At 45.0% G+C, this 70941-nt stretch overlaps 3 protein-coding genes across 3 annotated transcripts; 1 reads left to right on the top strand and 2 right to left on the bottom strand.

Moving 5' to 3' along the window:
* Positions 1-1156: 1156 nt before the first annotated feature.
* Positions 1157-20420, top strand: ELK4 (ETS transcription factor ELK4). Its single transcript, XM_059996003.1, has 5 exons — positions 1157-1504; positions 7291-7506; positions 8654-9529; positions 10297-10413; positions 12165-20420. The coding sequence occupies exons 2-5, from the start codon at positions 7300-7302 to the stop codon at positions 12261-12263; spliced, it is 1299 nt and encodes a 432-aa protein (XP_059851986.1). The 5' UTR covers positions 1157-1504; positions 7291-7299; the 3' UTR covers positions 12264-20420.
* Positions 20421-20448: 28 nt separating this feature from the next.
* On the bottom strand, positions 20449-49223 carry MFSD4A (major facilitator superfamily domain containing 4A). Its single transcript, XM_059996013.1, has 10 exons — positions 48979-49223; positions 40679-40877; positions 39763-40014; positions 36573-36735; positions 36012-36127; positions 34768-34941; positions 31662-31809; positions 28194-28264; positions 26769-26889; positions 20449-25638 (listed from the first exon to the last, which is right to left on the bottom strand). Exons 1-10 carry the CDS (start codon positions 49206-49208, stop codon positions 25583-25585), a joined length of 1530 nt encoding a protein of 509 aa, XP_059851996.1. The 5' UTR covers positions 49209-49223; the 3' UTR covers positions 20449-25582.
* Positions 49224-63428: 14205 nt separating this feature from the next.
* LOC132424506 (large ribosomal subunit protein eL21-like) lies at positions 63429-63914 on the bottom strand. The gene has a single exon (XM_060010226.1). The coding sequence runs from the start codon at positions 63909-63911 to the stop codon at positions 63429-63431; it is 483 nt and encodes a 160-aa protein (XP_059866209.1). The 5' UTR covers positions 63912-63914.
* Between the last annotated feature and the right edge of the window lie 7027 nt (positions 63915-70941).

Genomic DNA, 70941 nt, shown 5'->3' on the forward strand with positions numbered 1-70941 from the left:
TTTAAACCATGAATTCAACTGTGGGGACGAGGAGGAGGCAAAAATAAATGACATCACCACTTACTGGGTGTCTACTATGTGCCAGGTAATGCACTAAGCACATTACAGACTTTATCACATTTTATCTTCCCAGCAATGCTGCACATTATTATCTTCATTTTACATGAGGGGACTTAGGTTCAGAGTGGTGAAGCAACTCATTGCAGGACACACAGCTAGTGAGACACTGGCCTGTCCTTGGTTTCCTGTTAAATGGGATACACAGTATATTTCTTGGAGGTTTTGTTCAGCATAAGGTTATACCTTCTGCTGCTAAATTGTTCAAGCAGTTTCTTGTACCAAGTGTGACCTGGTTCCTTAAAAATTGTTATTTAATGAGAACCTATGGGCTAGACACTCCGCGAGGTGATTATGCACCTTATCTCCTTTAATCATTACAGTTCTAAGAGATTGGGTTCTCTCCATTTTACGTATATTGAAACTGTTTTGGGAGGTAAAGAAAGTTGCTTAAGACTGACGAGTTAGTGAGAGGCAGAGCCACGGATGGATTCCAGGTCTCCGACTCCAACGCCAGAACGAGCTTTCCCCAGGACACCAGTGTTTCCATTTGTCAGTTCCGGCACTAGAGAACCACAGTGCTGATTTAATGTTTGTCAAGTGTTCATAGTGCCCTGGGATCTGGCACTTCGATGAGAAAGCTGTGGCAATACCGACCTCTCTGTACACCCAGCCAGGAAGGCAGGACGGGAGGCCTGGAGGGAGAAGCCCTCACATTTAAGTTTCGCAACAACAGAAGTGGTCCCCTGGAGGCTGCTTGGCGAGCGCCACCTCTTCCCTCGGGCGGGGGAGACACGGAGGGGCCCCATGTGGCAGCTTCGGAGTGCGGTTTCGGGTCGTGGGCCTCAGTAAACAGCAACTGGCTAGTAATCCAGCGGAGAGTGCAAAGCGGAGAAACCCAAACAGCACCCTCGCCGCGCCCGCACCCCTAGCCCCCCAAAACCGGGACGGGGATGGGGACGGCGGCGGAAACTGCTACGGCGGCGGCTGGCAGAGCCCCTGTGCTATTGGCCCCTCCCTTCCCGCCCCCGGAAGTGACGCGCCTCAGCTCCGGCGTCGGGGAGGGGCCCCAACGCAGCCGGGGGGTTTGAGAGTGGCGGCGGCCGCGGAGCGATTGGCAGGCTCGGCCGCGGCGAAGAACGCCCCGAGCGCGCGCCCGGCGGGAAGCGGCCCCGACGACCCGCGCCGCCGCCGCCGCCGCCGCCGCGTGTGGGGGCGGGGAGGGCGGGGCGCGAGGAGCCGCGGCTGGTGCGGCGGCGGCGGGAGATGCGGGCGGCTGCGGGCACCCGGCGGGCTTGGCTCGGCCGCCGGTGCCTTCTCCGGCTCCGCCGCGGGGGTCGCAGCGGCTGCCGCGCCATCCTCGAGCTCCCAGCTTGAGAAGGCGGCGGGCGGAGAGGAGCATCGTGTTCGAGGCGGAGACCCAGAGGGAGCCCCGCGCGCGGCCTCGGTGAGCGGCCAGCCCCGCACGCCCCGTCCACCCCGCACCCCGTCGGGGTCTTGAGGCCCCCCCAATAGCGGGGAACGCGGGCGGGGGCGAGGGGCTCGCTGCACAACAGGAAACGAGCGCGTGGGGGCGGGCGCGGGGGCTGCGGCGCGCGCTCCCCTAGGGATCCGCCCCTGCCCCGCCCCGCCCGCTCAGGCGGCCCTAGCCCCGAGGCGCGCAGGTAGATGCGGCGCGACCCGCTCCGCTCTCTTCGCCCCTTATTTGGTACCGCGAGGTCCCTGGGGCAAAAGGTCGCAGTGATGTTTTTTTGGGGGGGTGGGGGCAAGAGGGGAGCAATTCTGACTTTCTGTAGTGACAGGAAGTTGGAAAGTGAAAGTACAGTAATTCAGTGCTTACCCAGGCCCGGTGAGGTTGCGGCTCTTCCCCTGGACTTTGATCTCCTCGGGGGCACACGGTCATCCGTGTCTCTTCCTGTCCCCAAGCTCGCTATTCATCCGGTGTCAAGTTTCATTTCTTTTTCTGTTTCTCTCCCGCAAACCCCCTCCCCTCTTTACTTTCCGGTTAATGTACAGCTGCCGCGAGGCTGGTGGCTTCTTCATGCCTAAGAAGATCAATTGGAAACATCTTTTGGGGGCTGAATATTAACTGGCTTTGGCAGGAAATAAAGGGCATTGTTGGCTGAAGGAGTCAAACGATACACAATTGGCTTTTTCCCAAGCTATTGCTATTTGAAGTTTAGGGCATTTAAAGAAAGACTCTGGAATTTTATTCCTCATCAGAACGGTTCACCCATCTCTTTGGTTGGTGAATCAGAGCCTCCCTCCCTCTTTGCCGTCTCCCACTCACCGCCCCACTGCGTGGAAAACTTGATGCTTCAATATTTAAGACTGTCAGTGGTGTTTTCATTAAAATGTATTGTGATTCAGTTTTCCCCCTCAGGAACCCTCCCCTCTTTAATTTTGTTTAAATGTTAAAACTGCGTTAAGTGGAATCCATTTAGGGAAATGTTGTTTTTAAGTTTTATGGTAATGTAACAGTACACTTTTAATATTCTGTTAGTATAGGATACTGTACAGTTAGATACATCAGATTACTTTTTGACAACTACGATGATTTTAAGTCAAAACTAGGCTTGATACATTTCATAATTTGCTTTTGTTTTACTTAAGCAGCACTCTGAATTTGGAGACATTTATTTTTGGGGTCTTAGCTACTGTTTCTGAAAAATAGTTGGGCCATGGGTCACCACAGCAACTGGACTATGTGTATTATAAACATGTTTAGGGTGGGAAAGTTTTCACTTAATAGAGGCTTCCTTTCCCTAATGAGTTACTTCAACATGCTCCTTTCATTTTAGCACAGGAACTAATCTACTATCTTTGAAGTGTTAAGTTAGAATCAGTTATGTTTTCCACATTTAATCCCTCAAAAATCAGATTCCTTCATTTGGATCAGTTAAGTATTTCCCTCCCTCATTATACTTCTACTAAAAATCTCTTTTAAAACTGTAACTTCTGGAAAAAACTGTAATTGTAGAAACATTGAGATTTTCGTGAGAAGAAAAATAAAGGGTTTGGGGGTTTTTTGACTGAGAATAAAAGTATTTAATATTTTTGACTTTATTTCACTCTTTGTAATTTTACATAACTGTCTTCTGTAACTTTTTTTCCTTTAATTCTCTTTTATGGCTGAAGAAATTGTTGAATTTCATATTAATAGCACACTTTTAGGAACTAAAATGAAGAGGTTCAGCTTAACTATACGCCCAGTGGTTCACCACCTTTTCAGCCAAAGAATAAACTGTTATCAAAATTGAATGAGTAAAATATTCCTTTAAAGTACCCACTGAGGATGTCCATTTTATGTCTTTGTTAGTTTTTCGCAAAAGAAATTTTTTTTTCCGGTATGTAAGTCCAAAACCACAGTGCCCATTTTCTTTCACAGCCATTTCCCATCCCCGATGCACTGTGAAGTACACTAGAGAAGCTGCAGCGTTTTGCACACAGTTGGGTTCTGCCCTGTAGTATGCAACAGCCCCACCAGCGTTTGGCTCAGTACACACTCTCTCCTAATAACCAAAGGGAGAGGTGGAAGGTAAACCGACACCACCTTGGGAACACCTCCCATTTGCTCAGGATGGCACTTGTGTACTCACTGTGGAGATGTTGATGGTTATTTCCTTTTTTTTGCGTGTATTGCTCAGCCATTATAAACCTGAAGGGTTCAAGCACTGTCTGCATGATAGGCATTAAGACTCTAGGATTTGGTTTGGGGAATTTTTCCAAAAATAAATGGAATTACAGGCACCAAATCTGTAATAGTCTTGAGATTCCGGTTCTCTGCCATGTTCACTTTCTTCTTTCCTCCTCTCTCCTCTTCCCCTCCTTTCTAGCTTCAACATCATCACCATTACCATTCTCTCACACATATTCACACACTGCTGTAAGCATTGTTGATAATGAAGATGATGTTTGGAAATGTGGAGACTGAGTTCTCTGGTTAAGCTGAAATTTACTGGGAAGTAGTTGTAACAGATTTAGACTAACAAATAATTGTTTAAATGAGAAACATATGTAGTTAAAAAGTAACTTGCCATGAACAGGCATTATCAGAAGAAAAGCCTCTGCAGTAAGGTCAGAGAAATGGCAGGGACCATCCCCCCCACCTCCCCGCCCAATACTTGATGGATATAATATAAAACCTCTATTTTAACCCAGCTTAAGTGAGGCTATGGGAAACTATGATTTCTAGTGAGCATAAAAGCATTAAAGTAGCATTTCATATTTGTACATTATTATCACTTAGTATCTAATAATGTAATACTTCTTTACAACCCACTGGTGATGTGAATGCTTTTATCCATCTAGGGAAGTGGTTTCCCTAATGAACAGAATATTATGACTGTGATGAAAGAGACTTAGATTCATGGCCTGTTTCTCCATTAACTCTATAAATGTGGGAGGCATCTCCCCTATTCTATTCTTTATCATTTTCCCAACTCTACTTTTGGATGACAGTATCTCTGTATAACCAGCTTCGAAGTGATAAGAGGATAATTGGAGGACTTTTTGAATGTCTCAGAAGTTACAGAAACTCAGATATTTTCTAGTATAGTTCCTCATCTTTGCCCTTTTTGGAAGCAGACATTGTTGACCCTTTGTGAGTTGTACATAGTTAGAGTTAGGTTTCTCAGGCCTAACTTTTGTATTTGTAGTGTTTGTTTTTAACATCTTTATTGAGATATAATTCACATACCATAAAATTCACCTACTTAGTACAGTTCAGTGGTTTTCGTATATTCACAGAGTTGTATAACTACCACCACGATCTAACTTCAGAATATTTTCATCACCCCATTAACAGTCACTCCCCTTTTCTTCTCCCCACCCATTCCCCATTCCCAGCCCTAAGCAACCACTGATCAACTTTCTGCCTATTCTGGACGTTTCATATAAATGGCTGGCTTCTTTCACTTAGGGTAATGTTTTCAAGGTTCATCCACTGAAGTAGCCCATATCAGTATTTCATTCCTTTTTCTGGCTAATATTCCACTCTGTGGTTATACTACATTTTGCTTGTCCACTCATCAGTTGTTGGACATTTGGGTGGTTTCTACTTTTTTGGGTATTATGAATACCACCGTGAACATTCCTGTGTAAGTGTCTGTGTGGACATATATTTTCATTTCTCTTGGGCATATACCTACGAGTGGAATTACTGGGTCATATGTTAACTCTGTGTTTAGTATTTTGAGGAAATGCCAAACTGTTTTCCAAACTGGCTGCACCATTTTACATTCCCATCAGCAATGTATGAGGGTTTCACTTTTCTCCACATTCTAGTCAACACTTAAATCATCTGTCTTTTTTTTTTTTTTTTTTTTTTTTTGCGTTATGTGGGCCTCTCACTGTCGTGGCCTCTCTCGTTGCGGAGCACAGGCTCCGGACATGCTGGCTCAGCGGCCATGGCTTATGGGCCTAGCCGCTCTGCGGCATGTGGGATCTTCCTGGACCAGGGCACGAACCCGTGTCCCCTGCATCGGCAGGTGGACTCTCAACCACTGCGCCACCAGGGAAGCCCCATCTGTCTTTTTGATTGTAGCCATCCTAGTAGGTGTGAAGTGGTATCTTGTGTGGTTTTGATTTTAATTTCCCTAGTAACTAATGACAGTGAGCATCTTTTCATGTGCTTTTTGGGCATTGGTATTACTTTTTGGAGAAATGTCTTTTCAAATCCTTGGCCTATTTTCAGTTTTTTTTAATTGTAAGGATTCTTTATACTTTTTGATGAAAGTCCCTTATTATTTGAAAATACTTTCACCCATTCCAAGGATTGTCTCCTCACTTGATGGTATTGTTTGCAGCACAAAAGTTTTAAATTTTGATGTAGTCAGTTTACCTGTTTTTACAGTATTTTAACAGAATTGATTTCATTTAAGTCCTGTTCTGATCCAGTGAGATCTAATTCATAGATTTAAAAAGGAAGGTTTTTTGTTTTGTGTGTGTGTGTGTGTGTGTGTCAAGTTCAATTATAGACTTTTTAGAATGTGCTTGTATATGGCCAGAGTTTCTGCCCTAAAGAATTCTTCCTGGGAGGGTGGGAGGGAGATGCAAGAGGGAGGAGATATGGGGATATATGTATATGTATAGCTTGATTCACTTTGTTATAAAGCAGAAACTAACACACCATTGAAAAGCAATTATACTCCAATAAAGATGTTTAAAAAATATTTTAAAAAATTCTTCCTTATAAACAAGGTGTTTGGAAGTTTTTGTGAGGAAAATAACTTTGTGAGAACATTTCCTTGCTGCTCCATTGCCTAAACCAATGGTTGTTAACTGAGATGATATGGTCCCCCCAGGAGAACATTTGGCAATGTCTGCAGACATTTTGATTGCCAAATTGGGCAGGAGGTGCTACTGGCATCTAGTGGGTAGAGGCCAGGGATGTTGTTAAACTACAATGCACAGGACAGCGTCCTGGAACAAAAAAATAATCTGGCCCCAAATATCAATAGTGCTGAATTTAGGAAACTCTGGCCTAAATAGGAAGATCCTAAAACTTGAGATACTGAAAGATATTTCAGTTCCAGTCTTGGTAATCAAATAAAGGTTGCTAATCAAATAAAAGGAGGATCTATGCAGGTGGAATCCCTGTGGACAGAATGGTGACAGGACGTGTAACTTAGGGAACATTTTGCTGAATTTTCAGTGCTGCCAATGTGTGTAAATTACATTTATGATAATGGAAACTATTTGGAGGAGAAATACCAGTGGAGCAAAAGTAGATTATTCCCTATACCTCTGGGCCGCCCTGAGACACACAACATATCCTGGCAAATAAACCAGCTGGGCTAATTTAGATAGATGCTGAAATGGTGGTCTCCTCAGAGAATATGACAATGAGTTTTTAAGATAAAATTTAATAACAGTGATACTCTACTGGTTGGCATTCGTCAGTCTGCTCCTGCAATTTATGAAACTAGCTTTATCTCACAGCAAGACTTTTCTTAAGCAGCGTGGCATGCTTAAGAGTTTGGACTCTGGATCCAGATTGCCTGCGTTTAAATCTCAGCTCCACCATTTACGTGTGTGACCTTAGACAAGTTACTTAACTCTTTAATGAATCAGTTTTTTCACATGTAAAATGAGGCTGCAGTAGTATCTGTCTTATAGGATTGCTGTGGGGATAAAATGAGTAATTAGTCTAATACAGTTAGAGTACTTAAAACAGTGTCTGACATATACGGTTGGCTGTTAATTGTGTATCTTACCCGATGCCTCTTTCAGCTCATTGCTATGGACAGTGCTATCACCCTGTGGCAGTTCCTCCTTCAGCTCCTAAAGGAGCCTCAGAACGATCACATGATCTGCTGGACCTCTAATAATGGGGAGTTCAAGCTTTTGCAGGCCGAAGAGGTGGCTCGTCTCTGGGGGATTCGAAAGAACAAGCCTAATATGAATTATGACAAACTCAGCCGAGCCCTCAGATACTATTATGTGAAGGTAATACACATCCACCTCAAAACAAGAATTGATCCTTCTCTTCTGGTGAGGTTAGAGGTACTAATGTCCTGGTTTATTTATTTATTAAAAGAAATTTTTTTAAGCTGAGGTATAATTGACATAAAGTTATATTGGTTTTAGGTGTACAACATAATGATGCGATATTTGTATACATTGTGAAATGATCACTGTTCTGGTTTAATTCAATTTATTTTACAGCTTCAGCAGTTTGGAATTAGGATGAAAGATGTAAATGTTCCAGGTGTATTTCTGCAAATTCTTATTCAGTACCCAGCTCCCATTGCTCATATATTATTCCTCATTACAGTTGTCTTTAAAGAAAACATGATTATAGAGTTGGAATAAGGAAAAGGAACTTTGAGATTCTTGAGGATAAATAAATACTCTTGTTTATATCATAATTTACTTTAAAAATTGTCTCATATTTACTCATTTTTTTAGCTCTACTTAATTTTTACTTTTTAGTTTAACCTGGAACACAAATTAATACCTTAAAGAATAGCTGTTAATACCTCGATGTGATTTCTTAGTTAAAACTTTTTTGTTTAATTTCTTATTATTTTGAATACATTCTTGGGCACTGAAGTGAAATAAATGGCTCAAATGGGTAGAATTAAAGTGAGAAGCTGGGGTCTTAATTTCTTTCACCTTTGAGTGGTTGATGTTATCAGCTTTCCTGTATGGAGAGATGAGGTAAGAAGCAGCTGGAGTTTCTGAAGGAAGTAGGAACCTTAGCAGAAGTAATATTCTGAATTCCTTTTTGCTTCCTCAGCATGTGAATGGCTTGTACCTTTGGAGTTATTTGAGATTGCAGTTCAGAAATTTTTGACCTCATACAGATACTTAGCTGACAGTGTTAAGCAATTAAAATCTTTCAGCTTTGATGTAACATATTAGTTCAGTTGTTAATAAGACATTTAAATGTTTTTAACTTGTACTCCATAATAGTAGGAACTCTGTTTGGTATGGCTAGATAAATTTAGATGATTTTGAAGCTTTCAAGTAAACTACCTGTCAAATAGAGAACCCCATTAGGTCAGCTTTTTCATGGGGGGTGGGTAAAGTTTAAGAAATGCTTAAGAAAAGTTTAAGAAAGTCTAAGAGTGTTTATTTTATTTATCTACAGAATATCATTAAAAAAGTGAATGGTCAGAAGTTTGTGTACAAGTTTGTCTCGTACCCAGAGATTCTGAACATGGATCCGATGACAGTGGGCAGGGTTGAGGGAGACTGCGAAGCTTTAAGCGTCAGTGAACTCAGCAGCAACAGTTCCAAAGATGTGGAGAATGGCGGGAAAGAGAAGCCAGCACAGCCTGGTGCCAAGACCTCTAGCCGCAATGACTACATACACTCTGGCTTATATTCTTCATTTACTCTCAACTCTTTGAACTCCTCCAACAGGAAGCTTTTCAAATCTATAAAGGTTGAGAATCCAGCTGAGAAATTGGCAGAGAAAAAATCTCCTCAGGAGCCAACACCATCTGTTATCAAATTTGTAACCACACCTGCCAAAAAGCCACCAGTTGAACCTCTTGCTGCTGCCATTTCTACTGGCCCAAGTATTTCTCCATCTTCAGAAGAAACTATGCAAGCGTTGGAGAATTTGGCTTCCCCCAGACTGCCTTCTCTGGAAGCACCAACTTCTGCATCTAGTGTAACTGCCGCTTTTACCACCACACCACCTATTTCATCTGTGTCCCCTCTGCAGGAGCCTTCTAGAACACCTTCACCACCACTGAGTTCCAACCCAGACATGGACACAGACATGGAATCAGTGGCTTCTCAGCCAATGGAACTTCCGGAGGACTTGTCCCTGGAGCCTAAAGACCAGGATTTGGCTTTGCCAGAAAAGGACAAAACAAATAATTCATCAAGGTCCAAGAAACCCAAGGGGTTAGAGCTGGCACCAACCCTGGTGATCACGGGCAGTGATCCAAGCCCACTGGGAATATTAAGCCCATCTCTCCCTACGGCTTCTCTTACGCCAGCACTTTTTTCGCAGGTAACACTTTCTTTCTTATTAGTGCTGCGTTTTTTTTGTTTTGTTTGTTTTTACTCACCTTTTAAAACAAATCCAGAATTTATAACCTCAAGTTCTCATTTGGCCACATAGGCTTGCCTTACAGAAGGTTATATGACCCTGTGAAAGTAACCCAATTCCTCACCTCAATTAGAATTGTCAAAATAAAAGGTTTGGAGTATTGTGTTAAAAAATTCATTGTTCTACAAGTAAATAAGTATTTGGTGTTTCCACTTTCTCCTAAAGAAAATAAGTATATTCTCTCTCTCGCTCTTTTTTTGGGGGGGTGGGGGGGGTCATATAAAACAACAGTGATAATCTCAAGTTAGAAGACAACAGATCCTGAGGTCCTTACAAGTTTGTGCAGTTATTTTCATTAGCTATTTCTTAACTTGCTCATCTCATATAACATTTAAATAGTTAGATTACTCCTAGACCTACACATTATTAAGGGGAAAATATGTTTGTGACTCAGTTACCCATAATTTCTCCATACCAAAATTCAGATTGGTTTTGTTTTTCTATTTGAAAAAGATTCTACCAAAAACGGGTTAGAAAATATTTTGACCTTTATCTTACTTGGGTTGTAAAAGTAATTTCTGAGTTTTTCTTCATGATAAGATTTCCGACTTGGAGATACTTGGAGTGGAGAATAGGACAGTATTTGGATTCAGAGCTATTTGTGTATTACAAGGGTAAACATAATCCTGATAAGCCATTTAGTTATATTTTTGGTTTGTGTATTGCAGACACCCATCTTACTGACTCCGAGCCCCTTGCTCTCCAGTATCCACTTTTGGAGTACTCTCAGCCCTGTTGCTCCCCTAAGTCCAGCCAGGCTACAAGGTGCTAACACACTTTTCCAGGTAAATTACATAAATCTTGTCTTCTGTAATTGGGGTGTGGTAAATGAAGAAAGAGGCAAAAAGGCAGTATCCACTCTTCAGTTAATCATTGTAAAACTTCTACTTAATAAGTATTCCTTAGATTTATTTTTGAATTTCTAAGTGTTAATTTTCTGGCCAGCAGACAACTCAGATAAATATTCACGGCAGAGTTTCCTTTTCATTGTTTACTATCCCATACATTTGAATTAGATCAAGAATTGTTTAAAACTGTAGTAGATTTTGAGCCTATCCAATTTTTTTTTGGTCATTTTAAATACTAGAAATCCTCTTTTCTAAAAAAAAAGAAAATGTATATATATATATATATATATATATATATATATACATATTTCTTTTTAGAGGGGTTTCCCCTTTTAACTGAGGACTTTAAAAAAATAGAGAAAACTCTTGAGAATAGTGTATCAAATACTCCCATTTCCCCCCTCATTCAGAACTGATATTCATCAGCATTTTAAATATATATATTTTAAAAAATGAATATTGTATTACCTCTTAACCAAGATCTTAGGAAAGGTCTCACAGCTTGCTTTATTTATTAAAACCCTGCAAGGCAGGTATTATTAATCTTTTTTTTTTAAGGTATTTATTTATTTATTTTTATTTAATTTTGTCTGCGCTGGGTCTTCGTTACAGTACGTGGGCTCTTTGTTGTGGCGTGCGGGCTTCTCTGGTTGTGGCGCGTGGTCTCTAGAGCGCACGGGCTCAGTAGTTGCAGCGCATGGGCTTCTCTCTAGTTGGGCTCTCTAGTTGTGGCGCACAGGCTTAGTTGCTCCGCAGAATGTGGGATCTTAGTTTCCCCGACCAGGGATCGAACCCTCGTGCCCTGCACTGGAAGGTGGATTTTTAACCACTGGACCACCAGGGAAGTCCCGGTCTCACAGCTTTAAACCATTTTTTTGCCCAGAACATCTAGACTTTATAACTTGTAGGCTTTCTTGTAGTTGATTCATTCACTTATTCAAGGGTGACTCCCTGGGAGATTTTCTTAGATTTTGTAATTTAAATTTTCATTTGTTCTTTTGGAAATGGAATGGTGAGGGGGAAAAAAAGAAAGAAAATTAAAAATCTTACTACTTCTGCAATTTGTTTTTTGCAAAAACTTATAAATTATTGAATAGAGTGTTGAGAATTTTCCATATTTCATTTTACATTTTTCTTTGCCTCTCACAAACAGATAATTGAATTATAGAGAGAAAGTCATAGTGCTCATGTAGCTCCAGCCTGGAATCTCCATATACATTTGGTCTCAGAACACATGAGGGGGAGCCCTTTTGTAGGATGAGCACCCTACAACTATTTGCAGCAGTTAAGAGATGGGCATCTCCTCTGGACCTCTTTTTGATAGTCTGTGATTTGCTATACAATTGAATTATACTCTGTAGTGCATACTGTCATTTACTGAGCTTTCTAAAACCTTCATTTGAAGTCAAGTGTGAACCTGTGTACCTTAGCATCTGAGGGAAAGTATAGGTTTGTTCTTTCCATTCCATCAAGGTACGCTGGAGGGTGTTAATATTTAACATATAAGACAAACAATTTTTTAAAAGTTTCTGTGACATCATATTCTTCCATGATAAACAATTACTGCCTTTGTCCTGTGAGCCACTGCAGGTGGACGTCATGTTCTGCCTCAGGGAATATAATAGGGACAGAAAGTGAAATTTAGGGTTGCATAATAGGATGATAATGTGTTTTATTTTCTTTCTCAGTTTCCTTCTGTGCTGAACAGTCATGGGCCGTTCACTCTGTCTGGCCTGGATGGACCTTCCACCCCTGGCCCATTTTCCCCAGATCTACAGAAAACATAACCTATGCACTTGTGGGATGAGAGAACCAAGGAATAACACCCAAGAGACACCCAACATGATTACATTTAAAGTGAGCAATTGATACATCACAATGCTGATAATAGACTATTGTGATTTCTGCCATTCTCCATTAAAAATGCTTTTTTAGGATTCCCTTTGAATAGGACTCAAGTTAGACTGTGTATAAAAATGCCTTAATTGGAGTCCAGACTCCACCTCCCTCTTTTTCTTTCTTTTTAAAAAATATTTTGAACTTTGTGTTAAAGAAATTTTTGGTGGGGTTTAGCAGCTAGCTATGCTTTGCAAGAGAATTAAGAACAAAGTTACTCCTCCTGCCTTATTGGGACCCTTTGGCCAGGAAAAAAATTATGCTTTGAGCATGTTATATAAAGAAATATTAGTTAAATGAAATTGGCCATATCTTTAGGACTTTAATGTGCTCTGTTGAATACTGAGTTGTGCATAAGCAGTAGAGGAAAAAGAATCATTCCTATTCACACCAAGTAAGATTGGAGCAGGACTATTGGGTAGATTCTGTTTTGCTATGAACTATAACATATGTAAGCAACTCCACAAAAAGGCATCTTATTTACATTTATTCGGGGTGGATCTCTTAGCCATATGTGTGATCTTGTCTGAACCTGTCAACAGAGCATGGAGCTAGTTTATTCCCACTTAGGGAGATTTTTAAACCGGGGACTTAAAACAGTATTTGGAACAACCAGTGAGAACATGGGACCCCATATCTGGCACAGAAATGTCATCTGCTCTCTAGGTGGTATGATTACACACCCACGGAATACAGTATGGTAAATGATGGCTTTTAGGGAGATGAACCTGGGGTTTGAAATGTTGAGGCATCTCTGAGTCGAAGATTCAATTGAATAACTTGAAACAACATGTAGGGCTTTTCTCAGTTGGAAGGTACGGGCATGAAGGACCCTTTTCTCTGTTCATTTTATCCCATTTTCTACCGTATATTTGTCTTTTAAATTTAAGGTTGTTAGAGGTTGTGATAGTTTTAACAATGTAATTAGGAAGATGAAAAGCAAAGTGAAGCCTCCAAATCTGTAGTGAAGTAAAGATATGCTTATTTCTTTGAGTTTTTTTTTTTTTAATAAGAAAGGAGCAGAGTTCATTTGGCAATGCTCATACATAGGGATTGGATTATTCATATTAGTAGTGAAAAACTGAGGCCTTCATCTCTACCAAATTTATAAAATATTACCATATAGTAATCAGTGCCAGGTGCAGACAGATTTGTTGATCCCCTAAACTGATTTGATACCAACGTCACAGTTGAGTCTTTTGAAAAACTTGGCTTTAAAGTCCAGGATCAGATGATATGCTGCTACCACCACCACCACCCTGCCCATTAAACTAGTCTTTTAACCCTCGAAATAGTTCCTATAATTAACCACCTGAAGTAAATGGAATAAGGGAGTAGTAAGGACTTGAGGGCTCAAAGTGACACTGCTATAAACCAGCATCTTCCAGATACATAAAGTTCACTTTGTTTTATACAGTATGGAGAAACTCTAGCATAAGATGTCTACGCTAGTTCATTAGTAGCAGAAGGACAGTATTCAGGGAGCTGCCTTTATATTTGTAGTGTTGGAGACTGTTACTGGTTCATTTGTGGTTATCAGCTGAAAAGTTCTGTTCCTGAGATGTGCAATAGCAGTGTTGAAAGGCAGTGTTCAGTAGTGATGGGGAACAGACATACTGGATTTTCTTCCCACATTGAATCATTTCGTTTGCATGCCTCTTTGAAATTAGACTGCTCAGCAGCACTTTGGACTAGTTTTTATTAGGTTAATTCACATTTTGTACATTAGATAAGTAAATATTGATGGCTTGATTTAACTAGATATTTAAAATTTTGAAAGCACAAAAGTATCTTATTTTGAGTCAAAGGAGAAAAGCCATTGGTTTGTTTTCATAGATAGTATCTTTGATAATTAACCGTCTCAGCACAGGGGTGCCTGGAACCAAGGGCACCATGAAAACTCGGTCAAAGCAACTTCCTAGGAACTAGTTTTAGTGAGTCCTCTGCCTATAAACCTCTCCCAGAAGTCTCTGAGAGGTGTGGGCCTTAGGAGGTTGATGATGATCTGCTTTCTCTTTGAGATCAACTGTTTTGGGGAAGTTGGTGTGTGTGTTTGTGTGTATGTATGTGTTCACTTTTTTAAGTGAAATGAAACTGCAACTATAGTGCAAGTGTGTATGAGGCAGATCGTTCTATTTGTAAACTACCTCCTTCCTGGAAAAGTCTCTGTTTTGTTATTTTTTTGAACATCCACAGAGTTCTTCTTAGCATCAAAAGGTGACATACCACTTAAGATCAGTATTCACTGGAGAGACTTATATTTGGTAGCAGTAGCTGGTATCCATCACTAGTCACTTTGCCAGGATGAATGCTCGTTGGCCAAAGGAGCCCAAGTTAAGATAGGGGAGCAGGTTTAGTGAGTTTTTGCGACTTCTGCTGTGATTAGCTTAACTTTTCATTTGCTCTGGCCGATATCTAGTCAGTTGTATGCTGTGAGATGTTTAACCACCAGGCTCTCTGAAGGGGAAAAAAAGGCCCTTAAATTGTAGCATTTGCTGATTCCCATCATGTAAGTTACTCCCTCTGTGGTTGATTTTAAGCCCCCACCTTGGAGTTGAGAAGGGGGGCACACAGTTGGCTCAGAGCCACACACTCAGCCAGTGAACCACTGCATTTATTTCACCCTAGGGTGGATTTTCACATAATTTCTAAAATAATTTTTTTCTTTTTGGCTTGTCACAGTGCTTTTGTGATATAATATTCCTCATGGCATATTTTATGTGTTCAGAGGTGGAAACTTCCATTGATTTTTTTAAAATTTATACATGATGGAAGAATCCAGAAACCCTCAAAAGGTCAGCCTTATGCTTCTTTGAGTTAAAATACAGGTTTAATTTTTCTACATTTTGGTGGTTAAAATACAGGTAACAGTAATTTTTTTCTTTAGATTTTGATGGGGAAAATAAGCCCATGAGCCTATAGTAAAAGGGTACTAGATTTTTTTTTTACACTGGATTTTTTTTACAATTCCTTGAAGATTTACATACTATAGTAGAGATCAAAGAAGGCAGCACTGACTGTTGAATCTATTTACATGGCACATTTTTAGTTTTCTCCATACTGTGTGTCACTTAGGCTTGGAGGAGACAGTAAATCAGAGGCTTGGAATTCTGGAACTGTAACTGCAGGCTGTTGATATTATCACTTCAGTGCCATTCACACTTGGCATTGTGTGATGTCTAGTCTAATGACATCGTTTCATCCTGATCTCAGAACTTGTGTTATGATTCTAAAGTTCTCAAAGGCAGTTTTGTATGTTTCTAGTGAATTTATGTACATTAGAGCCATTCACTGGCATTTCAGAAAAGCAGTCTCCAACCTTTTTGAACACACACCTTGATCAATAAAAGGCTTTGAACACAAATACCCTATTGCAGATTTATATGTATATATGTTAAGTTATATACTGCTATACTAGAGTCCTATATACACTATAAGACATAACACAAAACAGAAATTAAGGATGGCATAAAAATAAATCTTGAGTAGAAATTCTAATATTTTTTTCCTGCATCCAGTAGATTGTCTCGTGCACTCTCCTGGAGGCATGTACTCTACTTTAAAGCCCCCTGACTCAGGGTTTGTTTGTCAGTCTAATCTTGAAAAATACAATGTGGAAGCTTTGGTTGTGATATATGGGGAAATCCTTTACATATTTGATTTGATTTTCATGTAAAATCTCCAGTAGAGATTAGGAATTTTTCAGCAGAGCTTGTCATCAACTTTCTGAAATTTCCTATTTCTTTTTCATGAGAAATTTCTTTTTCATACATTGCCAAATAGCCCATTACCAAATGTTTCCCAGAGCTTCATGCTTATTATTTTTGACAGCCTGTTGTCTCTTTCCTTTTCATATTAGGTGTGACTTTATAATTTACTTTTATTTTACTAGCTGCTCTCAAACTTCTTTTGGCCTTATTAATGTTGTATTTTACCAACAATTTCAGAATTATTTCAAGTTGCTTTATGTTAAAATACATAACAACCTCCAGTTTCTTGCTGCATTGGTAAGTTTATTATTATTATTATTATTTTTTTTGGTAACATTTTGGCATCTGAACAAATAAATATTTTCTTGATGGGTCTGTTCTATCTATCACTTCATTTATTGTATGTATTTTATTTACCCATGCCAGAAATCTAGAATTGTGCTGAGGTGCCGTTCTTAGGTGTGTAAACAAGTATGGCGACAAGTGCAGGTCTCTGTGCAGAAGCCTGGAGCTCTGAGTGAAGGATCACAGCAACAGGAAAACTAGACTCTTCATGAAGTACGTAGTCTGTGATCTGAGGGTGTGACAGGATGGAATTGAGAAGTTAATTGTTCAATTCATAATAGTGAAGTGGAGGCCAGCCGTAATTATCTTGAGCAGGTACTCTGACCAGAGAATTAGTTCGATGGAAAGTGTTTGGTTAATTATCTTCTTGGTTTGGGGTCAACAATTAATCAACAATTAAATAAACAGTTGTTACTGTTTTTAATGCTGCTGGTGTTGCCTGAAACAAGGTGCCCTGTTATTTCTCTGTGTCATCAGAATTCTGCTTACTGAAGTTGAAGTTTTAATCTTAGAATCTAGAATTCTTGTGGGTGGTGGTGTGTTAAGCAAGAAAAGAAGGCGGTTTGATTTCATTTCTCGTACTTGGTGGAACCTGTTAGGATGAAAGTCATGTTTTTACCTGTAAACAGAGCAGAACTGAAAAGGTGAGTTATTGATGTAGTATAAATGTTCCATTTGAAGCTGCCAGTTTCTTCAAGCTACTTTTCTGAAAAAAAAATTGTGGTAGATTGACAGCCTGCCAGAAATAGCAATTTCTAGGGTGCTGCCATCCACACTTAGTTGTTGTGAAGATGGAAATCAGAGTGGTTTGCGTGAGAGGGGAAAGGTTGGCTCTAAGCTTTCTATAGAAACCAGGAAATTCAGGCTGTTAACGTTTTAAATGAAACCTTTAACAAGAAAATTTATGAGGGATACAATCAAACATAGTCTCTTGAACTCTAATCTTTTGAGTATAATATAGATCAAGAAGTTTTATGAGGCTTAAGTTTTTATTTTAAAATATTTTGGGAAACTAGAGCATTTCTTTCCAAGTCATTCTGATTGGCTGAGTGCATACATGTGTGTGTATATATACTGATGTATTGACTGAGTATATGTTTGTGTGTACGTGTATAAATAAATCTATTTTTCAGAGGGAACATATGGTCATCCTAGTCTAGGATGGTTCCTAGGCTATTTTATACTAAAACTTAAAAACAAAAATTGGCTGCACTTTGCAGTTGTCACTTTTTAAAAATTAATGCCTTGCACATTTGTTTTTCTAAATGCATAGAATCATAGGCCTTAAAGACTAATTGCTTGTCTACTCTTTAGAAATACTGTACAGTGCCACATGTGACATACTCTAAGCAAAGTCATCTTAAACTGTTTTCTTATATTCATGTATTATTGAGCAAATAAGAATGTTCTTTCTAAAAACTTCTACATTTTTGTGTAAAATCCTTGTTACGTTGGGTTCTACGTTTCTCAGAGAGGAGGTTTATACTAGACGTGGTATTTCTAAAATACAGATTTAACCATGATTGATAAAGTGGTGGAGGAATTCTGGCATTGTAGCTTATTCATCCTTTTGAACTGTACATAAAAAGCATTAGCAGAGAACTCAAGAGTATCTTGGGCTGAATGGTCTTCTCAACTTTGCCTTGTTTCCCATCTCATAAGGGCCCGTTCTTGTTCTTGTCCCCTCCAAGGATTATGAGCCCTGCGAGGACAGGCCTGGGATCTTCTGGACGGGTTGGGGGTGGGGAGGTGCCCTGTGGCTGGGCCTGAGTTCTAGCCAGTCCATCATTCAAGCTTGCCTAGAGTTCAGGGGTGGGAATGCCATATACTGGTATGAAATCACTTGGCACTTTTTGGGACACCATTATTAGCACTGTTCTGTTTTTAATAACTGGAAGCACTTAATGATTATTTTGTTTAATTTCACCTTGAGGATATTGAGGGTCAGGGAAGTTAAGGTTTATTGCTTGCTCATGTTTTCTGGAACTTGACTGTTTGGAGAAGGGATAAGTGGATTACCCAATGAGCCATTCTAGGCTCTGTAAGGTATGCTGTTTTGGCTAGGATGCTTTAAAATAATTTACAAGCTTTTAATATTCTGCTTTGTAGAAATGTATGACTTTTAATGGTTTGCAGTTGGTGGATTATACTCAACTTTGTGAATTCGCCAAATTTAAGTTTCTTTTCTGTTTAATCATTGTTGCTTATTGTCTGTCAGGTAGGGGACACAGTCCTTTCTAAGACATTTCATGCTTTTTGTTTTTGATGGCAGTATTACCAAGGGCCTTTAAGTGTACATTACATTCATTGCTTATGTGATAAAGTAGCATATTGTATGAACTTCCCTGTTCAGTATTAGTGAAGTGAACTGAGATGCATAGATGTAAAGATAGAAATGAATGCAATTAATTTTTGATTACTTGAGGCCTATTTATTTGGTTTGGCCATTCGACCTTTTCTAGTCACAATCATATGTATTTCTTCACTTTTACCTTCTAGCAGTTTCATTTATCTTTGTGGGTAGGGAAGATTAAATATGAAACTCAGTCCAGTCATTTTGCTACTGGTTGGCTTTGGTTTGAGGCAAATAAAAGTTTTGACTTAGTTTTTTAGAATTCTGCCCTTTACACTAGATAATCAAGTTGGCTTTAAAAAAGTGTACAATTTTGTCCTTTGAAGAACAAACTAATAATTTTCTGTGAGCCCTATTGGATCTTCAAGTACGGATAACACTTGAAAATTAAATACCGTTAAACTTTTGATTTTCGCCCACCCAATGTGTAAGTCAGAAAGAGAGCATATGTCTGCTGTGGTGTTAACACAGAGAGATGTATTCTTTTACCTCAGCGTCTTAGTTTGGCCTCTGTAATAAGAACTTGTCAGGGTGCTTTTCTTAAACTCCGATTCATTCAGCTGAGAAGACAGTTACTTCATTGTTTATTTTTCCCCTTGTTTATTTTATTGAAATCTATCTCTCATAATATCTAGTATCCACTACTTTTGTATAAACAGAATACTTACATATAATGCCAGTGCACACCTACCCAAAAGACTGCATTATTGTTAAAGTGTCATTAACAACTTGTCTTGATTAATCTGTTTAATTTACATGAGGGAGACCTTTGAAGTATTAAAATCACTTTCTTTTCTTTTTCCTAAAAAAGCAATTCAAATGATGGTAACTGCTAACATTTATTAAAATCACATTAATTGCTGATGCAGCTGGAGAGAAACTGCCACATCTTCTAGCTAAGCAGTCTGACTTAACGTGTTGGGAAACTAAGGGATGTTGTTTTAGGGTAATTAGTATGGCTGTAGCTGGAGCCTTCAGCTCTACATGCGTGTGGCAGAAAAACTTTACAGAGTTTAGGTTGGCGAGGAAGAATATGCGCTGGCACTTTGAGGGCTTTATAATATGCTGCTTTTAGGAGGGAAAAGTGTAGTTGATACTCAGTGCACCTCCAGACATAGTAAGGGGTTGCTCTGAATAACCAATCAGGTGATCTTTTTTTTCTACGGCTTCAAGTTTTATGCAAAAATATTGTTAAATTCTGTAATGATGATATGCATCTTTTTAGAAAGATGATACATTTTTAAAAACTATTTTATATAAGAATTGTCAGAGGAATCTGCTTTGTATAATGGCAAGCTGGCTTTAAGAAAGCACTGTATCAAATTTACTAAAGTCCAAAATTATATAGATATGTTAATAGATGTATGTGCAACTTGATATGGACAATTGTATTTTTTTAAATAAATATTTTTAACAAAATGACTTTCTGAATTATTTCCCTCCTCTCACATCTATTGAGGTAGTCTTTGTGTATTATATTCCCGTCTGTGCTAAATGTGGGTAAGGAAAGTTCCAAAGGTTATCATTAAAACCTGGCCTTCAACTATTTGATGTGTATCTACATTAAAATATTTAAAGCCTGTGTTGAGATAGGTAGTGAAAAGGGGAAACTGTAAAATGACTGTTGATACAAAAAGGAATTAAAAGAGTACTGGCTGGCTAGAAAAATTACTTTCCTTGTGAAATCTTTTTATTTTACTTTTAAAATTTATTTACATTTTTTAAAAGTATTTAAATTTTAATCAGGTTCTTTTGTTTCAGTCCTTTGTAAGAAGCAGCTCTTGCTTATTTCCGCTCCAGGCACTGTTTCTTCACGTAGTTTTTGAGATTAGAAACTAGAGACTTCAGTTTGTTCAGCAAATGAAGTTAGGCCTTTTTAGAACTGGTCTGATAAAATATACATGGGGGAAAGTGGGGTTAATAGGTGGCAGAATCACATCAGAGCTCTGTTTCATATCTCTAGATGAAAATAAGAGGAACAAACCATTCCGCAGGGGACGACAGTTCACTAGCCCTGGTGAGATGTCCCTTCAGATGATGGGGCAGTGTTCGCTCAGCACAGTGGGTGGTAACCACTTGTGAGGACTGCTGGATTCCCCTAAACCAATGTTCCCAAAATGCATTGCCTAGAACGGTAGTCCCACGAGGGCGAATAAGTTTGGGAAATGGGGTCTTCACCGCTTGGAGAGTTGAAGTGCGTATCAGAATATTAAAAGCTCTAAGAAATCTTTTAGTAAAAAAAAACCTGTTTAGGGCTTCCCTGGTGGCGCAGTGGTTGAGAGTCCGCCTGTCGATGGGTTTGTGCCCCGGTCCGGGAAGATCCCACATGCCGCGGAGCGGCTGGGCCCGTGAGCCATGGCCGCTGAGCCTCCGCGTCCGGAGCCTGTGCTCCGCAACGGGAGAGGCCACAACAGTGAGAGGCCCGCGTACCGCAAAAAAGAAAAACCAACCTGTTTAATCCACCATTTTCTAACCTTTCTGACTGGTGACACGTCCTCTTTTGAGAGGCATAATGTCTATTTTGCAATTATCAATACTTTCTGTGTTTCACAGATGCATCTAATGATAAAACGAATATCCTAATATTGGGTAACTGGCATTATTAGGTAGGAGATAATCATTAACAGTTGTAAGATTTCACATTGATTGTCACTACAAAGCACTGCACTTACTGGAATACACCCTGTAACTGAAGGGAGTCCATGAAGTTGACTTCATGTGGAATAATTTTCCAATAAGAGGGCATTATATAATGAAAAATGAAACAGGGACAGTAATTTCTAATAGCTGTGCAAGTTAGGTGGCAAGCATTGGTGGCAAGGAGGTTGCTGGAACAGAGTTGATTTTATGATTCTCGTATGTTTTGAATACACATCATTTGATAGAAACCCCTCTCTAGTCAAGGTCGCCTTCCGTATTGCCAAATCCAGTGGCCGATGTTCAGTCCACATGGGACCTTATAGCAGCACTGATTACTTCCTCCTTCTTAAGATATTCTTCGCATGCCTTCCAGGAAACCACATTCTCTCCTGAACTTCCTCCTGCTTCTCTGGTTGCTTCTCTCATTTACTCTGCTGGATCCTGTTCTTTTTTTCAAACCTCTCGGTGTTGCAGAATCCCAAGGCTCAATCTTCGATCTCTCTCTACATTTACTCCCTAGATGACCTCATTCAGTCCCGTGGCTTTAAACATTCTTTATATGTAGGTGACCACGAAGTTTGTATCTTCAGGCTTGACTTTTCTTTTAACCTCTAGATTTTATATCTATCAGCCTTCTTGACATCCAAGATAGCATCATAAAATGAACATGTCCTGAAACAACTCTTGAGCGCTCCCGTTGTCTTCCTTAAGGAAGATCATTTAAGGTCTTCCTTAAATGGCCTTATCACATGCCCATAACACAAGTCAAACGCCTTTGGGGTTATCCTTGATTCCCATCTTTCTCTCATGCCCCACACCTGATTTATCAGCAAATTGTCAGTTTGACTTTCAAAATATACTTTAACCCAATCACTCTGACTACTGATGCTACCAACATTGTCCAAGCTACCACCATCTCTTACATAGTTTACTGCAATTATACCCTTTCTGGTGTCCCCAGTTTCATCCTTGTTCCACAGCCTCTCTCTTCTTCACACGACAACCAGAGTATTACTTGTAAACATGTAAATCAGATCATGTCCCTTGCTGCCCACAACTCTCCCAATAACCTCACCTAACTAAAAAAAAAAACAAAAAAACAAAAAACTACATTCCTACCATGGCTTATATGATCTGAGCCCCCAGCTACCACCCCAACTTATTTGCCACTCTTCCCGCTTCCTCACCTCAGCCACACTGGCCTGCTTGCTGTTCCTCAGACACTATAAGCATATTCCGTCTAAGGCCCTTGCACTTGCTGTGTCCCCAGCCTGACAGGAAATACCTCAGGTCTTTGGATGGCTGCTCCTGCCTCTCATTTCGGTTTCTGCATAAATGACACCTCTTTAGAAAGGCCATCGGAGCATCTCTTGACATTCCCTCTTCCCATCCACCTTCCCTGCTTTATCTTTCTTTATGCACTCAATTATCACTCACCCTGTGGCATGTTACTTGTTTACTGTCTTTGTGAGGCAGGGACTTCTGTCCCATTCTCTGCTGTATCTGCACCTGGATCAGTGCTTTAAACCTAGCAGGTGATCAATAAATCTTTTTTAAATGAATACATGAATTCTCTAAAAGACTTTTTATGTCACTGTGAATCTGGTATACTTCCAGATTCTGGTATACTGATGGGTTAGATTCCCACATCCAAGTGGCAGAAGGAAATCTGGGAACAGGGTGATTCCACAGCACTCTGAGATGTCAACACCCTTCAAAGAAGATCAGGAAAAAAGCCTACTTTCTCTGTAACTGATATTGAAGTGTGGTATAAAACCTACCTGCTTCCCCTTATTCTGATCATATGTAAGAGGGAACAGTGGTTCTCAGTCCTCCCTCAGAGTCTTGTTTCTTCTACAGTATCAGCCATGGGAACCTACAGTATGAGAGAGACCTGTCTTGGGGGAACATTTGGTCATTTGTTTCTGAGCTTTTATAAAAGGATCGACTGTCCTTCATAATGGACAACATGCTTATTACATTTAAAATATTTTATTTTAGGAAAGGTACTCTTAGATTTGTTTCAATCTTGTTTTCTATATTCACAGATTAATCATGATCACCTTAGATACAGCTATTGATTCTTCTTTCTAAATCTGTATAAAAAGGACGTTTTCTTGAAAAAACCACAAGAAAAATATAGCTGCTTTCTTTTTCCCCGGGTCAGTCACTCACTCTGGTTAGATTGCACAAGTAACTCTGGCTGCCGTCTAATACTTTTAAGTATTTACAGGCATAGTTAAAACTATACCCCTAGACCACCAGCTTTCAAAAGAATTTGGATCTGTTTGATTTACAATAAATATGTACCAAACATATGAACAGTTTCTAAGCTGCTAACGAGGAGGTTTTAAAGATAAAAATTGCTAACAGTTATTAAGCAAATTTCTATGTCAGGCATATGATAATTGCTTTACACAAATTCACTTAATTCTTTCAGAATTCCTTTGAGGTAGGGTAAGGTTCTTATAGAAATATCACTTTAAAGATACAAAAAAAAGCAAGGCTGGAAGAGTCTCAGTGATCTGCCCAGGGCCACATAGCTACAAGGTGAGGCCAGGGCTTGAACCAGGTCTCTCTCTATAGCCAGATTCTCACTGTGACACCATGCTGATGGCAGATGGAGCTGGCTAACATGACAATGCCGATGGTTCCAGGATAAGCCTTTGGTGTGGGGCATGTGAACTGCTCCACTTGGACAGGTTATTGAGAACCACGATCCACTTATTTTATATTTATACATGTACATTTGTATTTACACAGAGAAAGTGCTGGTAAACTAACACACAAACAGCCACTGTAACAGCCATTTCACTACTTACAGAAGTCTCAGCACTCTTAACTGCTCCAAGTTGGCTGAGTTTGCATCCTGTCTCTGTATTACTACAGGATTTGATCTGGACAGGAGCTGATACTCCCTGACAGACACTGCTTTCAGTATACTGCACAGCTCGAATTGGTCAGTCGTCCAGCTTTATGTTAAAGAAAATTCTGACGTGATATAAAGAGTTTTTTTCCCTATAGAAGACGTAAAGTTTAAATTAGCTATTTTTGAGAAATTCTTCATGCTGTTTCTATACCTTTTATAAGCCATTCAATGTCAGTAAAAGCAGAAACTCTATCGCATTCTCCCAGACAACTTCTGGACCAATTAGCATTGATGATTAGCAGTGGTATGCTGGTAAATGTTTATCAGATGGCTCTCCAAGGGGACAATAAAGCCATGATTTCTAGCTTTTGCCAATTTCTGTGGTGTAAATACTCCCACCATGGCTGATCTCAAGCCGCTAACATATTATCACTGAAAGTGGAGTTGGAAAGACATACACGGAAGCATACCTTTATATAATATTTCTACCCTGCAGGCACAATAAATAACTTCAAGAGCATAGGTATAAAAAAGTTAGGAAGTGATGAGTTTTGAGTATAGTTAAATTACATTAAAAACGAAGGTAGTAAGTTTCTCTCATTTAATTTTAAATAATGGCTGGGTTTAACAACCAGCTCTCAAAATGAATACTTAACAATTGGCTTTTATAAGCTGGTATGAGCTAGCCCAGCATACCACTGAAGTGCCCCAAAGGTAGCAAGATTCAACTTTTCCTTTCGATGTTTTAGATGACAGACAAACTACTGACAGCAGCAGCAGGAGTTGGAGGGCCTTCGGACTATAATAAGGAAAAGCACATAAATCCTTTGAGCATGCCAGGGAATAACTTGGGATTTGTTTTGATTAATTTAAAGTCTATCTACATATAGCAATGATCATCGCTCTTTATAATTTCAACTTATTTTTTCAAACTTCAACCAAGAGTCATCTTCAAACCCAGGGTGTGGTCCATGAAGGAGGCGGCCAGTGGAGTGAAGCATCTAGCTGTCTTCTTCCTTCCCAGCTGGGTATCCTAGCCCGCTCTTACCAAAAGTCTGAGCCAGGGAAGAGGAGAGTAACTTGAATAGCCAGGTAAACATCTAATGATTTGCCCAGGGAGGACCCAGGTACCAGAACTCAATTTAATTTCTTCTACCCAACCGAGTATTAGAGAAGATCGGAACCAAGGCGTCGAGAGGTTGCCTCCGCTGCCACCCCAGCTTTCTTCAGCCCTTTGACCTGAGCTGGTGCGCAAGAGGCCGGAAGTCTTCGCCAGCCTCCTTCATCTCAGTTTTACCTCTGGTAGCACTCCAGGCTTTCCATTCCAAGTGCTTTGTCCTGGGTAGGAACTACAAGAGAAAAAACAGGTAGCATGTTTGAGCAGTTCTGATTAACTAGCCCTTATTCATCCCGACAGCTTACTCTTTGTTTCTCTGCCATTCAACGGTTCACATTAGGAGGCCGAGTGGAAAGTCAGACCTACTAGTTCTGGCAGACTAGTCGGTGGAGACAGTTTGCTGAGACTAGTGTCTAGGGCTTGGGGAATATGGTGGGGTTTTTTTTGTCTCCCGTGAACAGGGAACTCATGAAGTGTTACTCATTGGGTATTCATCAGAGCTTTCTTGAACGGTGGCCTAACTGAAGGCCCTGTGCCGAGTGCTGGACTGAACAACTCTGGTACCTGCCACCTCAGGCACAAGGATGTAGTGTGTGCTGACTGGGGGGCCCACGCTGATGTTTAAAGGGAGTGTATGATCACCTACTGCGAGACAGGACCATGGATGCCTGACCCTGCAGTCTTTTTGTGATTGGTATTTTACTTTCTATGAAGAGGAGAAGGTTTCTGCCTTAAGAACTGGCTGTGTGGACAGCTGGTTCAGTTGCTGGGACTTTGAGAGCTCTGGGCGGAAAGGCAGGTGAGGGCTCAGGGTTATGAAAACAGCTTTGGGACTCCCCCTGCCTGGGGTCTCCAGGAGCGAGACTATTCTTAGGAGGTGTCTCTGCCCTGAAGGAGCTTTTCTTTGCCACTTGGCCTGAAGGACTTCTTTTTGAAAAAAGAGATTTGGACTCGAGTCAAGTCCCAAACTGCAAAGAAATGGCCAATTAGGCTGCTGGGCCGAGTTCCAGCCAAGGAGGCAGGCTCTGCCTCTCCGTGCTCAGCACAGGCTGGAATGCGATTCTTGGCCCACGGTCCCCTGGTCTGGTGGGATGCAGGAAGCCAGTTCACAGACCATGCCCCTCTCCTGATGGAGAAACCATGAGTCAGCCTATCCCGTTCCCTCTTGCCCTGAGAGCCCAGCACAGACAATCGCAGGGCAAAGCAGGAAGAGGGGAAAAGGAAGCTGTAGAAAAATAAACATTTCCTTGCATTTTACTTGGAACAGAACAGCATTTGTGGTGTGCTAAGATCCACAGCGTCTCTCACGTGCCCCCCTGCTCTGTTTTCCTCCTCTTGTGTAGAAACAGATTCTTTCCTTACCTGATGAGAGTCCAGGGTGCATCCTGTGGAAAAACAGGAGCAAGATATAGAAGGTAAAAGCCAAGCCACCAAAGATCACGCCACAGACCAGGAAACTATAGCTGCCCCGAGCCTGGAATACCTGCCAAAGGGGAAAACACAGAGAAACAGGCCATCAAAACCTCACAGAAAGATGTATTGGAGGAAGCAGCCTTCTCGGGCCTCAGCAGGTTTTTCAGTCAAGTTCTGGCCCAGCATGCTAACAGACAGAAACACTGGTAGGAGGGACATCTTGGCCTTGTTTCAAGGTTATGTTTCTGGAGGTGGCAGAAATCCTGCTGTATGGCAGAGGTTGGACCCAGTGACCCCTGCAGTCCCTTTCAGCTCTGTGTCCTGGAACCTTTGAAAATCTCTGTATCTTCCTTAAAACTCCAATCATATTAGCTGTTTCTATACCCCCAAGCCCTGATCAGAACTCTGCAGAGGAGAGAGATATATCTACATATCCTTTTATTATGATATATGTGTGTGTGTGTGTGTATATACATCCTTTTATTATGAAAATTTAAAACATATACTCAAGTGGCATATGGAATTCCCATGGACCCATCACCAACTTTAGTAATTAGTATGTTTCCTCTGTACCCCTCTGTACCTCTTCTTCCCTGCACTAGATTACACTGAAGCAAATGACATCACGTCATTTCAATGCAGAGGGTAGTGTAAGATGTAGCTCTTCCTCCTGTCCAGCAGGACAAAAGGGAAGGAGAATTGAGTAGTGATTAGAGGGATTTTGGAGACTGAAAGACATAAGTATGGACGTCATCTCTGTTGGTTATTACAGGTGTGACTGAAGGCAAGTTGCTTAATCTCTGAGTTTCAGTATCCTCCTTTGTAAAAGGAAGCATAACAATATCTTCATTACTGTCTTCCATAAAAAGTAGGTGGATTTTTTTTTTCCTGATGAACAAATGAAACGTGGGTATGTTTGAAGAGAACTGGGTGAGTTGGGCCCTTGATCAGGGCAGGAGTCAGGCAGGAAAGCTGGGCCCTTTGTAGGGTGGCCAGAGGCGAGGAGAGGTGGGGCAGGGAGTGGTGGATTGAGAGGGATGGAAAGGAACTCTGCCTGCAGCCCAAACCCATCCCAGGCTCTGAGAGCTAAACATTCCCACGGGGCCCTCTGGCCCTGCTCCCAGACGTGGCCTGTGTTTGCTTTGGACAATCCCTAGCATCCCTTTACATCTCCAGGTCCCACATTTGGAGGCTCAGCTTCCAAGGGTGGCTCGGAAACGGAAACAGGTGACGGAGAGAGTGGGGCTCCCGCTTGCTGTGTGGGAGGCTCAGGGAAGGGACAGCCTAGGTTCAGACGGGGGCTGGCCACATCTTCTCACCTGCCTGGAGGGGCGCTCCCTGATTACTCCCCCCACCCCGAGTTTCCCCACATACCGAGCCAACCAGCATCTGGAGGGCCATCTCACCAACGCCTGCCCCTGTTACCAGCACTGTGGTCGCACAGCCTAACCAAAAGAGAAGGATCTGGCTTAGTAACAGCAAGTTAAGGAGACAGAAGTCAGCTGGCATAATCCAGGTTGTTTCCGGGAAGCCTCTGGAAAGCGGTACAGCTGCCTAAGAGGACTACTTTGGATCCCTGAGATCTCTCAGACTTTAGCTCTGAACTTTGCTTAGGTCCCGCTTGTCATTATATCCCTTCCTTGTTCTGAAACCTTCAATTGCTCACGATTGTCTCCAGCGTAAACTCCAAGTTGCTTAGCCTGGCATTCAGGGCCCTTCCCAATCGGAATGCCAATTACCTTTCCAGAAAGATTTCCTGACCTCCTCTGCCAGGCAGGCTAGTGTCCTCACTGCCCTGGCATCGTGCTGACCAGCCACACCTCTGGTCAATCCGGCAACATGGCACAGACCTTCGGAGCCCGAGCTTCAGAGTCAGACTTGGGTTCCAAGCCCGCTACATCACCTACTAGCATGGGACCTTAGGCAAGTCCTTCCCATTCTCTAGGCCCTGGTTTCCTTCGGTAAAATGGGCATGACAACACCTCTTTCGCAGGGTTGCTGTGTGGATAACTCTGACGCAAGACACACGTGAGCGCTCAGCAGAGCGCTGGCCAGTTCTCCGCTTAAACCCTTCAGCGCTGCCATCAGGATCAGGTCCAAATGCTTTAATGTGGTTTGCAGGGCCCTTTATAATCTGCCCCCGTTGAGAGCTCAGACTGTCACAGTATCTGCTCACAATCTACCCTCCAGTCAGGAGAAACTCTCTTCCGTTTCCTGACCCTGCACACACTCTCACCGCCAGCTTCTCATACATGCCTTCACCCCCTCCTGAACATTCCCCCTCTTCCTCTTTGTCTGGAAAACTCCTGTTCATCTTTTAAGTTGAGCTTTCCATCATAATCTTCTCCCCCCAGCCCCCATCCTTGAACCTGGATTAGCTCCTCCTCTGTGCTCCCTCAGCCCCCTGCACTCTACTCTCACGTGCCTCACCCACCTCCCACCTGTTTACCAGGCAGCCTCCCTCTACAGGCTGGAAGCCCACGAGAGAGGATGTGCCTTGAATTTTAGTTCAGTGGCATATACCACTGCTTAATATTAGCACAGTGGCCAACGTACGGTAGACATTTAGTGTCGTTTGAATCAGAGATCGCCATTGTCTCCTCTGTCCTTCAAGTTCCTCACTTACATTTATACCTGTCTCTGTGCCTTTGCTCTCACCCTGTTCACTGCCCCCCACCCCATCCTTCCCCAGAATGCCTTTCCTTTTTCCTCTGACTTTCCAAACCCTGGGGCAGTTCATGTTCCCTCCCCTCCATGAAGCTATCTCTAGATTCAACACTGGTCAGCAGTACCCACTGTCTATTCCACTCATACGTTCAAAAACCTTTCAGTACCTACTGTGCATCAGGTACTGTGCTAAACACTGAGGGTACTCAGATGAATAATAAGAGTTAACGTATATACTGAGCACCTGTGAGCCAGTTACGCTGCTAAGTCAAGAGCTTTACATTTCCTCTAGTGCACAAAACCATCCTCACAGGAAGGTATTTGCATCCCAATTTTGCACATAAGAAAACTGAGGCTCAGAAAGGGGAAGGAAATTGACCTGCACAAGGTCACAAAGCCAGAAGGTGTGGAGACAGGACTGACCTTCAGATCTGCTGATGACCTCAAAGCCCATGCTCTTGCCCTTGTCCCTTGCTGGTGCATTCAGGGAGCGTGTTGTCAAGGAGAGGACGCAGATAACATAGGTAGAAAAGCCTTGAGGTGGGACAAACACGAGAGGCAGGTACAAAGGAGCAGGGCACACCTTCCCAGTGGGGTCAGAGAAGCTTCCCAGAGGGGGTGGAAGGGGAGGGACTTGAACAGGCAGATGAGAAGGTGGGACAGAAGAGAGAGGGCATTCCAGGCAAGAGGGTTCGCTTTGTGCCAAAGTGTGGAGATACAGAATGGGTTTTGTGCTATCAGGGAATAGCAAGTAATTCAACATGGCTAGAATGCGGGCTCTCAGGGGAAGCAGGGAGGGAGAAGGCTGGAGAAAGGAAAAGCGCTCCACAGAAGATGTGAAGGCTGTGAGCAGCTCTGTGTTTCCAAGAAATCCCTCTGGAGCCGTGTGGAGGACGGCCCAGTAAGTGTTCCTCACCCTGGCTACACGTTACCATCACTCAGCAGCTCTGGACCAGTTACATCAGACTTCGTGGAGATGAAGCCCAGGCACTGGGCTTTGTTACAAAGGCTCCAGGTGATTTTAATGTGGAACCAGCAGTGAGAACCACTGATGGAGGCAAATCTGAAGGCCAGGAGACAAGCCAAGACCTGCCAAGGCAGGGATGGGAGTGATTAGAAATTACGAAAAGCTGGGCACCCTTAACTAATCCAAACAGGTTAAGTGGTTGAACTAAGGCCGGGATGGTGAGAAAAGAAGAGGACGGATTTGAGTGATCATTTGCAGCAGAACCAACCAACATAACATTCTTCTTCTTATTAAACTCTAACATTTGTGAATCACTTCAACCTCTGTGGGATATACTATGTGACAGGTGATACCAACATTACTTCATTACTTCCTTTACTCGTTTGAAGTTTGGGGATTATCCTTTGATTTCAAGGACCCAGGTCTCAGGATCAACTCAGCAGATGAGCGGGATATAGCTCTCATTGCTCTGACCCTGCCTGGCGCCCCCCGCAACCCCCTACACCAACGGCCCCCACTTCTGCTCTAGAGAAATCACTCATCTTTAGTGCTGGTTTTCCAACACTCTAGGGCACCTCTGATTACTTCTGAGGGTAACGTTAAATGCTCAAAACAATTATTTTTAATTAACTTATTTTAAAAAAAGATCTTTGCTATACGCCCTTGGGAGGCTACGGAAAGGGAAGGAGACTAGTTGAGGGAATCAGAGGTTTCCGACATCAGGCACAACCCTCAATCAGGTGTGGAGTCATTGTTCTACTCCTCTGTTTCGAACAAAACCCACAACAACAACAAAACACAGAGGTCCTTTACTGCTAAGTTATAAAACCCCTTTCCTATGCTATAATTTTTCCTGTGCAACTCTGCTTTTCTTTGAACTTGTTATTTCCAGCACATGGGTGTTACACAAGATGCCAGCTGTGGGTCTGTAGACACCGCTACCGGGAAAAAGAAAATGGGAAAGAGATGCTTACTGTTTCTCTGTGGTCTGAAATCACATGATCCGGTATAACGTTGAATGGGGCGGGGGGGGGCACGTGGGCCAGAACAAGCCTGTTGCCCCCAGAGTCAGGAGGGGAGCCTTCACTTCTGTGAGGAGGTGGGGCAGGGACCTTGTAGCTGGAAGACCCCAGGAAGAGGGGCTTGCGGGGAGGAAGCAGCGCCCGGCCCGAGGGAGTGCCTCTTCGCTCTTGGGCGCGCCGGCTCACCTTTGTACTGCAGGATGTCCTCAGTGTAGGCCAGCATGCTGGGAAAGGTGCTGCTGAGGAACAGGCCCAGACTGGCTGTTCCCACGAACAGGAAGACGACATTGTAGGAGAAAACAAGAAGCACCAGGAACGTCACCACCACGCCGACCTGTCATGGCGGAGACGAAGGCGATGAGAAATTAGGGAAAAGCTGGCTGGTCATGGAGAAAGGAAAACCAGCAGTCCGTCTGCAGACTTGAAAAGTTCCTCTCCAGCCGCAGGGGCAGCGCTGTGTGACCCGTGCGCTCCCCTGTGGAATATGTGGGAACTGCACCTTCCCCAGTTGGTGTCGGCCAAGGAAACCCTGAGAATAGGAGAAAGGGGGGAGGGGAGCCCAGCCAGACATCTCGCAAACAGCCTACCGCGCATGCCTTAGAAACGCTTAGCTCCTACTCCGCTCCGACCTTACAAACAAAGGTTTGAAGCGTCGCCCGGAAAATCTCTAGACTTGGGAAGTTTTAAAAACACCTAACTCTTTTATGTTAGCCTGCATGACAGAAGACTGAGGATGCCAAGGGCGAATTAGCAACTCTGCCAACCAACTCTGCTCCCACTCGGCGTGGCCCCCTCCTCAGTCGGTGGCGCAGACTGGCTGTCAGCCTGCTTCTCACCTCCCTACCAGACCCTCATCCTCACCTCTGCACCGGGACACACACGTTCCCTCTCCCCTGCCCATCTTCTTCCCTAGCCAACTGTAAGCTCCTTAAAGGCAGAGACCTCATCCTATAGAACTCAGCACCCCAGCCGTTCCCCGCAGGGCCCCCCCACCCACGTGTGTACTCATTAACCAGTAAGTGGTTGTTGAGATCCAGGAGAACATCAAGAGCAGAGTGACCCTTAATTTTAAAATGAGCGGAATCTGGGAAGAAGTTGCAGTGAATTCGAGACATGGCAGCTGCAGCATCTGGGAGCTTGCTCAGGGCTGTTCAGCTGTGGTCCCAACAGGCTGCCCACGAAAAGTACCTGAAAAGCTTTAAAACAATTCAGGCACCCAGGTTCCCCTCCACACTTCCCCCTGCTCCCCGAATCAGAATCTCTGGGGTAGGGGCCCAGGAATCTGTATATTCCAAAAGCACCTCCAGTGGGTCTCATGTATGTGGGAATCACTTGCTCTAGGATAATGTTTTCCCAAACTTGCTTGATGACACGAACCCCCTAGAGTGTTTGTTGAATATAGAGATTGCTAGCCCCCTCCCCTGGACATTCTGATTCACCAAGTCTGAGCTGGACCCAGAAATCTGATTTTCCTTTTTAGAAACCAGCACCCCGGGTGAGTTTATCATCAGTGCCTAACTCATGTGGAGGCTTCAGACTTCCTTTTCTCACCAACCCAGAGTCATGCCCACTGTCTTCTCTCTAAGCAGCTGGCCTCGTGTGCTAGAGAGTCTGGCCACCAGCAGCCCCTGTACCCTCACTCTTCTCCACCTCACGGACCTCAGGAGTCTTTCTGCCTGCATCACGTCACCATCACCCCAGCTCCACAGAACAGGGGCCCTCTTCTTACTAAGCTTAGCCCTTCCTTCGCCTCTGTCCTTCGACCCCGTCCCCTCTCCCCTGGCCTTCTTCATTCACTTACTCTCTGACGTGCTAACCTCACAGGCCTCCGCCTTACAGGCTTCCTGCCTTTCTCCTCTGCCTACAAACACGCTCATACCACCTGACTCCTGTCAAGCAAGACTCCCTTCACAGACGTATTTGCAATTCTCACACCTCCACTTCCTTCTTACCCTCAACCTCTTTTTTTTTTTTTTTTTGGCTTCCCCTGTGCGGCTTGTGGGATCCTAGTTCCCAGGCCACCAGGGATCGAACCCACCAGGGATCAAACCCGTGCCCCCTGCAGTAGAACCACTGCACTGCCAGGGGATTCCCACCCTCAACCTCCTGAGTTTGGCTTCTACCCGCTCCCCCCACCTCCCATCTACACTGAACAGAAATTTCTTTCTTGAAAGTCATCAACGAGCACAAGGCCAAATCCAAGGGCCTTTCTTGGGGCTCATGATCTTTGACCTCTGTGGCCTCTACATAGTTCCCAACCTTCTCTCCACTAGAAACTCAATTCAAGGAAGTACTTTCCGACAGTGGATTGGACTTCCTGGAAAGGTGGCGAGTTTCCAGTCACTCGGGGGTGTTTAGACAGACTGTGGACCCTTTGGAAGGGATATTACAGAGGTGATTCAATCCCTGGTCGGAGGTTGGGCTAGGCAACCTTACAGGAATCTGTAATCTGGACCTCTTTGTCATAGATGGTGGCATGGACACACATGAGGGTAAAAGTCTTAACCCACTTCTCAGGCCCAGACCTCCTGCCTCCGGAGAAGACCAGTTCCTTGAAGGCCATCCTATATGCCAGTCTGGCTACTTAAGAATCATCTGGGAGGGCTTCCCTGGTGGTGCAGTGGTTGAGAGTCTGCCTGCCGATGCAGGGGACACGGGTTCGTGACCCGATCCGGGAAGATCCCACATGCCGCGGAGCGGCTGGGCCCGTGAGCCATGGCCGCTGAGCCTGCACGTCCGGAGCCTGTGCTCCGCAACGGGAGAGGCCACAGCAGTGAGAGGCCCACGTACCACCAAAAAAAAAAAAAAAAAAAAAGAATCATCTGGGAGAGCTGCAAGATGTAAATTCCCAGGCCCCAGCCCAGAGATGGTGATTCTGAAGGCCAAGGGATCCCTGCCCTCCACTGGCCATAGGGCTCTGACCAGCTGGGCACCAAGGTGAACAAGGGAGGATCAAGGCCAGCACCTGCTTCTCTCTACTCCTTGCAGGCTGTCAGCTGGGATCTGCTCCAGACACAGCACTGATCGTCTCCTACAGCCCCTTTCTTCCATGGGTGCAAAATCAGAGGCCCACAGAGAGCAAAGGACTTTTCCAAGATCGCACGAATAGGCTCCACCCCTTGGATTTCCATCCCTTCCCCACCAGCATCTCTCTCCTCTCCTCTCCTCCCTCTACTTCTACATTTCTCACCTGCTGTCAGAGTCCAGTTCCGAACAAATGTCCTGGGGCAGTGCTGGGGCCAGGAGTGAATGGTTCTTCTGGGTCTCCAAAAAGTGAAAGGAGGCCACTTACCACATTGACGAAAACCATGGTAGCTGGCTTCACTCTTGAGGAGATGGGAATGGAGATGAGCCGACCCAGAGTGATGAAGCCCCAGAAGAGGCTGGGGAGGTAACCGGCCACCTTGTGTCCCACAGACAGCGGTTTCTCTACTGCATAGCTGTACACAAAGGCGGAGTATGCCCCCTGTGGGGAGACAGGTCCTGCTGAGCACACCTGCAGCATACCCCCGCAGAGGAGGCCTAGCTGGGGCAGGTGTGGTGTGGGCCGGCAGGGACTGGTCCTGCTGCCAGAGGCTTAGGGGTGGGCTTGGAGCCGAGACCACGCGGCACACACAGGCCTGAGCTGAGAGTGGAACCTGGGCACCACAGCTTACGGACGGTGCCTGCAGGAGCTAGGGGATCCAGGAAGGTGTCTCTGGGTCCCCACGGGAGTCCCGAAGGGTCTGGTCATGCAGGCTCTGCTCCCCCCTTCAACCAGAGCAGAGTTCCACTACATGCCTTATTTATGAGGATTCCACAGAAGGTTTTTTGTTGAAGGAAGGGTGCTACAGCTGAAAAAAAGGTGTGTCTAGGCATCTCATTTTACAGATGAGAGGGCAGAGGGAAGTGAATTGCCCAAGGTCACACTGAGAGTTGGAAGTCAACCAGTACCGTCACGAGTACTTTCCACCAGGTCATCTAGGTTTTTAGGGCCTTTTCTTTGGAGAGTCCCTCATATGGCAACCAGTTAATCAATCAGCCATTCAAAACTGTCCTAATCCTTAGAGATTCCTGGAGAAAGGCACTGAACAGAGTAACAGAGGTCACGAGTGGACCGAATAGCTGGGCCCAGATCCCACCTGTAGTTTGTTTACCACGTGGCTTGAGAAGCCCAGGCTTCGAATGTATTCCAGGAAGCAGAGTGCCCTAGAGTTTATATGGCATGACCTCTACCTGGGGAAAGAGGGCACTGCCCCTTTAAAAAATGTGGGGAGCCTACACTCAGTAACAAACCAGAGGCCCCTATCCACAGAGTTCATGAAAATAAAAACAACTGAATGAGACAGGAGACCACAGTTCCAAGGGGCTGTATTCAATTCTGGAGAGACTCTCCCCTGGGACTTGTGCTTGGTTTAAATTTTGGGGCCCACTGTAGTACAGGTGAGGTCTCTAGGAAACCTTGACGTTCCTCCTTTCTCTTACCATCCCCAGACTTGAGGCTCAGGGGGCGCAAGGGGGTGCCCAATAAGGGACACCGTCTGAGGGCAGGCTCACCGTCAAGCCGTCGGTCATGAACAGGACCAGGGCGGCTGTGATGTGGATGGCGAAGAAAGAAGAAGGGACTCCTTTGAAGTTCTTCCTCTGGCAGCAGCGGAACAGGTCCTCGTGCCCTGGATGACATACGAGAAGAGCAGGGACAGGTCTCAGCTCCTGCTCCCTTCCTCTGCGCACCCAGGGACGGTGGCCGGCGGTCAGGAGAGCCCTGGCAGAGGGGAGACCACTTACTGCCTCCCACCTTCTCCAGCTTCCAACTGTCTATTAGGAACAGCCCCTGTCCATCTCACAGAGCTGTTGGAAGCAAGGCTCAGAGAGGTCAGGTAACTCGCCCAGGGTCACACAGGAGGGGTTAGGTAGAATGCAGGCTGGAGCCAGAAGTCTGCCTTCCTCATCCTCTTGGCCAGTTTGTTCCATCTCCTGCCTCCCGAGACCAGCAGTGCCAAGGGTTCTTCCCCAACCATTCTCACCTGTGATCTACATTCTCCCTCTGGGTGGGAGGGCTTACCAGGGAAGCCTCGGTATGGGGCCATGAGCCTGAGAGTTCATTAGAGCCCCCACCTGGGTGAAACTTAGGGGGCAGCGAGGAAGTGTCTTCCTTCTCAGGAGGCTGCGTCTCCAGGGTGAGCTCATCTGCAGACAGGAGTAGGGGCCTCCTCTGAGGGCAGCAGGTCAGCAGCCGCTCTTTGGACAGCAGATACAGCACAGCCATGGGCACCGGGAGCTGGGGGTGGGCAGAGGGTCAGGAGAGCCCTGTTCCCGTGAGGGTCCCCATTTCCCGTGCCTGGCCTGCTGCATACACCTCCACGTGGCTGTGTGGCGAATGTCTGCACAGTCCTGGGAGAAGACAGCTCTTTTCCCAGGGTGCCCACCTGGGAAATGCAGCCAGGTGCAATTACACCTGGGCAGGCTTGGTGTAATTGCTGCCCGACTTTAACCACAGTCATTTCCCTGAAAAGACAGGTACTTGTCACATGCAAAGCTTGGACTCACACCGGGCCTCTGCTGGCACAGGAGGTGCTAAACTCCTTTCTAACACCCTTGTCCTGAGCAGGGCTGGAGCAGGGCCCCTCACACTCATTCATGCTGGTAGAGCGTGTGATGCTTTACAAAGAAGTTTGGCTTTTGTTCATCACAGTTCTGTAAAACGTGCTGGGGGAAAATCATTAACCCCATTTTCCAGGTGGGGCAACTGAGGCTTAAAGTTATTACTTAGTCAAAACTGTTACAACTGGAAGAGACGGTCACACAGCTGACTTGAGGCAGCGCTAGACTGGCGCCCGGGCAACCTGATTCTGACCAGTGCCATCTCCATGTCAGGGGCTGTTCTGGGTGATGTTATACCTTAGGAAGGTACAGAGGCTATCCTCAGGGAAAACAGAGACAGGGACTCCTTTGGATTGAAAAATGCATGCTGTGAGCAACTCACGTGCAGAGCCCAGTGTCATGTTCACTGATATTTATGTTAAGCCGCTTCAGTTTTATGAACTCCCCAGAGTAATGGGAAATGTCTCCTGTTCCTGAGGTTGCCCGGAGAAGCCTTCACCACCTCCCTCAGGTGCCTTGCCTGTGTCTAACCACCTCGCTGCCAGGGAGCTCTTCATCAACTCTAACCTCTGCCCTTCCTGCTGCAACTTCATCCCAGCTCCTTTTGCTTCAGAAGGAGGGGAAGCCCAGGGAACTGTGGAAGTGTCCCAGGGGCTAATGGGCTCCTCTGGGCTCGCAGGCGAAGCTGGCCTGGTAGACGGACATCAGGGGGCTGCCAGCCCCTGCCTAGTGCTGCCCTGGGGAAGCCTCCCCATCGCCCGGAGGAAGGCTGGCTCGCATAGACATTTTCCCAAGTCACCTGAATGCCACCCCTGTGCTGACACCTCCCTGTGGGCACCTTGGGAGCCTCCCTCCACTTATAAATAAGTCAGACACACCCCAGCAGCATTAGAGCCATAAATCTGGTCTGAATGGACAGGACAGCCCCTGCTCTCAGGAGTCCTGGGTCTGATGAGGGAGGTGAAGCCCTCCCTCCAGTCTGATGGGAGAAACAGGAAACCCACATGAAGAGGCCTGTGGTAGCAGAATGCCTGGGGGAAGGCCAAGGGGAAACAGCTGTAAAAGAGGTGTGCTCACGCAGGTTGGGCTCTCCAGGGAGGTGGGTGGCAGGAAGGACTTCACAGAGGATGGGCTGACGTTGCTGGCAGGAACACACCGGATCTTTATAAGAAGCCCATTCGGGGAAGGTGGGCTCTACCTTAAAAGTCAGAGAATGCCAGGTGGGCTGGCCTGTGTGAATGTGTTTGCCCACGTGCATGCACAGCCCATTCTCTTCTGGGGTGGGCTGTTTATCTTCAGACACAAACCAATGGAAAAAGTCAGGAAATCCTGCAGCAAACAAAGTGCCTCCACTCTGCACCCCATGGGGCAAGAGAAGGCAGACCTCACGCTTAAGCTGCCTGGACCTTCCGGCTTCCTGGTCCCAGAGTCTCAGCCTTGACATTGTACGGACAGTGCTCTTTGCCTTCGTAGGTCCCCTGTGGAGGGCACAGGCCCAAAGCCGCATTGTTTCCAAAACAATGATGGGTATGGGCAGAAAGGAAAAGGAGCAGAGGGAGAGGGGTATGTCTTTCAGAGCCCCCAGTGAAGAATCTCGTACAGGGAAAGTTACAAAAGAGAAGGGAACATGAGCAGTGACTATAGGGCAGCTGTTAGGGGCTTGTGCTGGGGGTCAGGGTTCCAGCCTGGCCAAGCCTCTTACTAGCCCCTCATCAGACCCTTGAGCCAGTGATGGTGGGACACCCCTGCCCTGCTGTTTAAGTGGGACTGGGTGCCCTCCACGGCCTCTTTCGATGCTACGTGTAGAGCATCACTCTGAGGCCCAGCCTGCCTGCCTCAGGAGGGCTAGGTAACAAGTCTGCCTAGAGCGAAGACAGACTCCAAGTTGGGGTGACAAGCCATGTGACACCTCCATCCCGTAGCCAGGTGGATGGCCACCTGCAATACGCCTCACCCCAGTGCGCACCCCTGGTGTTCACGACCATTCTTCCCAAGCTGGGGAGGAGCTGGCGGGCAGCGTGTCCCACCTCTCCCTCTGGCCCCAGCCTGGGCTAACCTGGGCCGCAGGGCAGCAGAGGAGGTTTCCAGCCAGAGACCAGAGTCAGTCCTGACTTAGCAGGGGAGGATGAGAGCTGGGGTGCAGAGGGCCTTGGTATCTGACCCAGACACAGTGACGTGGTCTCCCTGTCCTGCTCCCACCAGGGCAGCCTTGGCAGGCAGGGTCCCTTGGAGGTCATCTTGTCTATCCTTCAGCCTCCACGGGGGCCCACCTCACAGCAGGCACAGGAGAATCCCACCAGTGACTGAGGACCCTGGAGAAGAGCCTGGTATGTCCTGCAGCGCTCTGTCCCAGGGTCTACATCATCTGGCCTTGGAGGAAAAGAGCTGGTTCCCCAGGGAACCTCTGATGACTTGGAAGTTGACCCTGGTCTCATTGCACTAAACCTGCTCACTGTTTCATCTCCCTTGAGAATCGCAATCCCAGGATGTCACAACTGAAGGACCTTAGAGGTGATCTCCTGCAACCCCCTGTGTTCAGATGAATCCCCGGGGGTCAGTCCTCCCCTCTTCTTGCCTTCCTGAAGGCATATCTCAGCCCTAGTACGTTTCTCAGAAACAGAAGAATCTGTACTGGGAGCTGGTATGGACTGGTATGGGTGACTGTCCACTAGTCCCCACCCAGTCCTGCCCCAGTGGCACTCACATTGATCAGGGCCATGATCCAGAAGGCGTAGGACACGCGGGCCCCTGCCCCGTCCTGTGGGGTCAGCGTCTGGTTGGACCAAGGCTGGGCCCCAGTATGGTGGTGGGCCAGGACCCTGGAGGCATGGAGCAGGTGGCTGCCGGAGGTGGCGTTGGCTGTTCTATTGGTAGGCAAGCAGTTGGCCTCAGACAGAAAGGGGTCAGCGATAAGGGGGCTCAGCAGTGCACCAAAGCCCACAAAGAAATGGAGAACCTGGGAAGGGAAGAGAATCGGGGTGGGTGGAGGCATGGCTCAGGCTTTGCCTGCCCCCCACCTTGTGTCCCATCTGGGGAGCCCCTGTCTGGGAGCAGTAGGGTGGGAGGCAAGAGAGGTGAGGAGTGAAGCTCCTGTCACCACCTTCCTGCCTGGGATAACTTGGTGACAGTGGCCAAGCGCTCCCTCTCTCTTCTTTCCCAAAGCTTAACCACCAGCTGGGGGCTGTTCCCAAGTTACCATCCACCAGTTAACACCCCAAAGGGAAGGGGGCTTAATAAAGGGAAGGGCTGGACTGGAATCCTGGGTAACTGGGAGAAGGAAGGAAGAAGAAACACAGGGAGAGGAGGAGATGAGAGAAAACACCAAGTCCTTCCATCACGCCCTTTCCAACTTACAAAGAACCTTTTCTCATTAGCACTTAGATTCCTCTGACCACCTGCAGGCCAGGATCATCACTCCATTTTAGAGATGAAGAGACCTCAGTCCAGAGATAACGGCCCAGTATGGTCCAGCTGGAAGCGGTCACACTGAACTCGACCCTGCTACTCTCTCTGGGTCACCGTCCTGGTCTCGGGGAGGAGATGCCTGGCCCGAGGGAGAGGGCTGAGGGAGCTCCCCTGTGCCCTGCTCGCCCCCAGCCCCACGCCTGCTGGGGGCTCACCTGGAGGAAGACCGCCGAGTCCTTCTGGTAGATCCTCACCAGCTGCATGTTGGCCACGGTGTCGATGCAGCCCATGGCCAGGCCCGCCAGCGCCATGACCGAGGCCAGCACCTTCACGTCTCGGCAGAAGGGGATGGCGGCGAACACCAGGGAGATGGCCAGAGAAGAGGTGAAGAGGGCCCATAACGACTGGGCCAGGCTGCAGTAGCGGAGGGTGTGGTCAGTGGAGGGGGGCCGGAGCCCTTCGAAGGAAGACCCCCCCCACCCCATCCTCCACTCACTGGGTGGCCCCCGGGGAAGACGAGACGCTTCCCCCCGCCTCTGGTCCAAGGGCAAAGGGAGCTGTGGCAGAAGCTCTGTCACTTGTTAGCTACGGGTCGTGGGCAAGATGTCTTGAGTCTGCCCAGATAACGATCCCTACCACACGGGGTGCCTGTGAGAACTGTGTTAATGGACACTTCACAAAGCGTAACTGCTAATTTTGGACTCAGAAGTGAATTTGTATCATTTACTTAAACTTTAGATTGTTTGCTTATAAACAATTATATGCAAAGCTATATCCATCTCTCTCATGGAAGGTGTGAGGGGAATGGCTTTGAGCGCCTCCAGGGAGCCGTGCCACATGCGTGAGCCTGGAGGGGGGCTGGGGAGAGCTGCTGAGCCGGGCTGCACTGCCCTCCCCACACAGGAACGGAACACGCCAAGGCCCTCTGCAGGCACCAGGCCTGAGCTGCCCGAACCGAAGCCCACAGCCGAGGTATTTGGGGTAACTGGTGACCCCTCTATGGGCAGAGCTGTTGGACTCTGTGCCTGGCAAGTGTCCAGAAGGGAGGCCCCACTGAGAGGTGTCTGAGTGGTGACCTTCCCCAGAGGAGCCCACAGCAGCAGGCTGAGGGAGTGAATGGATGAGTGAACACATGGGTGGAGGCCTAAGGCTCTGTCCGGTCTCTCGGGTCCACTCCGCCCAGTAAGCAGACTCTCGGAGAAAGGAAGGAAGCCTCGTATTTTCCGGGGCCAGTCTGAAAGGCTAACGTGGGGGGAAGGAGAGTGGGCAGCAGGCAGCTTCTGGAAGGGAGAGGTTGTAGAGGAAAGTGTCTCAGATTATGAGAAGGTAGACAGCCCCAGGTGCCTCCGTCTGGCTGCCGGACCTGGAGCTGTGGAGGTGGGAGTGTTGGTATTTCTGTGACAAGAAGACCTGAGTTTCCAGCTCACCGAGGAAAAGGGAGAGGCCCCAAGAGACCCCCCAGTCTGTCTTTTCCCAGAGGTTCTTGCCTCTGACCCTGTTGGCTCTCAGCTTTTCATCTCGCCCCATCTTTGATGAAATCCTTTATGAGAAGGGCTCTGCTGGTAGCAGCAGTTCTTTATTTTCTCATTTTCTTGTTTCCAGGCTGATCTGCTGATTGGAGATTACCAATCATGACCCCTGTCTGTTCCCAGCTCAGAGCTGTGTGTGAGGGGGCAGGGGAGACTCACTTCACCCCGGCCACTGGAAGGAGAACAAGAGGCTCGTGTTGTGGAGAGGGCTGTTCAGGTCCCTCCCAGCACCCCCTTCCCGCTCCCCAAGCGTCCCTGCTCTGCCGGCCTCCAGCACCGACAGCCTGGACTGCTCACCGAGCTTCATGGCGCTTCTGCTTCCTGCTACCTGGTGGCCTGTCTCATTGGTGCTGGCACAGAGGTGATGCCCACACCTCTGCAGGCTGATACAATCGACAGGCCTCTCAGAATAGCTCTCTCTTTCCCCTTCCTTTCCCTGCACAAGATCGACTAGGCAGCCTCCTGGGTGGCCTGACTTCAGGGATAGCAAGAGGGTCCCCATCTCCCTCAAGTGTTCCCCCCACTGAGCTGCTACATGGGCCTGACACTGCCACAACCTCACTCACCACTTGGCGGTAAAGCACCGACACCCCAGGTACAAAAATGCTCTCTTGAAGAATTAATACATTATCATTATTGCCCTGAAAAACCTGGATGACAGTGGTTAACCAGTCCTGTAGCACAGTCCTGAGGGCACGGGACCTGGGGTCAGTGAACTGAGATAGGCAAGAGCTGTGGGAAGGTGTGGGAAAAGAAAGGAGAACTAACATTACAGGGTACACGAAAACAACGAACACTTGTTTACAGGGTCCAAGACATTTGGTGTACGTGACAACGCTGTGAGGTAGACCTTGCAATTGTGCCTCGTGTGACCCACGAGTAAACTGAGGCTGAGAAGGGCTAAGAAAGTAGCAGACAGATCCTTGACCCAAACCCAGGGCTTCTGACTTGCTGTTCCCTATGCCATGCTGCTTTCCCATGGAGGAGTGTGCACGTGCGTGTGTGTGTAAAAAGGCTGATGCTGGGCCACGGACCCAGCCAAGCTGGAGAGGGGAGCAGCCAGGGAGCACGAGGCCAGATTCTTCAGAGCCTTGGTCTTAGGAAGCAATGGCAAACAGCTGTAGCCACTAGAACATGAGCCCCCCCAGTGGATCAGGAAGAGATCAGGAAGCCGGTCCAGACAGGGAAGAGAGCGAGTAATGCTGAGTGGGGACCCAGTTTCTGACTCCCAATCCAGGAAAAGGCCAGCGCGGTGTCGTGGAACGTCCCTCCCCTGGCCCTGGGTTCTGACGTTAATTCAGGCCAATGAGAGGAAGGGCCCCACTCCCCCAAGACAGTCTAGGGAACCCTTCCTTGGGAAGCCTGAGAAACGTCCAGGTTACTTTTTTTTTTTTTCATCTTTATTGGAGTATAATTGCTTTACAATGGTGTGTTAGTTATTATTAACGGCTCCACACGGAAGGTGCAAACGGGCAAGGGAGAGCAGGGAGCCAGGTGCCTGCCCCACCAGCAGGCTGTGTGACCTTGAGCACACTGCGGACCTGTCAGCCCCGGTGCTCTGCCTTACCCAGAGGGCACACGTGATCACCTTGTCCTGCCATGGGTGCCTGCTCTGGCCTTCCTGGTTCTGTGATAATAGGAGGGGCTGCTAGGCTCCAAAGCAGGGGAAGGGCTTGAGCAAAACAGTAAGATGTCAGCCAGCTGTCCAGCCCTCTGCTGCCCAGGGGTGGGGAATAATGCTGCTGAGGGCCAGCCCCGTGCCACCGGGGTGAGCGACCCCAGGGCAGCACTCACATGCTCCTCACATTTTTACCTCAAGGGATTCCCCCTGTCCACTCTGGATAATCTCCTTCCCTGAAGGACCAGGGAAAGGGACAGAATGCAGAACCAGGAGGGGTCAGAGGCATCCCCAGCTCCCCTCCACCCCAAAAGGGTCCGGCAGTCTCCCAAGAGAGGAGCGGGGCCCGGGACAGGAACCAGGGGACAGGACACCCCCTGGGAGTGAGGGCAGGCTGGAGACTGCAGCGCAAGCCAGGGCGAGAGGGAAGGGGTGACAGACTGAGGGAGGGGCAGGCGGAAAGGTCCCCCTCTAACTGGGTCCCCCCACACTGACACCCCAGCTTGTTTGACACCCTTTGTTAAGGCTGGGGGGACCCAGAAGGAGGAGCAAGGAAGCCTGTCTTTGGGGGGATCCCTGTTAGACTCAGATCAGGGGAGCACCCTTGCATGACGACGTTCCCTGGCTCAATGGGTGCTGGACCCACAGGGAGTGCTCCTTACACACTGGTTAAACTTGCAGTTCCAGTGTCTGCCTGGAACACCTCTCCCCACGTTCTTTGCTTGCATGGCTCTCTCCTGTCATTCAGGTGTCAGCTCAGAGAGGCCTTCCCTGACCACTGAGCTAAAGTAACCCCCAACTCTGTAACTCTCTATCCTTACCCCGCCTTATTTCCTTCATTTCACTAAAATGATCCTTCAGAATGTAGGCTCCATTAGAGTAGGGACCTGTGTCATATTCACCCCCAAAACAGGGTCTGGCTCAAGAGATGATTGTTAAATGAGTGAATTAAAGGGTGGGATGAGTTTTGAGATTTTTTTAATTAAAAAAAGTGAAATAGAATTTATATACCATAAAATTAATCTATTCAAAGTGTACAACTCAATGGGTTTTTTTTAGTGTATTCAGAGTTATGAACCCATCACCACAATCTAAATTTAGAGCATTTACATCACCCCCAAAAGAAATCCTTTCCCCATTAGCAGTCACTCCCCATTCCTCTCTGCACCCTACCCTCAGCCCTAGGAAACTACTCATCTACTTTCTACCTCTATAGATTTTCCTACTCTGACCTTTCACATAAATGACACCATAACAGTATGTGGTCTTTTGTGAATGGCTTCTTTCACTTAGCATAACATTGTCAAGGTTTACCCATGTTATAGCATGAGTCAGTACTTCATTCGTTTTTATGGCTGAATAATATTCCATTGTGTGGAGAGACCACATTTTGTTTGTCCATCCATCCGTTGATGAACATTTGGTTTGTTTCCACTTTTTGGCTATTATGAATAATGCTGCTATGAACATTTATGTATAAGGTTTTTTTGTTTGTTTTTGTGGTACGCGGGCCTCTCCCGTCGTGGAGCACAGGCTCCGGACGCGCAGGCTCAGCGGCCATGGCTCACAGGTCCAGCCGCTCCGCGGCATGTGGGATCTTCCCGGACCGGGGCACGATCCCGTGTCCCCTGCATCAGCAGGCGGACTCTCAACCACTGCGCCACCAGGGAAGCCCCTGTATAAGTTTTTGTGTGGACATGTTTTCGGTTCTTTGAGGAATATACCTAGGAGTGAAATTGCTGGGTCAGATGCTACCTCCCATGAAGAGATGGATTTTTAAGCAAGAACCATGTCTGGTGTTAGACCCCTGGGAGACCTTCAGCCCACGTTTGCTACATGCTGAAAGGTGGACAAGCTGCTGGAGGGAGAGGCAGACGCTTTCTAGACGGGAGACTAACCCGGGTCTGGCTCAGAGAAGGGAACTGGCTTTTGTATTGTGATCCCAGAACCACAGGGGGCCAGCATCCTGGGGAAGTAGGTCAGATAGTGGCCTGGGGAACACTGCATGGAGATTGGGTTTCATGCAGTGGGCAGGAGAGAGTCAGAGGTGGGCATTGGGAAGGCAGGGCTGCAGGAAATTGAGAAAAAAAGAAAGGTAGAGAAAGACACAGTTAATATAGCAAAGAGAATAACTCAAGTCTTCCTTTAAGAGCATGTGTGCAGAGGAGAGGCCCAGGTGAGGCTGGGAAAAGGCTGGGGAAACTCTGAAAGCCATTTATCTGCCCTGATGCCTTTGAGATAAAGGGGTCTCCCAACCTGCCCAGGGTGGTTAAACAGGTCCCCATGAAACCAGGAACAAAACCCTAACCTTTTGTCTAAATACCCCTCCTCTTTCCTATCTGACAAACCACATATCTATACACCCTGCCAACCAGGTGGCTTTGGGTTTGTCTCTTCTCTGAAAGGCTTCCTGCTCTCGATAAGCAAAGTTTTTCTAAGGAAGGTCTAGTCCACGTTTTTCTGGCCCTAATTGCACCCTGCTCCCTCTTGGCCTGCATGTGGTGGCCTCCTTCAAGATCTCTGTCAATGTCAGAAGAGAGAGAGGGAGCTGGTCCCATCCTGAGTGGAGGGCTCCTGCCCTCCTCTGCACCCACTCTAACATCAAGGCTCTCTACACCCAGTCCCTCTAATGCGTGTCCCTTTGGAGGCATCCAGAAACTCTGCTCAGCCCTGGAACTCAGTCTGGGCCAAGGAGTAGGCAGGACTTGAGCAGGAACCCTAGAGAAAGAATGCTCCCCTGACTCTCCTCTGCCTGGTGTGTGTCATCCTGCAATTCTCCCCACTCCCGCGCAACAGCTGGCCCTCCCGTCCCTATTTGTTAAACCAACCCTCCTCCCGCAGTACCAGACTAGCTGCACCAGCAGTAATCACGGAAGCTGAAAGCACTAGCAGTGGTATTAGCATTTTAACTTGTGAAGCCCCGAGGAATCAAGCTTTAGAGGCTGGTTTCAGGGCTGGTGGAGGTTCTGTTTGCTTTGGGGGATGGAGGATTGCGATAAGCTGTCCAGCCCTAGCTGGGTGACGACTCCTGTCCACACACAGGCCACCCCCGTGATGTCCCTCTATTTCCACTGAAGGCTACTTTGCTCTTAACCAAGGGAAGAGGTTCTTTAAGACATTTTGTCTTTCGGTGGGAGGACTGAGGTTCAGAATTGAAACCTGAACCACTGATGGGACTACTCCCCCTACTCCACCCTACCCCCACCCCTCAGATCCCAGCCGGAAGCCCCAGAGGCCCATAGTTTCCTTCCCAGGAGTGTCAGCTCAGGAATACTCAGCCCATGAGTACACACAGGGATACTCGTGCCATGCCTTTGCCTGGTGAGTATGGGTTATAACTTGTACACTTCAGAGCTGAAGCTGACTACTATGAAAAAGCAAGAGGGATTTCCAAAGTATCTTGTTCTAGACACAAATGTGCGGGTTCATATCCTCACTAGCTTAATAGCTGTGTGACCTGGGGCAAGTTTCTCAACCTCCTTGTGCTTCAGCTTCCCTATGCACAAAATGGAGACAATAGCACTACTCTGCAGGGTTGCTGTGAAGGTTAAATGAATTGATACAAGTGAGGTACTAAGTAAGAGCAGTGCCTGGCATCGCCTAAACACTCAATAAAGCTAGTTATTATTGCTACCGTGATCATTCTTTTCTGTGAGCCAGTTTCCTGAGGCAAGACCCTTTCCACTGCCTGTTCAGAGCCCCTCGTTGAGTAAGGAGCCCTGAGGGAGGCACAAAGCAAGTAAGGAAGAGCTGGTCCAGCTTGTTGTGTATCTCTGCTGTTTTCACAAAGCCTGATGTGCCAACCTGCCATTTAGAATGATCCTCATTCCCTTTCCTGTTCTTTGCACTACACAGGCTCCTAAAAAGTTCCAGGTAAGGGAGCTTTTGTAAGTCAAAATACTTGAAAACAAAACCAGAAAAATACCCTGACTGATTTCTAATTAAACCTCTAGGCAGAATTAGAAAGGATCTGGAGCTTTTTCTTAAGATTTTCGGAGTCCCCTATGCATGCAATCCTGTACAAAACCCACAGAAACACTATCGTACACAAGGAGACTTGCTTCTCAAGAGGACACTTGGGTTTCCACGAGGATTTTGGTAGTGGGGATAATCACTCCCTAACTGATGCTTTGTCAGTTGGGTGGCTTAATGTGGGGTCTATATGTATAGACACCTACGCTCCTCTCCATCAGCTCCAGAAGTGAGGTGGAGGGGGAAACCCACCTCACAGATACCTCTAGCAGTGAGCCAAAGGGCAGAGCCCTTGGTGCAGAATGGCTCCCTAGAGGCTTCAACTGTGGTTTTGTTCCCAGGCGTCTGCTCGCTTGAGTCCATGCAGTCCAGGAAACCACCCAGCCAGAAGCCAGGACTAGGGAAACCTCCAGCAGCCTCTGACTTGCAAGTCATCTAGCCCCTGCTTTGGGTCTGCTCTCCCAGTTGCACTAGGAGAGTGAATCCTACTGCCTTTCCAAAGGGCTCTGTGGAGGTGGCCCTGTCGAATTTGAGCCGGGAGACTGAGGCTCTGCAACGGTATCCAAAGGGGCATCTCTGGGGGCCATGCCAGGCAGAGGCCAGGGAGGAGTAACATGGGGTGGGGGAAAGCGGAGGGGGATCCTGGCACCAGAGCTGGAGTGTCACCTCACTAAGCTATGGGTGAGTCACCCTGTGCCTCCCCTACGTGAACCCAAGTGCTAAGGTCCTGTTTGTCTCAGAGGCAGAAGGGGGCCACCTCCAGGGGCCCATGCAGGAACCCTGGCTCCCTCAGGAGCAGGACCACACAGGACCCACCTGCCCCGTGGCCGCCCAGGGGAAGGGACCCCCTGTGTCAGCTGATTTGGAGCTGAGGATCTGAGTGGAGCACACCCCAGGGCACTCTGTCCAGCCGCAGCCAGCTCTGGCACTGGGCACGGCCCCTGAGGTGACACTCCCTCTCCTGCCACCTCACTTCCAATTCCGTCGCCCACCCCCGGCAGCAGGGGCTGCAGACAAACCTCAGGTCTGCCGTGCAAGAGGGCGACCCTCCCACCTCTGCAAGCTGCCTCACCCCTCTCCCTCGGGGTGTGGGCGGGAGAAGAGGGGTGAGAGCTGAGTCTATGCCCTCACAGGGGCGAGCGAAGGCGAATAAACAATCCAGAAGTCACCTTCAGTCTCTAGAGAGAGTTTTGCGGGGAGAGCTGGGGTGGGGGAGGGAGGCAGCCCTCCAGCTAAGGCTGCGCATGGCTAGCGTAGCGGGGAGGGGTGGTCGCTGCCTTCCAGAAGGCAGGGACAACCGGCGGCCCGAGCCCCGCGGGGGCAGAGACGAGCGTGGTGGGAAGGGTCGGAAGGGTCGGGGGGCTGCGGCCCTCGGGCGCGCGGACCGGGCACTCACGTCCTCTTGAAGACGCCCCCGAGGGCGCTGCCCAGCAGGAGGCAGAGCTGCTGCGAGAAGAAGACCCAGGAGATCTGGGGCAGCGAGCTGTGCGTCTGGCAGCGCAGGTCCAGCAGCGTGGGCCCCAGGAAGGCGATGCACAGGCCGAAGCTGAAGAAGACGCTCCAGTAGGTAAGCGTGGGCTGCAGGTTGCGGCGGAGCAGCCCTGACACGCGGACGTCGCAGCCCATGGTCCCGGCTGGCGGCTGCCGGTCAGGGCGCGCGCGGTGCCGAGTGCGGCTTCGCCCGCGGGAGAGCCAGCAGGGCTGGGGAGGCCAGGGCCGGGGGAGGGGCGGGAGGGGCGGGGAGGGGCCGCCCGGCGAGGGGCCCCGCCCTCGGGCCCAGGGAGCACCGGGGGCGCCTGGGCCGCCCGTGGGCACCGCGTCCGGGCCAGCGCCTTCCTCGTGCGGTGCCAGGCGCCGGCCTCCCCTCCTTCCTGAACTCACGTTTCCACCCTCCCCCGGCCTCGGGAGACCAACCGGGAGCCGCTCTTCACCGCCACCCCCGCTCCCACCCAGCTCCGCGTCTCTCCAGCCTTTTTATCCAGCCCCCTAGGGTTGGAGGGCCTGGACGCCCATTTTAGAGCTGGGCAAACTGAGAGCCTGAGACGTCCTGTAAGTACACCGAGAGGCTTGGGAGCAGGATCTTCCAGCGCTTCTCCTTCGGGGCAGCTGCAAACCCTCCCCAGACACCGATCTGGCCTGTGGTTTGGCGGTAAAGGAAACACCGAGCCCTCCCCCCTTAAACCTAGGGGCTTCACTGATGGACTTTAGGTCTGACAGCATCCCATCTTACCCTGGAATAGAAGGCAAAATTTCATACATACGTTTTTTTCTTGGTAGAGTATTCATGGCTTTCACCAGAAAGGTAATCACTCTCAGCTCCACAGAAGGGCCTGAGAGCCGGTCTTCACCTGCCGCATCACATTGGCGCCCTGTACAGGTGCGGGATGGAGGAAGATGTAGACGTTCTTCCAGACTCCATCTCTCTCCCTTCTTCCTAGTTGGGGGAGGGGTGAGGAGAGGGCGGGAAGAGCAGGGCAGTGACTTGAAGGAATTCTGAAATAACCCTCTAGGAAAAGAAAAAAAAAAAAGAGTTCTGAAGAAAATTGCTTTTTTTTGTTTGTTTGTTTTTTTGTTGCTGGAAAAAGCTGGATGGAGGGTGGAGTGGGAGGGTGTTATATTCCAGACTGGGAGTCCTTCCAGGATCCTGCAGCTGACACAGGCTGTTACTCCCCCCAAATGGCCACGGGGCTGTTGGGTCCCGTGTAGTCCTGCTCATGAGGCTGCCAGACACCTTTCCTGTGCTGACACCTGGAAGCAGAGCAGAAAGGTCCTTCAGGGTCACTCTGCCCAAGTGTCCTAGTAGTAGCAGGAGCCATGACATCATGACCACTTGCCCACCAAGGGGACCAGGGCTGAAAGGGCTGAGGAGATAGGTAGGTGGGTGTCCCCATGACAGCTTGGCATGTGGTGGGGCAACCAGCTTCTCTTGCAGGTACCCTCCCCCCTCACAGTGGCACCCTAGCATCTGCTCCATTCCCCTAGGTTGTGAACACCAGGGAGGAGAGCCCCAGTGTCCCTCTGGCTCAGTTGGTCTATAGGTGACAACAGTTACTTATTCAGTGGTGATAATGATGGGCCTGCACAGTACTTGCAATTAAGTAAAAAGTTATCCTCTGGGGGGAAAAAGCAAAACTAAGTAATAACTGCAAATGTTTGAGTCCTCTCTGCCACTCAAAGAATTCCAGAACCATAGAAGCTTCAGAGTTGGAAGGAGCCGTCTCCAGTTCAGTCCCGTATCCCCACCCCATCATTGCTGATAAATGCTTGTCAGTATTGTTCTTGACTGACACCTCTTACTGATGGAGACCTTACTTATCATTTCCTGGGGGGCTGCCTCCAATGTGGTTCAGCTCTGGTTGTAGGAAAGGTTTTATGTGGAACTGAAATGCTTCTCCCTGTGGCTCCCCACTGCCACCCACAGGACAAGACTATTGCTTTGTGCGTGTTAGCCCTTCACACACATAGTGATCTCACCCACCACCACTCCACCCCTGCCACACTTGGCTTTTCCAGCCCAAATTCCTGAAATTCTTTCATAATTTTCTTGGATGGTGCTTCCCAGTTACATCACCCTACTGGTTCAGATCCTCGGGCCCCAGTGGCAGTGACTCAGGTCAGTGAGGAAGCCTACCATGTCTGGAATGCTAAAAGCATTCTATAACTTGATCTGGGTGGTGGTTACACAGCTGTAAACATGTAAATATTCATTGGGCTGTATGCTTATGATTTGTGCCTTTCACTGTATGTGAGTTATACTTCAATAAAATAGTAAAAAGTAAAAATAAGTAAACAAAAACAAAGTGAGACACCCCCCTGTGAATGCAGCACCCAGTCACCTTATAGTGAAAGGCCTTCCCTTCTTCCCTCCCTCCCTCCCTTCCTTCCTTCCTCCCTCCCTTCCTTCCTCTCTCCCTTCCTCCCTCCCTCCCTCCCTCCCTTCCTTCCTTCCTTCCTTCCTTCCTTCCTTTGGTGGTGTGGGGCCCTTGATCGGAGAAAAACAGATAAGGAAACAAGCAGTAAGGTACATTTTGTAATAGGCATGCTTTGAGAGCCTGGAGGGGGGGTGGGCAGTGTCTAATTATGCCTGGGAAGGCTTCATGGAAGAGGTGATTACTGAATCAGGAAAGGCAAGTATGTGAAAAGGTTTTGCTTATGTGCTCTTTCTTCTCTGTCTCTATCTCCTCTGTTTTCCAGAATCACATTGTCCACCTCCTCCAGGAAGCTTTCTCAGCAAAATTCTATCCAGCCCCCAAATTCCAGCAAGCCCCCTCCACTCCTTTCACCCTCCAGTCTTCATAGTGTCAGCTATTACATTTAACCAAGTGTTAGCTTCCTGTTCCTGCCACCCTGCCTCTCCTGCAGCCAATTAAACTGTGGGTTCTTCCTTAAGAAAGGGCTGGGACTATATTTACCTATATTTCTAACTCCCTTCCTTTACCCTGTGCCTCACAGAACACCTTGCAGATAGCAAGTCCTGGATAAGTAGCTGGGAACTGAATTATTTATATAACACCTTTGCAATTATTTTTGATTTTCATTTACATACCATATCTCCCAGTAATAACAAGTTTCCCAAGGGCAGGGTCTATCCTATATTGCCTTTGTGCTGTGTATTCAAACGTCTAGCCCTAGCTGGGCACCCTTTGGTCATTCTTAAATTTGAAAGAAATTGGGTAGTCCCTTAGCCATTCTCTGATTTACCTCCTTCTAAATTGGAAGGAAATTACCCTTCCCTCTCACAAGCTCTGGAAAGCAGTTTGAGACCCCAAAATATGGAAGACTGAATAGACTGGCAGAAAGAATCTGAAGGAGTGAAGTGTTCTCAAGCTCTTTCCTGAAATCTGTTCTTTTGCTTCAAGCATCATCTCCTCCAGGAAGCTTTCCCTGACCTTCCTAGAGTCCCTCCTTGCGGCTCCCAACGTAAATCATTGCTAATTACCTGTTTACTGCTGCTTTTTCAAGGCAGGGGCCATGGCGTTTGTTCTTCACTGGGTGTGGGGATTGACTCCTTGGTGAGAGATGTTTGCACTACACTGACTCCTGCTAACACCTGGAAGTTTACAAGCAATAAATCAACTGCATGTCTTGGACTATGGATAGGTGATCGACATCCTGGAAATACTCAAGGAGAAAGCAAACAAGATAATGTAACACAAAGTGAAATAAGAACCAGGTACCCTCACCATGATTCTTCTACATGCAACACGGCTGCCCGGATTCCTGAGTGTAGAAATGCACATGCTGTGCATTTTGTTTTTGTTACTGTTTCTGTTAGTATTGAAAACCTTAAATGTTAGGAAAATGTACAAAAAGAAAAGGTCTGATTATAGGAGCCTAGAGGGGAGTCACTTGGACTTGGGCCTGATTTCATGCTTGGCAGGATCCTCTAAGTGACCATGGACCTGCCCTCGTCCCCAGGGCCCTCTGATTTCTGCTTCCCAGACTCTCAGGAGGCCAGGCAGGAGCAGTAGAGTGAAGTCTGCAGTTCAAGATCATTAAGCATATCCTGCAGTTCCTCTGGCCTCTCTAGGGCATGAGGCTGCCCCTCCCCTACTTCCGGATTTTGTGTTCTCCACATCATTGCCTGGCTGGCCAGACTTGGAGAGTGAATTGGCAGGCTCTGTCTGGGGGTGGCATGGGGTAGGTTGCAGACAGCTTGGTGCCAAGGACTGCACCCAGATGACCCAGCCACCCTACCACACATGAACTCAAACAGCAGAGATGGGTGTGTGTACAAATATCCAGGTGAACTGAGTTCTTATCTGCATGGAGGGTGAGTGGGGTGGTCGCTGCAGATGCCAAGGGGGATTAGGAGCAGGTGAAATGGCCCAGAAGCACCTTAAGAGTTAGACCAGTGACCACACGCATCCTGGAGAGAATGTTGCATAGCACCTGGCATTTAGTTGGTGCTTAAAAGTGCTAGTTGAAGCTAGTCTAAATTTGAGAGTTGGAAGGACTCTCTGAAATTATCTAGTGCAACCTCCCACTCAGAAACGGAATTCCATTTATAGCATCCCTGCAGGTAGCCACAGCTTCAGCACGCTCAGGCTTGAAGTCAGAAGAATCTAGTGAGAAGAATCTATAAGACCTGTGAAAAACTGAGCCTCAGTTTTCTCCTCTCTAAAATGGGGAGAATAATTCCTCCCTTACTGAGAGAAAATGTAGACAGAGTGTATAACACAGGAGCTAGTACCCTAGGTTCTCAATAGATTATTGTTAATATTATTACTATTATATTTATTATCATCAACAACAACTCAAAATGATCTCCTGGTCTTGTACGCTAGAACAGTGGCTAATGAAACTGAATCCCCCTAAAACTGAGTCCCCCTTCTGAGTTTATGATTAACCTCTCTGTCCAAAACTATTCCCCATCTTATCCCCTCTGGCCTCTATCCTGTGCAAACTAAACACTTATCACCCAGAGTCAGATGACTAAAATTGCTGTTGTCGATAATATCATTAATGTACAGACTCAGGTTGTTTCTTCAAGGCAAGATGAGCTAACAGACCCCTGGGTCATGGACCACCAGACCAGAGACACATAAACCTTTGGCATCCTGACTCCCAAAATTATGATTAAGAAATATCATAAAATGACTAATCCCAGCTTCTTTTCCTTCCCCTTTAATAACCCCTAACTCAAAGACCAAGTGGGAGTGGATCTGAGGCTTGTCTCCCACTCCCTTGCTTGGTGCCCTGCAATAAACTCTTATTTTGCTGCAACACCTGCTTTCAGAGTTTGGCTTTCTACATGGTGGGCTCATGAGCCCTTTTGCTAGGTTATCATTTGGCGACCATGAAGGGACCTCTCAGGTTCCTCTGAAGTTAGTGCCTGTGGTCTGTGGCCCTCTGCCAGTGCAGTCTTCCCTTAGCAGATCCGGCAGCTGAGGCTGTTTTGGCCAGGAGATCCAACTGGGGAATTCCTTTTTTGACCAAGCATCAGCGTAGGCAATATTCCAGGCTTGCGGTGAAGGAATGGTTTTTGGATTAGAAGACATCTACCGGTAAACAACCAGCACAATGGTGTAGGCCAAAAACTTTTAGGTTTGTATATTGATGCCCTCCTAGGCCCATTGCTGGGTATTGGGGGAGGGATTGGGTTTGATAAAAGTATGAGCCTAAGGTTGCTTTTGGAATTGGTTTGGCTTTAAACCTTTTGGAATCGGTTTGACATCTGTCGTGTGTGTGTGTGTGTGTGTGTGTGTGTGTGTGTGTGTGTGTGTGTGTGTGTGTGTGTGTGTGAGAGAGAGAGAGAGAGAGTGTATATTTCTGTCAAAGAAGATGCAGTATTTTAATTGGCCGGCATGACAAACAAAAGTTCAGTTCCTAAAAATAGCCTTGTAGGATACTACAAATTTAGACCACCTTTAGTTATAGTTCCCCAAAACTGGGTTGCTGACTTGATAAAACATCTTTTCAGAATTCTGACCCTAAGGGAACACGTGCGTCTAGAAAAAACTTGCTTTTCTCTACCTGTGCCTTTGAGATGTAAATATTCTACCACGGCTCTCAGGAAATTTTATCTTCCTCTTATCTACACCATTTCCAATTCCTCAGACTGAGGGAAAAAAAGAGAAAAGAGACCGTTTTAAACTTAACTTATTCCAACTGTTATTTATAAACTAGTGAGTTTTATATTATAAGACCTGATTCATGACTAAGCTTTAAAATGAAGCTATGAGATTGTGTCTGTCTATATGTCTATGTGTGCATTACAAATATATGTCTTTTCCTTTGGATGGTATTATCAAAATTAATTTGTAAGGGAACTCTGTTTAATTGGCTGAAAGGAAATTAAGCACTTATTTAAATTCTCAGAAATAGAAAAGATATAAAATAAACTAATAAAAAAACAAGCACATATTTATTTTGTCATTAATATGATTCAATTAAAAACTAATGTGAAAAAAATCCAAAAAAAAAAAGAAAGAAAGAAATAGAAAAGAAACTAACCCAAATTAATTTCAGGTTCATGTGATCTGCAAAATATTCAGTATTAAATTATTATCTGGTATTAAATTTAGTTTAAGGAACTTCCCTGGTGGTGCAGTAGTTAAGAATCTGCCTGCCAACGCAGGGTACACGAGTTTGATCCCTGGTCCAGGAAGATCCCACATGCCAAGGAGCAACTAAGCCCATGCACCACAACTACTGAGCCTGTGCTCTAGAGCCCGTGAGCCACAGCTACTGAGCCCACGTGCCACAACTACTGAAGTCTGCGCACCTAGGGCCCGCACCCGGCAACAAGAGAAGCTACCGCAATGAGAAGCCCGCGCACCGCAATGAAGAGTAACCCCTGCTCACTGCAACTAGAGAAAGCCCGCGCGTAGCAACGAAGACCCAACGCAGCCAAAAATAAATAAATAAATTTATATTTAAAAAAATTTAAAAAGTTAGTTTAAGCTTGGTTTAATTAACATAGACATGTCTTTAGAGGCATCAACATTAATACTTTTATTATACCTAGGTTTACTGAAAGTCAAAAAAGATCTTATTTCTTCCTTTCTGTTTTTTCTTTTTTTATTGAGGTATTGTTGATTTATAATATAATGTAAATTTCAGGTGTACAATATAGTAAATCACAAGTTTTAAAGGATATACTCCATTTATAGTTATTATAAAATATTTACTATATTCCCTGTGCTGTGCAATATATCCTTGTAGCTTATTTATTTTGTACATAGTAGTTTTTACTTCTTAACCCTCTATCCCTATCTTGCCCCTCCCCCTTCCCCCTCTCCGTTGGTAACCACTAGTTTGTTCTCTGTATCTGTGAGGGATCTTATTATTTCTGTTACAAAAATTTCTCATCAAGAAAAATAACTTGATATAATGAAATTTTTATAAGTAAATTAAATGTAAATGAAATGAGAGTTTTTAGGTAAACTCTTTAGGAATAATTATGTTTTAGGAATGTCTACTTAAAAATAATTTCTCCAAAATAGATAACTAATAACCTGCTGTAGAAAAAATAAATTAAATTAAATTTAAAAAAAAGAATAAGTGGTAAGTCTTGAAATGATAGAATTATCTAAGAGAAAATAAAAACTTAAGAGGAAAAAAAATCTCTATATAAAATGTCATTGAGAAAATATTTCTGACTTGACATATTATCCTTCTTCACCAGTGTTTGTTAAAAAAAAAAAAAGAAAAGTCTCTCCAGATTTTTGGTAGCTTGAAGCTTTAGAGTTTTGCTAAATTAAGTTAAATGATGGAAGTTTATTAAATATCTAGGTCACTTCCAAATAAAATAAGATACTGGAACATTAATTACTGAATGTAGGCTTCTTTTTACAGAAAGCTAAAGATATTTAGGATTATTAATAAATATTTTTGGTGCCACACCAAGATATTTTCTATCAGAAAGCATGTGTTTTTTGAAACAATAAGTACTATTTATGTTTGCCAGTCTACAGAATGCCAATGTAAAAGGCAAAAGATTTATATGACCTGAAGAGAAACATGAGTATGGATAGAATGCTAATGTAAAAGACAGTTCATAACTGTTTCCTTTTAAGTTTTCACTAGAAACTAAGGTTTTTAAAGGTTAAGAATTCTAATTAATATATGTAATTAAAACTACTAAAAATTAATAAGGAAAACATCTTTGTATGTGAGGGAAAAGAAGGTATTAGGAATGGAAATGCATTTTATTAAGGGAAAAGAGAATAATTTTGTCCTAAAGGTGATTATTTCTTTTTTCTTTAATTTTTAATATTTATTTTACTTTGTTTTTTTTGGCCACGTCATGCAGCATGTGGGATCTTAGTTCCCTGACCAGGGATCAAAACTGTGCCCCCTGTGGTGGAAGCATGGAGTCTTAACCACTGGGCTACCAGGGAAGTCCCTCATTATTTCTAAATGGGAAAGAAAATAAGGGACAAATTAATATGAATATAGGAAGTGTACAAGGTTTATAAGAAAAAAAGAGTCTTTAGAAGGGAATTCCATGTGTGGTCAGGACTGACTAAAATTAGAGTACATTTAATTGATTAAGTAAATTTTAATATTAAAGATAAAATGGCGCACAACTAGAATTTGTTTCCCCTGTGTTAAGAGTACAAAGTTTTCTTGGAATATTGAGCTGCTTTTGATAACAGACTGTAAGTTTCTTCACCTTTTAAGTGACCCGTTGTAACTTTCTGTATTTGCCTTTGAAATCATTTACTATCACTTTGGTTAAGTGAGTAAGTGTTGTTTCACAGTGACCCATGATTCTATTTCACCCAGTGTTTTAAATTTTTTAAAAAATATTTTTGACAAACTTCCCAAATATCAAATTCTAATTGAAGTTCCTTTGACCTCCAGCTAACTTTGGGATGTTTCCAAGGACCTCTGAGGCATCTGAGAGAGAGATATTAAACTAATTTAGGATTACTTGGAATGTTAAATTACATGAGAAACATTGTCAAATGAGTGGTAATAATCATCCTTAGGTTATATTTCATAGGTAAAATGGCATTAATATAAATTTTCTAGAAATTATATGAAATTTCTAAGGTTTAAATATGTCCTGATATAATGTTATATTCCTTTAATATTGTATGTCACAAAAATAATCAGATTTCTTTGTCATTGCAATGTAATCAGATCTTTGTGCCTTTTTAAGTCTTTTGTCATTTATGGACAGTTATTGTTTTACACTAGTGCTTTTGCAAAAATGCTTCATCTTCAAGAAGATTCATAGAAAGGACTTTCTGACAAGTCCAGATTTCTGATAACTTTCAGATCATACTGCTGAACTGAGTAAGAAATTAAAGAATTCTAATGGAAAACCCGATGGCTTCATAAAACTGTTAACAAAAAGGATTAGTTACATAGGACTGAGTGATCTGATTAATATGGTTATAATTTTTAATGTTTTGTTGGTCTGAAATACTGCTGGCTTTTAATCTATGTTTTCCAAATGTAAGGAAAACATTCCCCTTAAGCTAATCATGACTTAACAGCAATTTGGTAAATTATACATTTGTAAGCAGAATCGGAACATTTACCTTTTCTCTCTACCTGATCCCTCTAGAAATTGGACACTCTTAAGTTCCCAATAGCCTTAACAGTTGAACAAGAAAGGCCACCTCCTTACTGGTGCAGGAATCTCAAGATATGTTAGGGAAACCGAGAAGAGAGGAATTCACCCAAATCTGTAGATATCACAGGCAGAATCTGACGGCAAGTCCTTGGCATAGCTTTCCCAGTCTTGAGAGGCTTCTTAAAAGTTCAATCTGAGGTATCTTATGAAAAATTCCAACACAGCTAATTTAAAATAGCCTTTGTGAATTCCCTGGCAGTCCAGTGGTAAGAACTCGGTGCTTTCACTGCAGGGACCCGGGTTCGATCCCTGGTTGGGGAACTAAGATCCCGCAAGCTGTGTGGTGTGACCAAAAAAATAAAATAAAATAAAATAGCCTTTGTGATCGATTACATGTATGTAAATAATCAGGCCAAGCTTGAAACCAGACTTATGTTGCAAAAAAAATTGGTCTTAATTTGGCTGTATTTGGTAGAAATTAGGGTAATTTTAGAAAAAAAGATTATGTTTCAGTGGATATTAAATTCTAGTTTTGTTCATTGAGGTCTGTGTTTACTGCTTAAGACTCACTTCCCAGACAGCTCCTTCTTGGTATGTTACATTATTGTAAAGTTTAATTGAATTATTAAAAGGATACTCTGTTTGTTTCTGAAGCTTATCACAGCAATCTATCTTTGGATGAAGATCAGATACCCCAGAACTTGCAACCAAGAGATTATGCATATGGGAAAGGACTGCTCCAACTTAGAAGAAAGGCCCCGTAATAGGTCGTCCTAAGTAGCTCAATCTCAGTAAAACTGAAGGGAATTGACTTTTGACTTCATATTTCCTTTAAGAAGGGCCTCTGCCCTGATCAGGTCTATAGAAAGGGCTGATAACCCCAAGTGACATCAGCATAAAATGATGATGACAGGGCTTCCCTGATGGCGCAGTGGTTGAGAATCTGCCTGCTAATGCAGGGGACACGGGTTCAAGCCCTGGTCTGGGAGGATCCCACATGCCGCGGAGCAACTAGGCCCGTGAGCCACAACTACTGAGCCTGCACGTCTGGAGCGTGTGCTCTGCAACAAGAGAGGCCGCGATAGTGAGAGGCCCGCGCACCGCGATGAAGAGTGGCCCCAGCTTGCCACAACTAGAGAAAGCCCTCGCACAAAAACGAAGACCCAACACAGCAAAAATAAATAAATTAATTAATAAACTCCTACCCCCAACATCTTAAAAAAAAAAAAATGATGATGACAGCAGTAGTAGACAGCTGACCCAAGAATCCAGACCAGACCTGTAAGACGCATCCTACTAGTTCAGTTGAACTTTTTACCAAAGGTATGTCTCCTTATCAAAAGTGGAAGCTATTATTTTACTTGGAACCATAGTATTGCCTCCAATGTTCAGGATCAGTGGTCCCCAAACATTTTGGCACCAGGGACCAGTTTCGTGGAAGACAATTTTTCCATGGATGGGTGGGGGATGGTTCAGGCAGTAATGTGAATGATGGGGAAAGATGGGGCGTGGCAGATGAAGCTTTGCTCGCTCGCTCGCCCACTGCTCACCTCCTGCTGTGCGGCCCAGTCTCTAACAGGCCACCGACCGGTACCAGTCCACGGCCTGTGGTTTGGAGACCCCTGTTCAGGATAGAAAGAAAATTCTCTAGTGAAGTTGTCACAGAGTATAACTGTGTGTTGTCACAGAGTATAACTACCCATGACATATATCACTGCTTGCTTTAAGTCTACTGCTAGAAGCACATGTACGATATTTGTGCGACAATTTGGTATAATTGGTAAAAATGTATAGTCTATAAAATGTTTCCCCACTAGCATACCTCTGAGCTTGTTCACTGTGTCTGATTAGTTTTCTCTCAACGTGATAACTAGGCAAATATATACAAACAAAAGGAGGCACCAAGGGACATGGTGAACCTAGGGCAGGCAACAACCACCCTGGCATTGGGGGACAAGTATTTTTGATCATCAATGCTTTCTATTGAAAGATTTGCAAACACAGGGGAAATGATAGAAGAAATTTTCACATATTGAAGAATTGGGAAGTCATTCTGGCTTATACATGATTTAACTTAAACTTTATGCTAATTAGAACCACCTGTGTTGTGGCCTATCAAACATGCATTGTACATCTGCTTTAACCATTAAGGAAAAGAATGCATTTTGAAATAAAAAATAGACTAACAGGGCTTCCCTGGTGGCGCAGTGATTGAGAGTCCGCCTGCCGATGCAGGGGACACGGGTTCGTGACCCGGTCCGGGAAGATCCCACATGCCGCGGAGTGGCTGGGCCCGTGAGCCATGGCAGCTGAGCCTGCGCGTCCGGAGCCTGTGCTCCACAACGGGAGAGGCCACAACAGTGAGAGGCCCGTGTACTGCAAAAAAAAAAAAAAAAATAGACTAACATTGGTTCAGGCATCCAAAGTAGAGCTGGATGGCCATTGTGGATATGGTTTTAGACACTTTCCTGTATTATTGAAACTTGAATTTTCTGAACTGTATCAGACTCAAGGACATCATCAGCTATTCTCAAAAACAATATCTTCTAGCAACTGCAACTGCAATCTTATGGTCTCAAAATCTCCTCTTATATCTTTGAGAATAGTAACAAATGAAACAGCTCAAGTCATAGCCTCCCAGCAGAAGGCACTAGATTCTTTAGCCAGAATAGTACTAGACAACAAAATTGCTTTAGATTAGATTTTAGTAGAAAAGGGAGTCATATGTGTAGTGGCCAATAGCTCCTGTTATTTGTATATTAATACTACAACTGAAGTTAAAACCTACTTAGATAAAATTAGGCAACTCTTTACTATAAGTCTCTCCAGAAGTGCCAGGTTCAGACTGGTTTTCAGGCTTATTTTCTTGAATTTCTCAGGGAAGGAGATCTATTTTCCAAGATTTCTTAAAGTTCAAGTTACAAAAAGGGAAAAAAAGTTCAGGTTGTCACTCTTCCTCCTACCCCTAATTGGGCACCTGAGCGTAAAATGTGCTATAAACTATTGCACCAAAATGGGTAGACCAAGGCACTAAGAATTTAATTATGCAAGATTTAGATCCAAAACCTGGAATGTGGGAATATTTCCAACTCGGTGTACAATATTTCCATTCCCCAAACTGAGGCAGGACTATGCCCCTTTTCAGCAGAAAGTAGCCAGAGCAGTCATTGCCCCATTCCCTCAAAGATTTGGAGAAAGTCAAAACAGGAGTAGGGATTGAAACTGAGTCCCCTCAAACCAAGTTCCCCTGCTGAGTTTATGATTAACCTCTCTATCCAAAACTTTATTCCCCATCTTATCCCCTCTGGCCTCTATCCTGTGCAAACTAAACACTTATCACCCAGAGTCAGATGACTAAAATTGCTGTTGTCTATAACATCATTAATGTACAGACTCAGATTGTTTCTCCTGGGCAAGATGAGCTAAAAGGCCCCTGGGTCATGGACCACCGGAGAAGAGATTCATAAGCCTTAGGCATCCTGACTCCCAGAACTATGAGTAAGAACTGTCACAAGATGGTGATTAACCCCAGCTTCTTTGTCTTTCCCTTTTAAAAACCCCTAACTCAAGGACTAAGTGGGAGTGGATCTTAGGCTTGTCTTCCACTTCCTTGCTTGGTGCCCTGCAACGACCCCTTACTTTGCTGCAAACACTTGCTGTGAGAGTTCTGCCCTGCTCAGTTCCACTAGCAAAGTGTGTCCCTGGACCAGCAGCAGCTTGGCCTGGGAACTTGCTAGAAAAGCAGATTCTTGGTCCTGCTGAATCAGAAATTCTGGGGATGCAGCTCAGTAATCTGTTTTAATAAGTCCTCCAGGGGATTCAGTGGCAGCTTCAGTTTGAGAATCACTGCCCTAGAACCACAAAGGAAATGTCTAATTCCCATTCTACAGAGTGCCATTGACTATTTGAAGACATTCTTCATGTTCTTCCTAAGTTTTATTGTCCCCAACATTCTCTCCACTTCCTTCAGCCATTCCTCATTTACTATATGTTCCAGACCCCTTGCCATCCTTATCTCCCCATCATATCATGCTCTGATTGTCAGTGACCCTCTTAAAAAGGGAGGCTCCCAGCACCACACCCAGGGCTCCCAAGTGGCCTAATCGGCACACAGTGCAATGAGTTTGCTGCCTCCTCTTCTCTAGAAAAGGAGAGTTTTGACAGCTATTTATTGAGTGCCCACTGTGTGCCAAGCACATGACATACAATAACTTTTTGTTTACTTTTTTTAATCGAGGTTAAACTTACATACATTAACGTGCATGAGCCTTAAGTGAACACGCTGAATTTTTACATATGTATTTACATAGCCAGGTGACTCCCACCCAGATCAAAATATAGAACACTTCCAGCACCCACCCCAGAAAGAGTACCGTACTTGCTCAATGTTATGTCTATGAGAGTAGTAGTTCATTATTTTTCATTGCTATATAGGAGAACATTATATGCATACACCACAATTTATTTATCCTGTCTACTATCGATGGACATTCAGGTTGTGTCCAGTTTGGAGCTATTATAAATAAAGCTGCTGTGGACATTGAGAGATAGTGCTATTGAGATAGTGCCCAGAAGTGAAATTGCTAGGTTGTGGGGTTGGTTTAACTTTAGTAGATGCTACCAGTTACCCAAAGTGATTGTATCAGAGTACAAACTTACTAGAGTTCCAGTTGCTCCACTTCCTTGCCAACACTTGGCATTGGCAGCCATGTTCATTTAATCATTGTGTTTGTAGTATACCAGTATCTCAGTGGTTTTTTGTTTGTTTGTTTGTTTGTTTTTACAGTCCAGGTCTTTTATTTTCTTTACACCCATCATGCCATGAATTCATAGGGAATGGGCTCCAACAGTTTAGGCTCTTTTCCATTGGTTCTCATGAAGTGTGCTTCTTTGGGTGGAGCAGGCTGGAGCTTCAGTTGAACCCAAGTACCTTTCTCTTTGGCTTCCTTCTTTTTCTGATCATTTTCCTTCACCTGTTTCAGGAAGCTATCTCGACTCTCAGAGTGCTTAATATGCTTGATATGCACATTAATTCTCTTGGCAAGAATCTTGCCCTTAACTTGTTTGTTTACAAGGATGCCAACAGCATGCTGGGTAACATTGTAGACACTCCCAGTTTTGTCATGGTAACATTTGTGGGGCATTCCTTTATGAACAGTGCCCGTTCCCTTGATATCTACAATATCACCTTTCTTGTAGATTCGCATGTATGTGGCCAAAAGAACAACTCTGTGTTTCCTAAAAGGCCTAGAGAACATGTAGCAGGTGCCCCTCCTCTTTGTCTTTGTGTTGGTCATTTTGGCGAATTACTGGAAGATGGCGGTTCCAGCCGAAAAGAAGCTATCTCAGTGGTTTTAATTTGCATTTCCCTCACAATAAATACTGCTCAGTATCTTATCGTGTGCTTATTGGCCACTTGCCTATCATCTTTTGTGAAATGCCCCTTCAAGTCTTCTGACTACTTTAAAAATTGGATTGTCTGTCTTTTAAAAACTTATTTAGGAGTTTTTGATATATTCCGGATATGTCTTGTCTCAGTTATGTGTAATAACTGAGTAATGTAAATATCTGCTTCTTGTCTGTACCTACATTATCTGTAATCTTCACAATGATCCTGTGATATAGGCCTTATTATCCCCTTTTTATAGATTAGGAAACTGACTCAGGAATGCACAGTATCTTGCCCAAAATCTCACACCTAGTAAGTATTGAAGCTGAATTTTGAGCTCAGGTATCCCGATTACAAACACTGGATCCTTCCCACGACACCATCTGCCTCTCACACTCCTACTTACACACCTAAGACTTGTGCTTGAGCTTATAGCTATTAACATTTTCCCCCACAAGAGCTGCTGTTGAACCAAGTCTTCCCATCTCATTTATGAGCAGTCGATGTATTGAATCCAAGTATAAGCCGTGGTGTACGTTGAATAATGGAAAGAATCTGGACCTGGGAGTGGGTCAGGCCTGAACTATGTTCTGGGCCCACACTTGGCCATGACAACTCAGGGCTTGACATGATAAACCTAATTTTCTTCAATTGTAAAATGTCAAATTCTTACAGTGTTATGGTGGGATGAAATTAGAGCATATGCAAAGCCGCTGGTAGACACTCTTCGGTGCTGTTCACACTTCTCCGTTGCCTTCCCCTGCTCCCGTGTCTCATTTAGTTTTTCTTTGGGTTCCTCTTCCCTGCCAGCATGCTTCGGGTTCCAATTCAGCCATGCAGCAGAAGGGCGACTCCTCCAGCTGTTCCAGAGAAGGATGACACCTCACATGCATAATGTATATTTACTAATACAATTGACCCTTGAGCAACATGGGTTTGAATTGCGCGGGTACACTTATAGGCAGCCCTTTTTCAGTAAATACAGTATTGAGGTTGGTTGAATCCTCAGGTGCAGAACCTGGGATATGGAGGGCTGACTATGGGACTTGCGCATCCACAGATTTGGGTATCCATGGTGGGTACTGGAACCAGTCCTCTGCGATACCACGGGATGACTGTACTCACCCAAATCACTGAGACAAATATTGAACGCACTGCACCATTCTCCACCCTCCTCTTTCCTGATGAACCTTTCCTTTGGGGCTCAGATGAGCTATACTTTCTACCGGGAGCTCCCCACCGACTCAGGGCGGCCTGTTTTGCCTTCCTTGCGTTCCCCCCATCTCCTCACTTACCTCCCTTTCTTGTGGTCACCAGCTGGGGTGTTCATAATGTGGATCAAACGTCAGCTCCTCGAGGACGGAAGTTGAGTCACACGTTAATGCTCAGGGGCACTATACAGCACCTTCCTGGCACACAGCAGCATTCAGAAAATATTAGCCATGCGAATATATGTTTAACTGTCATAACCTTGGACTTATGAAAAACTGAGGAAGAAATAATATTCATAGAGGATTCCATGAGGGATGTACAACTCATCTATTGTATTTAGTCGGTAGTTCTCAGACTTGGCTTCTTGTCTTACCATGGAGTTACGTCCCCATAAGCCCATTGTAAGTTGAAAATATCATTAAGTCAAAAATGCATTTAATAGGGAGATCCCTGGAGGCCTAGCGGTTAGGATTCCGGGTTTTCACTGCCATGGCCCAGGTTCAATCCCTGGTCGGGGAACTGATATCCTGCAAGCCCTCCGGCCCGCCCCCCCCAATAACATATTTAATACACTTAACTTACCAAACATCATAGCTTAGGTTAACCTACCATAAACGTGTTCAGAACACTTACATTAGCCATTAGGCAAAATCATCTAACAGAAAGCCTATTTGATAATTAAGTGTTGAATATCTCATGTAATTGATTGAAAGTTGTACTGAAAGTGAAAAACAAAAAGGTCTTACAGGTAAGGCATGGTTGTAACTGTATTGGTTGTTTACTTGTATGGCCCCGGGCTGACTGGGAGCTTTGGCTCACTGCCACTGCCCAGGATCATGAGAGAATATTTTACTGCAGATTGACAGCCCAGAAATCAAAATTCGAAACTCCAGGGCTTCCCTGGTGGCGCAGTGGTTGAGAGTCCGCCTGCCGATGCAGGGGACAAGGGTTCGTGCCCCGGTCTGGGAAGATCCCACATGCCGCGGAGCGTCTGGGCCCGTGAGCCATGGCCACTGAGCCTGCGCGTCCGGAGCCTGTGCTCCGCAACGGGAGAGGAGGCCACAACAGTGAGAGGCCCGCGTACCACAAAAAAAAAAAAAAAAAAAAAAAAAAAAAAAATTCGAAACTCCAGGTACGGCTCCTACTGAGTGCCTATCACTTTCACATCATTGTAAAGTCAAAATATCAGGAGTCGAACCATCATAAGTTGGGGACAGTATGTATGTTGGAATCTCAGGAAAGTCAGACCTTCTGGTTGACGGAGTCGTGGGTTGGTAGTTTGCAAAAGCTCCCCAGGGCTTTCTAACGCACAGCCAAGGTTGGAAACCACTGCTCCTGAGGATCCACATTTTATCAACAGGAGCCGCTCGCATATCCCGCACCATTTAGGCCCCTCATTAAAGTGCCTTTACTGGATTATCCTCGGACTTTATGCCTAGTTTGAGCAACTTGAAGATATGTGACTGGAGTTATGGTAGGGATGTTGTTGCCCATGGACCACTATACAAAGACGCACAGAAATTCCTATTGGGCATCTGCACCAGGAAAAGCTGTGATTCTCCTGAGCAACCATTTCATGTTTATCTTAGGAATGCTGGGAATCATTTAATTAACACTACTTTCCAAGCTTGTAGTAGCTGCTGGAAAGCTCACGGTCAAAGTCATGATCCACCTTTATCACCTATATGGAATTTTACGGTATATGTGTTGTATACTGACTTGATTCCTCTTTATTTTCTGTCCTTTTCTCTTCATCCTCCTTTCCTCAATCTTCCCCATAATAATGCTTTTTAACTGAGATATAATTCACATACTGTAAAATCCACTCTTTTAAAGTGTACAGTTCGTGGGGTTTAGTATATTCACATCACCACTACCTAATTCCAAAACATTTTCATCACCCCATTACCCATGCTCAATCCCTCTTCCCCTCAACCTTTGGCAATCAATGATCTACTTTCTGTCTATGGATTTGTGTATTCTGGACATTTTGTATAAACGGAGTCATATAATTATGTGGCCCTTTATGTCTGGCTTCATTAATTTAGCATAATGTTTTCAAGGTTCACTCACATGGTAGCATGTATCAATACTTTATTCCTTTTCATAGCCTAATAATATTCCATTGTTCAAAATGGATGTACCACATTTTGTTTTTCCATGGACATTTGGGTTTCCACTTTTTGGCTATCAAGAATAATGTTGCTACAAACGTTCATTTACAAGTTCTTATGTGAACATGTTTCAGTTCTTTTGGGTATATACCTACAGGTGGGTTTGTTGGATCATATAGTACTTTTAAGTTTAACTTTTTGAGACTCTTTTCTCATTAAAAATTTTTTTTAATCTTATTGTATTGTACGTCTCTCTATAAGCCACTACAAATCCTTCTTTTTGGAAGGAGGCAGAGTATAAATAAATAAATAAATAAATAAATCACAAAGCACTCCCAAGCCATCTGTTTAATAATCTGTGCTAGAATTTTGCCAGGATTCTATATTGAGCCATTTGGTATATAGTTTCCAGAAATACCTTCTGTCTCTTTGTGAAAATGAACATTTTCTTATCTCCAATGTCCTCATCATTTACCCAGGTTGTTTTTCAGTCCTACCTGCAAGGTATTTCATGGCCCTGTGTCTAATTCATCTGAATCTGGCCCCCAGAATTCATCTGCAGCCACATAAGCTCTCATCTATCTTGTGATGTACTTAAATTTTTATATCCAAGTAATTCATGTACATGGTTAAAAATAAAGTAGAACAGAAGAGCCTGCAAGGAACAGTCCCACCTTATTCCTTCCCCCTCTAGTCCTGCTCCCAGAGGCAATTGCTTCTAAATCTTTTAGCTCTCTATTCTGGGAATGACTCTTCTATATCTCTAAATAATGCGCTTATGTGGCTGTTTCTGGATTTCTCAGTTTAAAACATCCTTTCTTTATTTATAACTATGAAAAATAAGGATTTAGTTCATGTATATATCATCCAAATAACTCTCCCCCACCCTACTCACAACATGGTTGTATAACTGTTTTTATTTAATTCCTCTAAATAAAATAAAAATAAATCTGTTGATTACGTATGTTGCTTTAAGTAACATATTTATATCTTTATTTCTCATACCATCAGCTATGGATAGTAGTTTTGACTCACTATTTTGAAGGATAAGGATATCACTCCTACCTTTCCCTTTTAGCTCCCCTTCCCAGCTTCTGTCTTCTGAACATTTACTTTAAATGCTCAAAGTTGATTACTTGTATATATAATTTTCTAACCATAATTAAGTCTTCTGTGTTTGCCTATTAGTTGGTTCTAAAAGTTTAAAACCAATAAATAATGTTTACGTTTGTAACAATGTAAATATTGTTTATTGCAGAGCCAGCAATGTCCTATAATTGTTTCTTTCTTTTATTTGTTTTAGTTTTTCATAGTTTCAGATTGCCTTTCTTCTCCTTCCCCTTACCCCTCCTCTTCTTCTCTTTACTTGCCATGATTATTTCTTCATGTTTGTTTCCTACTTTTCAGCTTATCGAGTATTCTATTTCCGAGGTTCCTCTTTTTCCCAGGGACCACACACGGGGCCCTCTCCATTATATGCTCTAATTTGGGCGTGTTGCTTTTCTCTTACATAGCTGTTGGTCGGGGACTTCTTTTCACTGATGCCCTTGACGGGTCCCACTGTTTTCTCTCCCCTCCCTCCCTTCCTTCCTTCCCTCCTTCCTTCCTTCCTTCCTTCCTTCCTTCCTTCCTTCTTCTCTTCCTCCCTCCCTCCCTTGGTTTTTGTTTTTGTTTAGGCTATCATTTTGCTGCACCACATCTCAGGTAATTTCTTAAAAAGGAGTGTATGTGTGTGGGGAGAGATAAATTAGGAGTTTGGAATTAATGTATATATACTACTATGTATAAAATAAACAACAAAGACCTATCATATAGCACAGGGAACTATACTCAGTGTCTTGTAATAACCTATAATGGAAAAGAATTTGAAAAAGAATATATATATATATATATATATATATATATATGTAACTGAATCAATTTGCAGTACACCTGAAGCTAACACAACATTGTAAATTTACTATACTTCAATTTAAAAAATTGTTATTAAAATAGAAAGAAAGAAAAAAAGGAGTGGGCGGTATGTCATAGATTTTCTGAGTCCCTAGCTTCTCAAAGTGTTACAGCTCCACCCTCACACTTGAATGATAATTTGGATGGATATAGACTTCTTTGTTGAAAATGGCTTTTTTCACAGAATGTTGAAGGCATCAGTGTAGCCTTTGCTAATGAGAGCCCTGAGACCAGTCTGATTCTTATACTTTTAGAGGTAAATTTTCTTCTCCTCTAGGGAAATTTTAGGATCCTGTCTTTATCACCGTTATTCTAAAATTTCACCATGACGGTACTCATATGTGGGTCCCTTATTCACTCATTGCGCTGTATTCTTGGTGTCCCCTTTACAAGTTGTCCTTCAGCTTTGGGGAATTATTTTATTTTCTTATCTGAGAATTTCTTCTCTTCTGCTTTTCTCTTTACTTTTTTTCTGGATGTTTCTCTTATCCAGACATGAAACTACTTCTCTAATTCTCTTACATCCCAATACTTTCTATTGAAATTTCAATTTCCATAATCCTATCTTTTATTTCCAGGAGCTCACATTTATTTTCTTGTCTTCCTTTCATAGCATCCTATACTTGTTTAGGGATGCAACACCTCCTCAAATCGCCCTGATTACCTATTAGTTACTGAAAATTTCTTTAGTCTTCTGTTTCCTAAATTATTTCTCTAAAGAGAAATAATGGAATATGTCCATTATGGACATTATGTTACCCCCCCACACCATTTATCTTTATTTTTTTTCATGCCAGAGGCTTTTTTTCAAATGTCTGATGATCTTTGTCTTTTCATATTTAAGAGTGAGGCTGGGCTGGTCAGGTGGCAGATTTCATTTCATTTCGGCAGTGAGCCTGCATCACACGAGGACTCCAGTATTAGAGGTGGAAGCCCCTGCTTTGGGACCATTGAACTGAAGCCTCCGACTGGAGATGGATCCCTGGCTGCCCTGTGTTGCTTGGGAATTGACTGTTCCATGTACCGTTGGCCAGTCCTCCTCACTTCAGCGGTGGCTATGTCTCCTGCTTCCTCTACACCGTCCACCCTCATAGCATCTCAGAGGCCTGAGCTCCACTGTGGTTCTGCTGCGGTAACGTGCAGCCGTCTCTCTCTCTCGCTGCCTGCTCCTCTGGGTTCACTGTCCTCCACCCACTTCATCAATGTCCACTCTCTTCTCCATTTCTCAGCTCCTATATATTTGCTGAGAACGTTTATCCGCAGTGGCCTCCCTCCTGTTCTCTTCATCACTGGGAGGGTAACATTTGCTCATTGCTTTATAATCATTTTCGTGGGGTCAGGAAGGAGAAGTGTCGAACACATGTGACCAATAATGTCTTTTTAAAGGGGAATCTTCAGTTCCCTCTTAATGTGTCTGTTTTACCTTTTCCAGAGTGAAGGTCATTTTCCTTGATGTAGGAGAAACAAAGTAAGAGCATTATCATTATAATAAATGTCTCTACACTTCGAGAAATGAGGCTCCAGGGGGCTCCTTCCTTCTCTGTTTGCAGCTTTTGTTTCACCTTTTTACTTCAGATGCCATTTCCAGACCCACCCAGTCACTCTGTTAGAGACCTTTGCACCCTCACATCCAAATGCCAGTTTGTGTCTCTATCCTAT

Source organism: Delphinus delphis, chromosome 1 (assembly GCF_949987515.2).
Source record: "Delphinus delphis chromosome 1, mDelDel1.2, whole genome shotgun sequence".
Lineage (NCBI taxonomy): Eukaryota > Metazoa > Chordata > Mammalia > Artiodactyla > Delphinidae > Delphinus > Delphinus delphis.

What these genes read in the sequence shown, in the direction of transcription:
- ELK4 (XM_059996003.1), top strand. Translation starts at nt 7,300, where the DNA reads ATGGACAGTGCTATCACCCTGTGGCAGTTCCTCCTTCAGCTCCTAAAG. An exon ending in TCAGATACTATTATGTGAAG is followed by an intron (nt 7,507 to 8,653) that starts GTAATACACATC and finishes ATTTATCTACAG; the next exon opens with AATATCATTAAAAAAGTGAA. An exon ending in CGCCAGCACTTTTTTCGCAG is followed by an intron (nt 9,530 to 10,296) that starts GTAACACTTTCT and finishes TGTGTATTGCAG; the next exon opens with ACACCCATCTTACTGACTCC.
- MFSD4A (XM_059996013.1), bottom strand. Translation starts at nt 49,208, where the DNA reads ATGGGCTGCGACGTCCGCGTGTCAGGGCTGCTCCGCCGCAACCTGCAG. An exon ending in GCCCCCTAAGTTTCACCCAG is followed by an intron (nt 36,128 to 36,572) that starts GTGGGGGCTCTA and finishes TATGTCATCCAG; the next exon opens with GGCACGAGGACCTGTTCCGC. An exon ending in GCACCCTGGACTCTCATCAG is followed by an intron (nt 25,639 to 26,768) that starts GTAAGGAAAGAA and finishes TTTCTCTTGTAG; the next exon opens with TTCCTACCCAGGACAAAGCA.
- LOC132424506 (XM_060010226.1), bottom strand. Translation starts at nt 63,911, where the DNA reads ATGACCAACACAAAGACAAAGAGGAGGGGCACCTGCTACATGTTCTCT.